Below are 72,089 nucleotides of genomic sequence, written 5' to 3'. Positions count from 1 at the left end.
TGAAAGTATGGTTGCTTTGATTTCAGTGGAGCTAAAGGATAGGTGCAGGAGTTTGTGACTGTATGCAGTTACTTGTATAGTCATGGAGCAAATCAGTATTGATTCCAATGCCATATGGAGATGACTGATGATCCAGCGTGGTGGTAGGAATCACTGTGCTGTTAGAGGAGATATGAGTCTATGATACATTTTTCAATGAAGCCTTAGGTTAGATGTTCTGGCCAAATTCAAGCTTTGGTAATTATCTTCTGCCAACCTGAATAATCCCTGGAGTTTAAATTGGATAAAATATTCTTCTTCACTTCCTTTGGTAAAATGTTGGATAATGTTGCTGTGAGCTGTTAAACAGCTGCTGCATTCCATCAGGAGGTGGCTGCATTTCATCTGATGATGGATAAAGTGATTCTTGAAGAAAAAAAGAAAGAAAGAAAGAAAGAAAGAACCTGGCTTTCTTGCTGTTTATGGAGTTTTGCAATTGATCTCAAACAGGTCAGGATTTCACCTCAGGTTTCTAAAGTGAAACCTTTGCAATAAATCATGTTACAAATTTACCACATGAATGTAAGGTATTGTTAATGAAGAGCACTTCCTTAAAAAGCACTTTGTAACTTTGAAGTTCATCATGGGTTAGTTTACAGTACAAGGGCTTGATCCTGCTCCTGCTGAAGTCAATGGCAAAATTCCCATAAACTTTAATAGAAACAGAAACTAGTCTTCAATGTGGCTCTAAAAACCCACACAAAACTAGCTCCTATCTAGTTCTGTATTTATAATGTATTCATTGCTATGGTATCAAAGTGCCAAACACTTTATTTTGAAGGCTTCCACTTAATTTTTACAATGGGTGAACTAGAGTGGTGTCTAATATTTACTCCCCTCCCCCCAGAAAAAGAAAGCTGGGTGAGGGGGTTGAATACGTTGTTTTTAGGCAGTTTGGAATGTAATGTTTTATACTAGTTAAGGATAGTTGGGTGCTGGATTAATTGTCTACCATGTAATATTTATTAACACAACTGAGAAAAAATTAAGCAATTTAAGCATTTCCTCTCCCTGAACAAGTGGAGCATTCAGTGTATATTTAGGTCAAAATTTTCAAACTTGGGTGCCTACATTTAGACTCTTAAGTCTATATTTAAGTGGCTAAAAATGAGTGGTCTGATTTTCAGAAGCACTGAGGACTCTGACATCAGTGGGAGCAGCAGGTGCCCAACAACATTGAAAATGAGGCCACTTTTATTTAGTTGCCTATATAAGGATTTAGGAGCCTAATTTTAGGCACCCACATTTGGCAATTTTGACCTAAAGTTTAGGTCCTAAACGTACAAAGCTACCTGACACTTGTAAAGGAGATTTATTTGCCTCTCACTGCATGCCTGATCCAACACCCATTGAAATCAATGAGAATCTTTCCACTGGCAAGGAATCAGACCCTGTAAGTGCATAACACTCATTGACATGAGTGAAAAATATACATAAGCAATGCAGGGAGAATAAACCTCAAAGTATTTCAGTGAATCATTGTTAGAAACCCTAATTATTAAAACATTCCTTTTGGATAACAATTAATAAGAATTCAAACAATGAAACTATTGCAGTTTTAAAATAAAATCTCCAAAGGGTTAATTATGGATCCGGTATAGGACTAACAAAATAAAACAGAAGCATGTGGAAGGCATCAAGCTTACAATTTTCAACATGAGCAGCACTAATAGACCTTTTCTATTGCCAGGCACAACCCCTGTAATTCTACAAATTAGGCTGAGCCCCTGGGAAATGCGCGCCTGCAGCTGCTACCCAGATGTGTGGATGAAAAATGAGGCAGATTCATCCAAATAAAACTGGATGGTTTTGCAGTTAATAAAATTACCACTAATCTAGTGTTAACTGACTATAGCCCCACATAAAAAAAGCCATGCATTTCTTTTTAAGGCAAAACATATACAAGATTGAAAGGCAAAGCAACATTTATGGGAGGCAAATTTAATTCTAATTTCCATCTTCTAATTATTGATTTGCTTCTTAACTCCTCTTGTTTGGGAAAGTAAGGAAAGCTGCTGCTTATCACGTGCTTGGGAATCATGGTCACTTTATAGAAATCCAACACCTACCCAGGATGTGAAGGTCTAGAAAGACAAATGCAAACATTTTCCTGCAGTAATTTATTCAAGATCCAAACACAAACACAGATAGATTAGCTCTTTTTATCCACATGTGCTGCAGGGAATAGCCCCTGCCAGCCCATGCTGCTAACTAAGCATAAACGCCAGTCATTCTGGTTTTGATAATGGAAAAGATTGCGATGCTTATTGACCACCCCTGCCCCTTTTCTTCTTCTTCTTAAGAGGCAATGTTGGGTTTTGTGTTTGTTTTTTCTTACATATTCTGAGGTCCTCAGTGGTACATAAGACAAAGCCTTGATCCTGCAGCGTGGGCGCATGTGCACACACAAACACACACGAAGGCTGGGATTTCCAAAGGAGTCTTAGGGATCCAAATCCCATAAAATTACAATAGGATCTCAGTGCCTAAGTCTTTTAGGCTCTTTTGAAGAACCCAGTCATAAGGACTGCAGCATCTGGCTGTTACATGTATACATTTTTAGCAGGGAGTCAAGATAGTCAGTAATCATAGCACCTTTTATCCAGATGGATCCCAAAACAGCTCTCCATACTTTACCAGTTGAAAGTGTATATAAGTCATATAAATGTCCAGTCACCTCTGAGGTGGATCTATCTAAGAGTTTAGGACATCACATCCAGTATCCAGTTGTATCTGGAATACTTAGCCCATTCAACTATCACATTTTTCATTAGGAGGGTGGTGAAGCACTGGAATGGGTTACCTAGGGAGGTGGTGGAATCGCCATCCTTAGAGGTTTTTAAGCTGAGGCTTGACAAAGCCCTGGCTGGGATGATATAGCTGAGGTTAGTCCTGCTTTGAGCAGGGGTTGGAATAGATGACCTCCTGAGGTCCCTTCCAACTCTAATATTCTATGATTCTATGATTCTATGTTTCAGAGGGATAGCCGTGTTAGTCTGTTTTTAGCAAAAACAGTTTGAGTCTTGCATCCAGTAAAGTGGGTTTCTGCCCACAAAAGCTTATGCCCAAATAAATCTGTTAGTCTTTAAGGTGCCACAGAACTCTCGCTGTTTTGTCATATGTTTGAAATTCCCAAACTAAATTGAACATCCCTTCTCTGCCCTAAAAAAGGTAGACTCAAACTAAGACAAGGCATTAGAAAACAAGACAGGACAATAGTTTAGAAGAAGACTGGGGATTAAGTTGAGGATGGAGGTGGTAAAGTGGTGACTTCAGAGTTAGCAAGGGAGTTGAGGACAGAAGGAGCTAGGCGGGAGATAAAATCAAGTCAATTCATTCACTTGGAAGCATCTGGCATTGGTCACTGTCAGAAGACAGGATACTGGGCTAGATGGACCATTGGTCTGACCCAGTATGGCCGTTTTTATGTTATTTTCAAAAAAAGAGGTTGTGGGTGAGGTGACCTTGGCAAGCAGTAATTATTTTAATTTTGTTTTCATCCTCACTGCACACACTGATCTATTCAGTCGAATTAAATATGACCTTATTTACATTCCTTGGAGCTTCATCAAGGTGTTTGGACCACGAGGGCAACAAGCCTCATATGTGTACATCTACACAGCCTGCAACAGTGAGTCTCAGTGCCCGGGTCAACAGGCTCAAGTTCACATGACTGTCCTAAAAATAGCTGTGTAGAAATTGTGGCTCAGGCTGGAGCTTGGGCTCTGAAGCCCACCTCCCTCCTTCGGCGTCAGAGCCCAAGTTGCAATGTCTACATGGCTATTTTTAACTTGGTAGCATGAGCCCTGTGAACCCAAGTCTGTCCTCCCAGGCGATGAGATTCACTGCCGTTCACTGAACGAACATACCCTTAAAGCTCAAAAGCGGTTACCTAGAAGGCTCACTCTTGGCCTTGAAACAATAGGCTGTGATCTTAATAGCTGTCATCAGCTAAGCAGTGCCATGTCTGGTATATAACTGGATGGAAACTTCCAAGAATACCCCAGTGGCTGCACAGAGAGATTGGTGACTTTGTAGGTGGCACTCCTCCCTGTGAGTCGGTACTGAGCTAATGCTCCTCCATGCTGTTGGGGGACACTATGATGCTAGATGTAGATAAGCCTGAAGGCTACACTGGGGGCTTTTTGCATGGGTTTAGCTATACCAACATAGCTGCACCACTGCAAGCCCCCTAGCACAGTTGCACTGCACCAGCGTGAAGTGACTTGCATTAGTACAGGCTTATCCTGGTTTCAAAGATCCCATCGCGTCTTTTACAAGAGTAGGGTTTTAACTCCAGGGCGCCCTGGCCACCTCCCACGTTGTATAAATAAATTCGTCCTACGTTCATGTCCCTGTACTAAGCTGCTGTTGTGCACTGGCAAACTGTCCTGTTCTACCCCAGAGGGGCCGCATTTATTCCATTCAGGGGTGAAAGGATTCAGAGATCACATATTGTTTGTAAAGCTCGCTGGAATAAAGATAAGATGTGATCATTAGTTATTAAACTCTCAAGGAAAAGCAAGCCTACAACCAAAAGATTACACATTCTGACACCGAGCTCATGGGAAATACATGCACAGCTGAAACCTAAGGCAATGTTCAGAATGATATTAAAAGAGATGATTCTCTTGCTAATCTGAGTCCTAGAGCCCCCCTACCTCTCCCTCGCCCCCCAGCCACCACACCACATGTGTATCTGCTTCTGTACACACTCCACAGCAGGCGCAGTTTTGAAGGAACATATTATTGTGCTTGTTACCATACTTTTTATGGCAGAGACATTGGCTTTAGGCTTAGGCCCGGCTGCCACTCCCACTTCTATTTCCTCTCCACAGGAACCACAATCACTAGCCTGACCCAGGCATAAATATGACTCCAGAACACATGGTGCAGCTGTTGCTTCTCCACAAGCCCAATCCAGGCAGTGCAGGAAGAATGCTTTAGTTGCCACCATTGGTTCCTTGGCACGGTCTGCCTCTTTTATGAGAGGAAAGTCTGAAAGGCCAGATGGCTCAGGGAAATGGTAATAGGACATAAAACACTGTCTCAAAATCATTTTTCTACATGCTTCTAAATGAGCTTTCCTCTTCCTTTGACATCAGTCCAGAGCTGCATTAGTTGCAGAACCAGGTCGCCTGCTTTATTATTATTTACTTGTAATGTAGTAATGTCTAGAAGCCCCAGCCAAAACAAGGACCCTATTGTGTTGGGCGCAGTTCTAATACGTATTAAAAGAGACAGCCCCTGGCCCAAAAATGTATAATCTAGAGAAGACAGATGGTGGTATTAAAAATAGGGATAATAATATTTCCTATTAGGGGAAGTGAGAAACTTGTCCAAGGTCACACAAGGAGTCTATGGCAAAGTCAGGATTTGAAGCTGACTTTCCACATTTTCTGCTGACTTGCCATTCACTGTTGATGCATTGGATTTCATCTTGAAAGACCTCAATGGATTAGAGCCTGACTACATCAGAAACCACCCTTCCCTTCACACTCCACTGAGACAGTTGCACTCCTGTTGGACAAAGCAGCAAACAATTACACCAGTGCCCAGGATGAAGCTCTCAAGAGTCAAGTTCAGACATTCTCCGTAAAGGATTTCTGCCTGTGAAATTACCTACTGGAACAGATAAAACTGAGCTCAATCTAGCCACTGGCAGGGCAGATTACAAGATTCACTTTCTTGAAAAAGCATTCATACAACCAAAGACAAGGACCTGCAATAACAGTCAGAGAGAGAAAGAGAAGAAGGAAACAGGAGTCGTGCTGCCAAACTCAGGAGAGGCAAAGAGCAAACTTCACTAAAAACAATTCTATGTGAATCTTAATTTCTGTCTCCCATGCTCAGACATTATGAGGATCAGATGAGGAAGCACCATAGATTAGATCATTTTATTTACATGTAGACAGAGTGGCCTGATTCTCTTTATACCAAGTCCCCTTTATAATCACAGTAGTCCTGTAAAAGTGTAATTTAGAGTGTAAATGCCTAGAATGTAATTTACATCCACTGTAAGGCTCTTTAATACAACCAGGGCAGCATAAAGGGGTCTTACTGTAAATGAAAATCAAGCCCACTGTGTCCAAAACAAATCCAACGCTCTAGGTGCCATGGATACATCTGAAACACACTGAAAAGGTCTCAGGCCATTTAAGGTTTGATAGATCAAAGTCAACACTTTAAATTCCACCTGCAAACCCACAGGCAGTCAGTGCAGATCCTGGATCATTGGTGTCATGTGCTCACAGCAGGTTAGCAGACCTTAGTAGTCCCTCGAACTCGTGTCAACTGGCTATATTCCCCAAGGGATTATCTACTGGCTAGGGAGAGCAGGAACACGTGTGACATTCATTTTCTGAATGCTGCTCACTGAAATGTGCATACACAGGAGTCCTTTTCAGAGATACAGAGAGAAGAACTGGTGGTTAATGAAAATTAGCAAATAAGCATAAATATCTGCACTATTGGTAGACAAAATAGCAAGCCGGGAATGAAAAAAATAAACCTCGCTACCTCTGTCAAATGTCCTAAGTGGCCACAAAGTGAGGGGGAAAATAGAGAAGTAAAGGCTGGTCCCTTCTTGTGAATTTTGGGCCTGATCCACAGCCCATTGAAATCAATGGAAAGCTCCCCTGACTTCAGTGGGCTTTGGATCAGGCCCTTTGGTGAGTTTTGGTACACATCAGAGTGGGAGGCTGGTAGCAGTGACAGAAGCCAGGCACAGAACAGATAGGCTTTTCCTCACACATATCTATTACACGCCATTATAGTGGGCAATACTGCTATACCTTTGTGTGCAAGCCACTCTGAAGCAGAGACTGCCTTTTCTTGTATAGCATGCAAAATCACTGACATTTTTGTGATGGCTGTAGGCAAGGAAGGGCTCTGCATTCAAAAGAAGAGTGAGACAGCCACTCACCGGGCCCAGTTTATCTTTGAGGGCATAAGGCGGTAAAATTTATACCTTCTAACCTTTTGGGAGTAGCTGCCCAACAGCATAGACTTACCTCTTGATAAAAGTGGTGGCGGTACAATTACTGCCTTACTGCACGGCTTCCATGTGGGAATGGCAGCTTTAAACTCCGGACAGGGCTCCATAGGAGAGGGCTATGAGTAGACACTGGAAATATACCTCCTGGGACTTTGAAACCAAAGCTCCAGTTGTAAGGAGCCATAATGTCTCATTAGGAAACTCTATGGTTGTCCAAAAATCAGCCTTACTCTCAGAAAGCTATAGTCTAGACCAAACAATTAGCAGCCCATGTACCAGTTTTCTGAGGAACAATCGGGGTAGTAACCCAAATGGCAAGAGATGACAGCCTACCTTTGATGCCTACTCAATTCTGTGAAGTTTGAAGAATGTCTGCCTTACAGGACAAAAGTTTAGCCCCATGGGATTTATGGGGGACAGGTGGGAGAGAGTGAGTGAGTTCATGATGTTTCCTGAACAGTCTTTTGGAATGACATAACTAGAGCTGGGGAGTCAATATTCCGTGGAACAGAAAGGTGTGTGAGAACAGACAATATATTGTACACATATTGTCCTCAGACTAGCAGCTCAGATAGAACAAGGACATATAGATGTAACATTAAGGAATCCATTTTAAGGCACTTGGAGGAGAGGAAGGTGATCAGGAACAGTCAACACGGATTCACTAAGGGAAAGTCATGCCTGACCAATCTGATTGCTTTCTATGATGAGGTGACTGGCTCTGTGGATGTAGGGAAGGCGGTGGATGTGATATACCTTGACTTTAGCAAAGCTTTTGATACTGTCTCACACAGTATTCTTATCAGCAAGTTAAAGAAATATGGGTTGGATGAATGGACTATAAAATGGATAGAGAACTGGCTAGAGCATAGGGCTCAATGAGTAGTGATCAATGGATCCATGTCTAGCTGGTAACCGGTCACAAGCGGAGTTCCCCAGGGGTTGGTCCTGGGGCCAGTTTTGTTCAACATCTTTATTAATGATCTGGAGGATGGGGTAGATTGCACCCTCAGCAAGTTTGCGGACGACACTAAGCTGGGAGGAGTGGTAGATACCCTGGAGGGTAGGGATAGGATACAGAGTGACCTAAACAAACTGGAGGATTGGGCCAAAAGAAATCTAATGAGGTTCAACAAGGACAAGTGCAGAGTCCTCCACTTAGGAAGGAAGAATCCCATGCACAGCTATAGACTGGGGACCGACGAGCTGGGCAGCAGCTCTGCAGAAAAGGACCTGGGTAACGGTGGATAAAAAGCTGGATATGAGTCAGCAGTGTGTCCTGATTGTCAAGAAGGCTAATAGCATATTGGGCTGCATTAGGAGGGGCATTGCCAGCAGGTCACGGGAAGTAATTATTCCCCTCTATTCGGCATTGGTGAGGCCGCATTTAGAATATTGTGTCCAGTTTTGGGCCCCCCACTACAAAAAGGATGTGGACAAGTTAGAGAGAGTGCAGCGGAGGGCAACCAAAATGATTAGGGGCTGGAGCACAGGACTTATGAGGAGAGGTTGAGGGAACTGGGCTTGTTTAGTCTGCAAAAGAGAAGAGTGAGGGGGGATTTGATAGCGGCCTTTAACTACCTGAAAGGGGTTTCCAAGGAGGATGGGGCTAGGCTGTTCTCGGTGGTGGCAGATAACAGAACAAGGAGCAACGGTCTCAAGTTGCAGGGCGGGAGGTCTAGGTTGGACATTAGGAAAAAGTTTTTTACTAGGAGGGTGGTGAAGCACTGGAATGGGTTACCTAGGGAGGTGGTGGAATCTCCATCCTTAGAGGTTTTGAAGCTGAGGCTTGACAAAGCCCTGGCTGGGATGATATAGCTGAGGTTAGTCCTGCTTTGATCAGGGGGTTGGACTAGATGACCTCCTGAGGTCCCTTCCAACTCTAATATTCTATGCTTCTATGATTCTATGATTCTAACAAATTCATAACTGAGAAGCACAAATAAAACATGGTATGATGACAGGGAAGTCGTTGTTTAGCTGTTGATAGTGGAGGAAAGTGGTTTCTATATACTTCTGACTAGGTGCTGTCTTTCCTGAAATTCCTAGTTTGGAAAGTTCCAAATACCCTCTTAAAAACGATCAAGTTCTGGGGCCTATTCTCACACTAATTTTACATGTATTTCCCATTAGTGTACTGAGAAAATCAGGCACATTGAATCATTCCCTGAGGCCTTGTCTATACTAGGAAATTTTCCCATTATTGCTACCACTAGTTCAGTTCCACCTGTGGTAGAATGGTTGTAGAAGAGTTGGTGTAGATAAGATGCTAATGGCTTCCATTGTTTAAGCACCATGTTGCGTATACTTTTCGGAGCAGGGCTAGATGACACGATCTTAAATACTGGCAGTCACTCAGAGACCTGCCTGAACTAGCACTCTGACTTTTCTGACCTGCTGTGGAGCTGCCTGGTGTTAGCAGCTTTGGAAATGTGAGGGACTTTTTCGTGCAAAGGAACTGAGAGCAGAAAAGACATTCTGAACCAATTGCAATAGTCCATTAGAATTCTTCTCCTTACAGCATTTAATACAAAAAGACATGGTTGTACATCTTTTCATTCTGTTCTATCCCAACCACGAGTTTGAAACAATCAGTGGGATTTGATTTCCCTCCTCTCCCCTTTAGTCCATTTTTCCAACTGTTGAATGATTTTTTTTTTTTGGTTATTATTAAGGACCAGATTCTGATACCCTCACTAGTGCTGAGTAATACACATGGGCCCACATCTCATGGGCCCATGCTCAGCACAGCTCATGACCAAAGTTAAGAGAAAGATCCAACAAAGCATGGGCCCATGCTCAGCACATCTCATGACCAAAGTTAAGAGAAAGATCCAACAAAGACATTCATTTCTGACCACTCCCTAAACAAGATGAGATTCTAGTTCTAAATGGGTCCCTATCAAGAATGCAATTCCAAAACTCAGGGTCTTCTCTAGAGAACACACACAACTCTTATCCTAGCCCACATTAAACCAGGGGACCCGATAACATTATCCTAGCCTACATTAAACGGGGACATCTCCTAGCCCGATCAAATCAGGGAACCCAATAATCTAAAGTTCATCTACACCCCATTCATTTTAGAGTTTAAGCAAAATAATTATATATCTGTGCTTTTTGTCTAGAAACTATAGACTTAGAAAAAAGAATGGAATTCCTCCTCTCCGCCTCCCCCCATTTTTTCTGAAGGTTAAGAAGATCCATATCATTTTTTTGGTTTTTTTTTAAATCATTAGGAAGTGATGTGGTTTTGCAACAAACACTGGAGAAAAAACTAGGTTGGGTCCTCAGACCTTTCATACAGTGAAGCAGCTCAAGATCATGATGTAAATGTTTTTAAATGAGTACAGGGCTACTTTTGCATCCCAGTTCCTCCAAGAGCTTTACACATTCTTTTCAGTTTTGTCTTAGCTATAATAAATAATAGATTTCCTCCCATTAGCTAGTGTCTCTCCCCATGTAACTGGTTCTGTCCAACAAGTCTGGCCCTTAGTGTATAATAGCTCATTTACTGCCGAGCCCAGGCAGAGGCCTGCTGAAAGCACATAGCAAAATATTTCTTCTGCTCTCTTCCAGGACTTCTTAAACTCTAGGTGACCCAAAGTAAAATCCATTTTAATGGGGCCTCTGTTAACTACTCAACTGTGTCCTTGTGGAACTGGGCAACATCATGCACAAATTAAAAGCACACATCCTTGTTTTCTCCTTAGAGTCTGGATTATTACTTTACCTACCTTAGACAGCTAGGAAAGAGGAAATAATTTTATCACCTCTAATCCTCACTTCACAATAGAGCTAGCCAAACATTATTCAAGTAATATTGCCATTGTTCATTAAACTACAGTTGGTTTTCAGTCTGTCATATTCAGTATTCAGCCTGTGTCACAGCTGGTCAGATCCTGTTAGCCAATGACTAAATTATTCAAGTAAAATTCCTGTGATATCAGCTGAATAATTTATTTAATGAATAATTTATTCTGATATTGAACCAAATCCAGCTGGCAGTAACTGAGGTGGAGAGATTATTAAACCCTCTCGTCACCCTCGTTTGCACACCAATAGTCACATATTTTAATTTTGTTTTGGTACAATGTCTTTCATGCAAGCCATATCCCAAAATGCTTAACAGATGTGAATGATTCAGTTACAAAGTTAAAGAATATCAGAGGGAGAGAGAAATTCAGAAGTACAAGCAAGGGAGAAGAGATTTTTTAAGATGAGATGCAATTTAGAGTCAATGAGGAATCTGGGGGATTGTTCCAGTGAGAGGAGCTGCAGAAGAGAAGACTGTCACACAGCTGGTAAGACTGAGGCCTTGTCTACACTAGAAAGTTTTGCAGCTTCAACTATGCTGGTATACTTAAATAAAACCATCCTAATTTCCCTGGTATACTTAAACAAAACCGTCCTGTACGCAGTTACATTGCTATAAAAGTACCTATAGCAGTCTAGCTTATGCTGGCTTGGAAAACAACATAAACTATGTCAGTCTTAGGCACAGCTATACCAGTGTAACTGTGTCTACACTAGGGCTTGTGCCATTATGTCTATACTGATAAAAATTTACCCTCTAATGGCATAGCTATATTGATACAGTTTTTGTAGAGCAGCCCAGACCTGAATGAAGAGACAGTGAAAAGTCTAGTGAAAGGAGTAGAGAGACAAGTTCCATGAGGTCAACTGGAGGACATCCATGAGGATTTTTAAAAACAGGAAGGTCAACTTCTCACTGGATTCTATAGTGCATAAGGAAAGTAAGCGTTCTCTCTCTCTCTCTCTCTGTGTATGCAAAGGAGGATCAACATCTTTTATTTAATCTCTTATTTCAGCCTGATGTTTCACTGAGAGAAAACAGAGATATTCCAGTAGATTAATCTATTATTTTATCTAAACTGCACTTTCTCTGGGCACCTGAGCTAAATCCTGCTCAACCATATTGCTGATCTAACAAGTTTGAAGTCAAGTTATGGAATGAATATATGTGGAATAGATAAACCCTCTTCAGAAATATGTAGCGTTATTAGGATCATGAGGTTCATCTCCCACAACCACTGCCTGTAGGGTGTGGAGTACATTGGCGAAAGCCTCTCCTTCCCATCATCTTCTGTAGCTTCTATAAAAATTCTTCAGCCTTTCATCAGTTATTAGCCATATTCATGTGAGATATGAACCACGCATGTGAGGGAGAGGTTTGGAGGACTGGACTTTAAAACTTCTGTAGACACGAGTCTGTCAGTAGAGTATGAAGAGATTAAATCTCTCCTGTTCTACTCATTAGCATGATCTTTCTTTCCAGACTCCACCCCCAATTGCATAGAGGAGGTTGCAGAATTGTAGAGTTTAAAGTAATAAATTGCTCTGTATGTTGCCCTAAATCACCCATTCCATGTGTCCCCCACTCATCTCCTGTGTTTCAAGGAGAGAATTGCAGGTGGATTAGGTACAAATCCACAGGTGCATAAAACATCACTTCCTTTATGCTAAAATGCATATATTTGGCCCCATTTTCAAAAAAGCCTAGCTTTCATTTAGGCATCTAAATTAAGTGCCCAGATTTTCAAAAGTGCCCAGCAACTCAGTTTTGAAAATCTAACCACTTTGGTTAGGTACCTAAATGTCAAGTCAGCTCTCCTGAAAATTTGGCGGTGTGTATAAACCCGCAGGCACATTTTCAATGTGTGGATAACAGACACAAAACTCCCTTTAATATTAAGGGGACTTGTGAATTTAAACTACCACGTATGTTGCTGAAATTTAGTCCTGCTTGGTATCTTTACTGTAATCACCTTTAACACAGAGTCATTCTAGATTTGCTGTACAGAGATTTTACCTAGGGGTCAAAAAATACCTTATAAAACCACCACAGAAGCAAGAAAAACACCTTTTTAAATTATAAGCTATAATTGGAATTTGAAGGGCCAGCATTTTCACCAAAAAACACCCCCTTTCACACTCCTTGTATTTATTTATCAAACTAATTATTGGACTTTGCTTCAACAAAGGCCACTGTGTTCCCCCATTCCTGTCTCTGTTTTGAATCCTGGCCACTATGAAATTTGATGTCATATAGAAACAACTGGCTCTACTTAAGAAAATGCAGGGTTACTACAACACTAGCTGGGTTGTGTTTTCTATTTCTTTTTTTTTTTTTTCCCCTGCATAACTTTAGATTTATTATATTTAGGTTAAACAGCCACAGTTCTTAAAATAAAATAAGATGCTTGTCTCTTTCTAAATGCTTTGTCTAAAACTGATCACGATCCTCCATCTTCATGAACTTTACAACTTGTTGGATTTTTCTTGAAATGTGTCTTTCTATTCTTAAAAGCCAAAGCCATGGAAAAATAACTGAAACCAAATGCCATGTCATTGGGGCCAACCATAACACATGGGAGCCCTAAAATAACAGGAGAGATACTGCGGTAATGCCTGACCTTCTGAACTGTACATATGGGTTGAAGCAAAACAGTCTATATTCGTTTCTTAAATGGTGCACACTAATAGTTTATTTGTAATGCAGAAGAATCCAGTTTATAGAGTCATGATTTTAAAACTGCACGGACTCACTTTAGGTGCCAGAAATGACATCACCTTTTGGAATAAACTTAAACAGGGTCACACTTGAACTTTATTAACTTATATGGTCAAAAGCAAACCTCTTCAGCAGTATGGCAGGCATTTTTAATGGTTCCACTCATCCCCTTTTTCTTCTCTCACATTTTTTCTTGAGAAAGGAAGGTGTCCTTATGGACTTTCAACTCTGATCATCTTTGAAACATTGAGTTGTTTTGGCTGGCCTGACTCCAGCTGTTCTACGACTTCCATTTAAACCCACATAAGCAACCCTGTTCCAGCAAGAAATTTCTTCTGCAGGTATGCCCTCGGCTGTGCTCAATACTGTGGACCTAATACTTACTTTGGCAAAATTCCTATTGATTAAGGATCTGAACCTCCAGATGGGAGCCAGGTGAATATATTAGGCCAGATGTGTCAATTTGCTTCCAGTGCTTCTAAGTAGGAAAATTATATTCTGGTTCTTGGCAAAGATCACTGTAGCTTTCATTACAGCACGCAAATGATAAAGCTATTAAGAAGCTGACTGAAGTGAAACAATAACCTAAGGATATACTAAGAAGTAATATTGTTTCATATTTTGACAATCAACAATTTTAGCCAACAAATATATAACAATGTGTCAAAATAATGGTCATGACTATTTTTTACAAACATGGAATCAGGCTATGTATTAGATCAATAAGTAGGCTCAATAAATGTTACTATAAACTAACAATACTGGGCATGAACACAACCAACAGCCTTTCCTTTACACTAAACACTTAGGGTGAAATCCTGACTTCACTGAAGTCAGTGGGAGTTTTGCTATTTTCTTTACTGGGGTCAGGATTTCACTCCTTCTGTGGGGTTTGCTTTGTTATATATTCATTCCTTAAGAGATAGACACAAAAATAAAACCATAGAAAGTATTCTCGTCCTCAACACACACATGTAATTGGTCATATTTGAAATGGCAGAAGCTGGCAGGTTGAAAAGTCAATGGCTGAAAAACCTGGAGCCCACAACCTCTCTGGTACCAGCCAGCCTGTAGCAGAGCATGGGTCTCAGAAGTGAGTGGTGCTGACAGGAGCGGGGGTATGACTAGGGCAGTCAAAGGACAAACTTAGTGCATCTTCCCTGCAGCCTCTGCCTGCAAGGTTCCTAGTCCTAAAATGCCACCTGTTGAAACCCAATCTGCCATTTCCGAGGAAGTGAGAGGGCAAGTCCCCTGTGCAGGCCACACTGAGTCAGGAAAGTGCAGCTGAATCCCCGCTGCACCAGCACTCATGAACCTGGCCCCAAACATTCGCCACATTCCGTCCAAACCCTTTTGCTCCGTAGGTAGTGGGTCTCTTGTAAATTATACACAGAGGACCTGATTCCCTTTTACACTAAGGTCCTTTACATCAGTCAGGCAGTATAAAATGGCCTTAAAGTTGAAGCGGTGTGAAGGGGCCTTAATGTAAATGAAAATCAGGCCAAGACAGAACACTAAAGTTCAAAGGGAGCAGAAAGAAAGGAAGAAGGTAAAAAATAAACCCTTAATATGTGCAGGAGTAAAAATGGAAACATTGTATATGGCGCATTGCAGCTAAAGGGTGACAGGAATTTAAACAATTCTTCTCTACAGATTATACCAGCTTTCTTTGGCATGGGATTTTACTTCAATGTACTATTTCCTACGGCTGCTGGGTGATGAGGGTCACCACCAGCCTTAAAGCAAATTACTAGATGGGAGCCAGAGGAACCATCTGACCAGAATAGCCTAGCACAACAAAACTTTCCAACTGAGCTGCAGGCCTCAAGTTTGATTATAGGCTCCACAGGTCTCATGCATGGAAGTGAAAGGACCTAACATGTTACTATGGTTTTGTCAGATTATCATGCTTAGACGGTCTGATCCAAAACCCACTGAAGTCAAAGGCAGGATTCCCATTGACTTCAGTGGGCTTTGAATGAGGGCTCTACTGATTAAGCTTTCATTACAAATATATTTTTGTTTTGTTTTATTTTTACTTTATGACATCACCATTCAATAATTTTTATTCTTTTTTTCCATCTTTTGGATTAAACCCCTTAAATAATTATGGGCAAAATTCACAGCCAACAGCCTGGTTCAATCTGAAAAGTGGAGTGCTTTTCTACCTCTTAGTACAAATAAGCTGTTTGACTGAAAAATATTAACGGGATGATTTTCTCTCTTCTAAGTTTTCAAGCAATTCTTTGTACTTTATGCCAACCTCTCACATTGACAGTGATCCTAATGCATTCAATATGACTCTGTAAAAGAGAGGAATGACTCAGCAGAAAGAAAAAACACAGATGCAGGTGCAAGATCTTTTCCTCCAGGGTGAGTAATTATAACAAGAAAGTGAAGCTATTTAATATGGCCAAAAGATAAAGAAAAAATCCTCCAGCGTTGGGGTCTGCCCAATCCCATGAACCTGTGTGTGGAGTTCTCTTCCCAAAATCATATTCTCTCCCAGCTCCAACCCTTTCCCTAAGTACTTGTACAAACAGAAAGGGGAAGTTGAGCTGATATGAATCTCTTGTTTATGGGGCACCAAGTAGTTCCCTTTTACCCTGCCATATGCTTTTTTCTTACTTTTATTTCCCATGTAATGAAATAGCTATTTAATTCTTACCAATTATATGTAGTCTATAGCTTCATTCAAAGTAACTGCAGGGAACTAAGGCTTCTGATTCCAGACCGTCTCGTTGTCACTAGCACAAGATTTAAAGATTTCCTTGTTTCTAATTTCAGCAAAATCATTTCGTATACCATATCCCTCGTCTCTAGTAACAGCTTCAGCTCAGTGCTTCAGAAATATGGTTTAGGCCAGTCACAGAAACAGGTGTGGTTCTGAAAATGTTTCCCCTACTCACGCCTCTCTCTGTCCTTTCTGGTGCTGGAATAGCCCTCAGACAATGGTGAAGCTCCTCTTTATGCCCCCCGCATGGTACATCATTACAGATTTTCCACTTAGGAGCACGCACAGCATCTTTGATTACTGCAGTGTCCTATCCTTTAGGAATTAAGAGTGGTGCAAAGCAGCCTTAGCAAGGAGCAGAATGTGGCCCTATATATTTAAAATAGCTCATCATGCTCTTTCCCAACATGTATTGTACCTACCAGGATGGAAATTAATGTTAAACAATGATCTGTACTTGGTGCCTAATCCTGCACAGAGCTGAATGCCCTTGCAGAATCATGTCCATCTTTTCTTTTTTTTAGCTATAATTCAAGAAATAAACAGGTACCTTTAGAGACCAATGAAAATATTCTGGGATCATAATAGCTCGTGTGTATGCCAGTGGCATTAGCAATTTTTAGTAAGATCCTTTTTAAAGCTAGATCTGCCTGCCTGATTGATATGCCCTTGTGGGTTGGCAGAGTCTGCTGTCTATTCAGACCAAAAATCAGCTGGGTACTTTTCTGTAGTTTGTTATTAAACTCATCACAAATGGAGCCCTAGTGGGAAACCTACAACAAATAGCCCCACTCAGAGAGGCTGCTGCAGAACATCTGGTTCTCATCAATGCAGAGAAGGAGCAAAAGTCTCCTGCCCTCCCTTACCTGCATCCTACTGCCTCACTAAGATCATTTGTTCTCAACAAGTCAGTCTCTATTCCTTGTGCAGAGATGAAATATAAGAAATTATTGACAGCTCAGTGATCGGGTATTAAAAAACTTTGATTTTATTAATGAGATCATTAACATTTTCTTATCAACATTGGATGCAATGGATAAATAGCTCAAACACACAATCTTTTCCATAGGGGAGAGGCCAAGCAAAAGCAAATGTGCATGAGGTTTTTGTGTGTGTTTATTTGTTCTAATTCATTAGCATATTTTCACTCCCGTCCTGCTAAATACAGTTTGTGCTGTACTTCCTCTCCAAAACATACTGAGATGTCCCCCCCCCCACCGCCACACACACACATACAAACACACACACTGTAGTTTTGGACATCAGCTTCATAGCGCAGCATTTACATATAACTACCTGCATCCTACTGCAAGAAGTCAGCCTTTATTTCTTCTGCAAAGACTGAATACAAGAAACTATTGACAGCTCAGTGATCAGAGGTATTTTAACCACTCTGTGGAAGTTAAAACATCCCCTAAATTTTACACATTAAATGATGAGAAAGAAGCAATGCTTCCTATCACTCTTTGCATATGTTCAATAGTGGAGGAACTGTTGTCTAGTCTAGTGGGATTGAGTATCAGGAGTCAGGACTCCTGTCCTGGGTTCTATTTTTGGTTCTTCCATTTAGTTGCTGTATGACCCTGGGCCAGTCACTTAGATGCAAATTTTCAAAAGTTTCCATTAATTTTGGGTGCCTCTATTTTGGGTCCCCAACCTGAGATACTTGGATGCCTGAAGTTAGACACCTGACTCCATATCTAGGCTCCTGAACAAAAGTATCCTCCTCGCTTTCAGAAGTGGTGAGTCCCTACAACTCCAGCTGGAGTTGATGGGCACGGCAGGTTATCAACATCTTTAAAAAACAGGTCACATCTCAAAGGGTAGATTTAAGTACCTACATGTATATGCCAAAGTTTGAGTCTGTATACTTGGACTTTGGCTATAAAAATAAAATGTTCAGATATGGGATTAGACATTTTCACATGCATTATACAGATTATCTTTAGAAAATATATGCTTCCATATATAACATTCCATATTATTTAAATTTGGAAAATAAAGCAGGCTTCTTTGCCAACTACTGAACCAATCTGCTTTTAATTTGTGGTACCTCTTTAAAATGTGTAGATTAACTGTTTTGTACAGTACTGTAACCTAGCACAAGTATTCAGAATTGCAACAGAAACAAAAGACATTGAGGCCAACTCCTCTTTCTTTCTTTCTTTCAGCAACAGCTTGAGTACTTTCAGCATTCAATAAAATATTTTTACCACTGAAAATCTGACATCTGGGACTCTAATTAGGCAGCAAGCCTTTTTGATCCATTGCTGTTCATGTAGAGTTAGGTTAAATCAACAAGATCCATCTCTGAGCTGGTAATGAAAAGAAATACAAATGCAAAATTGCAGGATTTGCCTTATTGCTCTGGTAGGTTTGAAAAGTTTTAGTTCACAGTGTACTGTGCAGATATTTTACCTATAATAGTGATACCACGCCCCCAACATTGAACATAGCTTAAAAAAATACTGTATGACTGTCCCATCTCACGTATGTTTTTCATATTTTATAGATATGAGTTAAAATGTTTGTTTGGACTGTCTGAATCAAGCTAGACTGTGAATTCCCGTGGCCAGCGCCACTCTGTTTTGTACCTCATTTAGCATGCTGATGACTCACATTAAACAACATATAAATAAGATGTGTTTCAACAGGTTTAAACATAACTACTGCAAATTCATAAATCCAGGGCTAGATACCACACAGGGAGATTAATTCACAGGTAACCCACACAGAGAATTAAGTGTGTTCCTTATACCCCACCCCCTTGCTCTGCTGTGTGGTAACACACACCAGGGTTGCTGTCTGAGCCTGAGTCACTAGGATGAGTGGAGTTGGAAGACAATGAAGACATAGTGAGGGGGGTTAGAGGTGAGCTCCCCAAGAGAAGTTCTAGAAGGCATGCAAACTGGTGCATTTTTAAGGCAAAACAATTGCTCTTCAAAGTTTAGTTAGGAGGCCCAAGATAAATATCACCAGTGACAGAAGAATTTAGAGAGGAATAAGCTTCACTAGATGAAGGGAAATCCCATTCATTCCCTTCATCACCTTCAATCCAAATTTATTGTATGTTTGGAACCCTCATTTTCCTATTACACCTTTTCATTTTTATTTTCATTTTTGCTTGTTTTTTGGAACCCTTTACAAGATAATATAGATATAAATCGGCTCCAGAATATACAATATGTTTACTTCTTCACACTTAATAGCAAAAAGCTATTAATTTTATCCACAGAACATCACCTCTTTCCTGATCATGCACTGAAAAGAATCAAACAAAAACACTCACATTACCTTCTCCAGACCTGAAGAAGAGCTCCATAAAGTTGGAAAGCTTGTCCCTTCCACCAACAGAAGTTGGTCCAATAAAAGATATTACCTACCTTGTCTCTTTCATGTCCTGGGACCAACACAGCTAAAACAACACTGCAAACAAATAAATATCTATAGACACAAGAGGAGTTAAACCGAAGCAAGAAAGCAATAACAATAGTAGAATAGGCTCTCAATAATCTAAGACATTTTATCTCTCTCTCATGCACACTTGGTGCCAAACTAAAGCATGTTTTCAAGAGGAACAAATCTGAAGCCATTTTCTTACTCAATAACATTTCTAGTTGGTTTTCTCAGATTGAAATGATGAGAAATGTATAGCACAATAATCCAATCTAATTGGAATGATGCTATTAGACTTTGCTTTCACTGTGTTTAAAAAATTGGATAACTTTTACAAAATCCTCATCAGTAACTAGTAACTACTGCCTCATATTTTAACCATATATATAGTTCAATTTATTATAGCAATTTTCAGATTCAAAGTATACCAAAGCCTGTTAGAAATGCATCATTAATGCAGGTGGTGGTTGTCATGTTGAATCACAGTTCTCCTTAAACAGGAGGCATTTATTAGAGAAAAAAATGATAAACTATACAGAACAATCATGTTGCCTGTGCTCATGATTTTATTGTGAATCTTGAGATATTTGATGTTTTTCTTAAAACCCTAGCTTTTGAGGTCATTTGATTAGGTGAAAATCTCAGTGCCGTCTCTTTCAATCTTTTTTTAAAATTATTATTTAAGTAAGCTTGAAGCTCTCTTAGTTATAGAGAAAATCTTGAAAAATGTGATCCAAATACCTCCTAGTGACTCAAAAACCAGAAGGCAAATAAAATAAATTTTATCATGATTTTTAAGCCAGTCTCATTTTTTCAGGTCTGATTCATGATTTTTAAATGCTTTGGGGTTCGCATTATTTATTGTAATAAACAAATAGGCTTCCAGACAACTTGAGTTTCAGCTCGGTCTTCCCTGTTTACCAGGAACCACACAGTCTACCAGGAACTGCACTCTGTCTGGAATGGAATATACCACAGAGTTATCTAGTGGCAGAATAATATACTGCAAGTAAACAGATCATTACAATGTGTAAATAAACCCAAGTATAATTGTAGCTGAGCATCGGGGTCTAGTGGCCAGAATACTATGGTTACCCAATATTTTTTTTCAAATTGCACCATGTAATCCTTAGCTTTCATGTGGACAAGAAGTAAGCAGCAAGAATTTGTGTTGAAAGGGGACCGTGGCTGGACCTCTAACACTGTAACACATGCTAGCACTGCATTTCAGGCTCAGCCCTAGACATAAAGCCCAAATTCTGGTATGGAAGGTAGCAATTAACTGGGCAGTACTGAAAGGCTTCTGCAGAATAGGCTTCTACACTTTGCCTAAAACGGACACTCCAGGTCCTTTTACCTGTGTCTCTGAAATTTGTTGCATACCTTGTTCAAGAATTTTCTTTCACTTGGCTTTTGTGTTTATATATTCTTCCTGTTGTTTAGCTTCCTTCCAGACCCCGCTGCTCCAGGATGCAGAGCAATGGTGTTCATTTATGTTTTAGGTCAGTACATGGGTATTAAATAGATGACTAGAGAGCCCATCCTCATAGCCAGATTTGTTTAAACTAAATGCAAAAATTAACATTCAGATAGGGTGGCAATGTGCCAGACACAGAGGGCCTAAGGTCTCCATTCCACAAAGGCAAGAGCTGTTTTCCCAGCCCCAATTGTCATAGAGAGACATGACAAAAATCCCAACTTTGGGCTTCATTGTGATGAAAAGATCAAATTCACTGATTTCATGTTGGGGCTATCAAACACAGTTCAAGCTATATACACATACCAGCCACAGATACACCAAAGCATCGGTCCCATCCAGGTACCAATAAAATATTCAACATGCAATAGGATGATTAATGCAGAGTTCATAGAGACATCATTCTCTGTGCACTACAAGCAAAACTAGAGGAACAGGAAGAATTCATGGTGAAGCTGTAAAAATTAAATAGAACCCAATATTGCCAACCCCACCTATTCAAAAAAAATGAGGTTTGTTTTTAAATGATAATTTTGGGTTCTTTCTTTTTTCTTCTGAGCCTTTAAGTTGTACTCAAGTTATGTTTTTAAGCTCTCTTTGTAACCGTTTGGTTACATTTTCATTTTTTAAAAAAAGGTAAACTGAGATTATCATGTAACCACTTGACTCCAGGAGCCGGGACTTTATGAAAACCATCAGATATTGCAAAGGGATCTGGGAGTCATAGTGCATCAGAACCTAAATACAAGTCAACAGTGTAACACTGTTGCAAAAAAAGCAAATATCATTCTGGGATCTATGAGCAGGAGTGTTGAATGCAAGACACAAGAAGTAATTCTTCCACTCTATTCCATGCTGATAAGGCCTCAACTGGAGTACTGTGTCCAGTTCTGGGTACCACATTTCAGGAAAGGCATAGACTAATTGGAGAAAGTCCAGAGAAGAACAACAAAAATGATTAAAGATCTAGAAAACATGACCTATGAGAGAATATTGAAAACACTGGGTTTCTTTAGTCTAGAGAAGAGAAAACACAGGGGACATAACTGTTTTCAAGTACATAAAAGGCTGTTACAAGGAGGAGGGAGAAAAATGGTTCTTCTTAACCTCTGAGGATTGGACAAGAAGCAAACAGCTTAAATTGCAGCAAGGGTGGTTTAGGTTGGACATTAGGAAAAACTTCCTAACCACGGTAGTTAGGCAATGAAATAAATTGCCTAGAGGAGGTCGTGGAATCGCCATTATCGGGGAGTTTTAAGAGAGGGTTAGACAAACATCTGTCAGGGTATGATCTAGATCAGTGCTTCCCAACCTATGGCCCGAGAGCCAAAAATGGCCCACAAGGGCTTTCAAAGTGGCCCATGGCTTCCCTCTTGCTGGCTGCAGAAGGGAGCCGCTGCCTAAAGACCCAGGCAGAGCACATTTCCTCAGGGCTAAAAGACCAGTGCAGGCTCCATGCTGCAGTCAGGGGGACAGGAGATCCGTGCTCCCCTCCCCCTGGCTGTAGCAGGGAGCATGGCAAAGTGCTCCGCATAGATCCATAGGACTGGGGTCCCTTCTGGAGCCAGAGGGAGAGAAAATCAGCGCTCCCCTCCCCCGGCTCCAGCAGAGAGCAAAGCACTCTGCCTGGGTCCCTAGGTACTGGAGCCAGAGTGAAGCAAGCATTGGAGCCAGAGGGAGGCAAGCACTGATCTTCTGTCCCCCTGGCTGCCTTGGGACCCAGGTGGATTGCACAGGGCTATAGGACATGGGCAGTTTTCCGGCTGCAGTCAGGGAGATGGGAGATCAGCGAGGAGATAGCCTCCTTGCTGAACTCCTTTCGTCTGGCTGCAGGGGGAAGGGGGCGGGGACAGCTGCTGTGGCCCTTCAGGGTTGTAAAAATTATGTCTGTGGCCCTTGAGCAAAAAAGATTGGGAACCACTGATCTAGATAATACTTAGTCCTGCCATAAATGCAGGGGATTTGACTGGATTACCTCTCAGGATCTTTTCCAGTCCTACAAATCTATGATACGCTCTCAGTAAAATCACTACAGTGGCAACCGCTGAGAATCATCCAAGCTCTCCATTATTGAAAATGGGGTTATATTCCTTGATTTACATTATTTGCACAGACACATCCCTCTTTTATCTATTTATCCCAGTAAATTCCACATCCACCTTTCTGTTCAGGTAAATAGGAATTCCTCTGCTGACGGCTTCAATGCAGAAAGAGTATTGTATGGCCACAAAACTCTTTCAAAAATATTTTCCCCCCAGGACAAAAAAACTTGAAGAAACATCTTTAAATCTTTTCACTCCGCTGCATAACAAACCCTAGTTAACATTCAAAATAAGCATCCCAACAGGGCAGAAAGGACTCTGGGGGGCTTCCTGCCTTATCAGGACTCCCTGCTTGGAGAACCCTTCCCTGCTTGCTCCTGAACTTCAGGTAAAAGTGTCTAGCAGTGCTCAGCTGAGGTGGAGCCTGGCTCCCCTCACAGTGATGGCCTGAGCCCTGGTTCTTTTTCTGGGGTCAGCAATAGGGGTTCCCCTAGTGTCTCATACATGCTGCAAGGTAGCTACACACCAATGTGCGTGATACATTCATTTAGGCTGCTGGGGCCTGCTTCTTTCTTTCTTTAGCAGCAGCCTTCTAGGAAGAGTGCAAATGAAAAGTCAGTTGCTGCAGACAGAAACAGCCAAAGGCTGAGAGATAGCTAGACCCTCACATGTTAACACATGACTTCATCAAACATCTTGGTGTACTGTCTTCATCTGCTGGCTGGAGGAACTGTAACACAAGCAAACAAAAACAGTCCAGCTATACTGCCATCCACAAAAGTTCACAAACTGAGTCAGGTCTAAAAAAATCATGACATTGGTTTCAAGCTCTTCTCTGCATCCATCAGAGCTAGAAACTTTCATTAAAAAAAAAAAGTAGTGGAGATTCTCACATAATCACTTGACTCCAGGAGCAAAGTCTTTAAGAAAAGAAACACCAAATATTGTGGGGCTTGTGATAAAATAGTGAGAAAGGGCCACACAGAATTACAATTTACTTCCTGGGCCAAAATGCTGGCCACCAATTGCCAAGGAGATGTGGCCAAGATTTGCAAAAGTGGCTATTGGTTTTGGGTTCCCACTCTGAGACAATGGAAGAGGGTCTTATTGTCAGAGGACAGGTGCTCAGCACTTTCTGAACATCAGGCCCCCTTTGAGATGTATCAAGTTGGGCACCCAGAAATGGAGGCGCTCACCGCCCCTAGTCACTTTTGAAAACATTGGCTGCTCTGACCAATGTTAGACTTTGCACAAAGTGACTGCACTTAAAATCCAGGACATGTACTTCACACTAGTTTTTCATCCTTCCACTCCCCTCTGCCAACGGCAGGAAGAACTTGCCTTTCCAAAAAGCTGGATTTTAAACTACACCTCAGACTGCAGTGAGTCAAGGTTTCATGCAGGGCTAGTGGTGTTAGATTTTTGTTTGTTTTTTTCCCTCTTTCCCTGACTTGTGATTTCTTTTCTTTTTGATTTCCTTAAACAAGCTACCAAAGGGGATTTTTTGGAATTTAAAACAGACAAGTTATCATGATTTTCTTGGGGAAGAAAGGAGTGGGCAGGAAACTTGAATAAATAATAATGCCTCTATACACACTACATGTTTGTGCAGAAATTATGCTTTACGGTTGATTAGGGTTTTCCCTCCAATGCCAAATATTTTTTTATTTTTTTAAATAAAGAGGAGACAAGCCTTTTTGGCTTAGAGCACCAGTTACAAACATTCCTTGGCTTGTTTATGTTCAACAATGAATCAGAAATCTCTTTCCCTATACATTCTGTTTCAGTCTTTTAAAAGCCCTGAATGCCAAAGGCAGACTAATTACCTTGCAACATATACCTTAAAACTCATTTTTCTTGAAATTATAAATACAGATTTAACAGCAAAAGTTAGAAACAAAATTAATGTTCAACCCTGGAGAAGCATGCGATGATCTGGTTACCAGTAATAATCTGCCACTGTATCTCTGTAAAGTGTAAGAGTGTACTTCTCACAGTAACATATTTTCACTGGAGCTGAAGCAAATATAGGAATCCTGAAGTTATAAGAAATCTAACAAATTGGCCTTTATATTTGAAATTCTCTCACTTAACTGTTCAACATTCTGAACCAGTTATCTGCGCTAGCCACCAAGTGGCTTATGTGGCAACCAAAAAAGTATAGATTTATAAAAGCCACCATCTTTCAGAAATGACTAGGTACCAGTTTCATCAGCCAATCAGACCATGTTTTGATAATGCAGTGCTTCTGTCATGTATTTCATTGGCTGAGTTCATAATTGCTCCATAGTCTGACAGTGTGTAGTTCCTGAATTAGCCAGAATTTTTATGTTCTATTTTGCTCATGTAGTTGACCATTTTCTCTTAAGTTACATTTCTAATTCATTACTCCACACACAACATTCTAAATCACTGAAGAGTGAAATGCTAAAGTCATGTTAATTTATTCAGCTTTTCATTTTTATTGATATTAGATTTTGCATTAAAACCATTCTATTCATTATGCAAAAAGAAAGTATTAATACCATTAGAATGCTCTGCACTGAAATAGTCTCTTTTATGACAACAAATCACTTCATCCAAGCTCTGATATCTGGAAGCAGATTGCATTTGTTTCTTCTGTGGGCACAAGTCTCTGTGAGCACATTTTACAATGTTTAACTGCTTAAACTTCCAAATTGTGCCTGTAAATTGTGTGAAATGGGTTTTAAAAAATAGATTTGTAGCTCAGAGGCAGCTAAGTTCTGAATAATAGGGTGTAACGTTTTGTACTACCAATTATTTATGGGTGCAAAACCTCAGAGGTCAAGCTGCAGTCCCTCTGGAAGTCATTGCTTAGTTCTTAGAACACTTCTGTAATAGGCAATATTATTATTCTCATTTAAAAATGGGTCAACTTTGGCACAAGGAGGTTAGGTGACCTGTCTAAGGAGTCAGTAGCAGAGCTGGAAATACAGGCCAGGAGTGCTAGAGCCAAGGTCCATGATTTAGTCACAAGACAACATTCTTTACCAATTACATTATTCTCTCAAAGTTAATTTAAAAGTACATTATGTAGCGCTGCAGATTTAGCTCTACAAGCACAAAGCACAGATAGACAAGAGTTATTTCTTGAGATTGTCATGCAAACAAGTTTCATAACCACAGGCAGTGCTTATGCTTCTTTATTTTCATCCCCATTTGTTCTGTTTAAGAAACTGAAGCAACAGTAAAGCACTGCCAACCATTTATTAAAATATATTTTAGACGTCTTTTAAAAACTGATGGAAAAGTAATGTTCATAGTGTTTACACAATAAAAATTCAGTCATATGCACCCTTCAGAAAGATCCTTAAATGAAACAAACCAAGTGTGTCATGATACTAGGGGCAGTGGAGTGAAATCTTGATAAACTTTGTTGGCCCAATTGTTAGAAGTCTTTTCTCTATGGTTTAGCTAGGGACTTTTTGAAGGTTTGAATTTTCTCTGCGATAGGGTTTAATTCCAACAGCACCTTTTAATAGATGACAAGATACTAGGAAATGGAGGGCTGAAATACTTGCCTGGGATATAGGTGTTAATAGAATGGTACCTGTGACAGCTTCCCAGCCAGCCATCATATTGACTATGTAAAGATGAAGAGACCCATCTGGCAATGTTCTGCCAGCAGCTTGCACCTGGAGCTGCCTCACTGTGGGACTGAAGTACTGAGCAGAGCCTTCCTTAAGTGTATCCTCCCCACCTGAGTGAATTCAATCCTGTTACCTGATATTACAGTTTCTCTAGAGGGTGGAAATATTTAGAACAAGAAGGTGTGGTTCCTCCCTCAAAAAAGTAACTTTTTTCCAAAAAAAATTTGGGGTGAAAATTGTAAATGTGGAAATGTCTCATTTTTCATAACAAAGCTAGTGACATTTTTATCAAAAATGTTATCAAAAAGATTACTGAAACTTTTTATTTATCAAATGTCAGGTTGTCAGTAAACAAAATTTTCAGTGTTTATGTTTTCAGTACAAATATTGAAAAAATTAAAAATTCACAAGGTTTTTTTTTAAAAATAAAACGTGACCTTTTTTAATCCTGCAAAACTAAGACAACTCTGAAATGTCAAACATTTTCACAAAACTAGCTTTTCATTTTTTAACCTGTTCTAGATTGGTTTACATATTGGCAAACCCAAAGAAAGAAGTCCTTCAAAAACATCTGCCATTAGGATATTATTTCATATCTGCCCTGAACATTTCTAACCATGAATAATGCCCCTGAAGAAAATATTTAATCTGAGCCAGTAAATCATTTAAAGCCCTCAGAATAGGGATTTCTAAAGTGGGGCTCAATAAAGACTTCATGTTAAACATTAGAGATTATAGTCCAATGATTTCACTGGAGTTACTCCAGATTTGTACCAAGTGAATGAGATTGGAATTTGGCCTCTTACTCCTGTATCCTTATTTCCATGACATCCATAGTTCACTTAGCACTCACTGCACACACATTTCTCTCTCACCTACCACATTCAATAATCTTTTTTATAACATATTGTCACATTTTCTTATTGCAAACTTGGTTATATTGTACATTTTGATTAATAAATACAATGGAAAAGATAGCAGCCCACTCTACGGCCCTTTTGGGCAGCAAATCTCAAAGCTGCCTGAAATAACCAGAGACTGACATAGCATAGCCAGCCGTACAGCACCACCTCCATGATCCTACTGGACTCAGTATAGGGGGCATGGCTGAAGTCCACTGCACTCCAGCAATCCCCAGCCAGCATAACAGCCATTAAAAATCATCTGCGCTAATGTTATGCTACTGGCCAATCCAGCCCCATCAGGGGATTAGGGGAACGCAAAGGTGCTATACAGCCTCTTTCGTTCCTACTTCTGAGTTGTATCAAGCAAAGTGACGGGTCTAGATCTGAGATCATTTAGGCTGCTGACATTATTCCTCCTGAACTTTAAGATGAGCCTTTTCTTTTACCCTCATTCTAGGTCTTTGTCCCACCAGAATCTTGACCAGCTGAGTTGTTTTGAAAAGTGGCTACTAAAGCTGGTCAGGAACTTTGACTAAATCCTCTCCTCTCACGCCCCAACATCCCAATCAGAAATGCTGATTCATCAAAACTGAAACTTTTCACAGAAGCATATCTAGCTTGACAAAACTTTCATCTGGAGGGTTTTTCAGGTGGGGGATAGAATCCTTGTGTGGATGAGGGGAGAGAAGGGAGAGACCTCAGAATAGCTAGGAAGTTACGGCACTCACATGGGAGACCTAGGTTCAAGTCCCTGCTCCAAATCAGGTGCAGTGAGGTCTCCCTCATCTCAGTGTCAGCCAGAGGGTTACTGGCTACTCTGAGGTGAGTCTTGGTCTCTTCCAAAAGGCCATGATTTTGTTCTGCATTAAACGGAAACAAATGTCAAAACCTCAACATTTTTCACTAAACACAAATAAACTTCTTTGGGCAGCCTAGTCAACAATGGTCAGTTCAAATATTAAACTGTTCAACAAAAGGGTTATTGCTCAGAAATACCGGAGACTGTGAGGTAGGACCCAAGATGCAGTTCCATCTTTCAATGGTTTTAGGATACATAATGTTGCAGTTTAGTTCCTTTAATTTATTTAAAACATTTTAATCTTGAAACATTCTCTCTCTGAAGCTGTTGTAGAAGCGCTCTACCAATTTTAAGAACACCACACCCAGAGACCACCTGAAATAACAAAAATGTAAGGATTTTTTTAAAAAGGATTGATTTGTCTTGGAACACCCTGAGAGAGAGCAGCTAATTCGGAAGGAGATTATGTAAAACCTTACCAATTTCAAAGTGGTCCAACTTGTCCAGTTCAGAAGCAAAAACAGCTCCATAGTTAGTGTTTAAACATGGATTTAACAAATGACTCAATTACCACTTTGCAAACAAGCAAAATCATTGATAGTACCTGGAGCCTAAGGTTTCTCCAAATTGTGCATCCTATCTCCTTTGCAAAACTAGCCCGCCAAATCCTTTTGGAAACTTTCTTTCCATTGTCCAGATGGGTCAGATTACCCCACTCTCCCAACACTGAGAATTTCACTGAGTCTAGACAGACTACAGTAGCACAGGCAGCAGATCAGGGTAGCCATCTGAATGCAAACCCACCCAGCTCCCAAAATATGTACTCAGGTGGCCAGCCTGAGCTGCTGCCCATGCCACTGTGGCTATTCTGCTATTTTTAGTGCATTAGCTCAGAGTTAGTGTATGTCTGTTTACCAGTATGTGAATCACAGCTCCCAGCTGCTGTGTAGACATACCCTTTAAGGCAGTATACTGGACTAGATGGACCACTGGTCTGACTCATTGTGGCAATATCTACGCTTACATGTCTCTGAAAGATGTATCCCAATGCAAAATCACATTGTTAGTTCACTCCTTTGTCCCCATTTGCCATCTATGTTTCATACTTCAGCTCCCCACATCTACAGTACAGGCCAGGTGTAAACTGGTGTAACTCCACTGGAATATATTTTTGCAAGCTTCATATGATCTTCATATTATTCATCTGTCTGCCTGTCAGGAATGGGAACATAGAGCCCCTTTGCAGCACACAAGAGGTGAGTTGGTCCTTGATATGTGTGGTTTAAAGTGGTTTGGAAGGAGCTTTAGGCTAGCACCAGTGTATTTCATCCAGCATGAGCAGCCTTAAATAACATTAGCAGCTACAAGCAGCAAGATGGAAACAGCTGACCATCCCACAGTATAATCCTGAGAAGACAGGCATCTGGATAGCTCTGGGTAGTGCTCCACCCAACATGCACCACATTATGTTCCTGCTACCCTTCTGGGTAAGGATAAAGATGCTATTTCCTTTTCAATGTTAGGTTATTTACTCTGTGCGCGCACATGTGTGTGTGGGGGGGGACACTAACGAGTTTTATTTCTGCATTGGCCTTCTTATTTATTGATGAGGGCCTCTAACCATAGGAGTTATGAGGCCTGTAGGGGTAGAACACAATATAAATGGATAGTATATACACAATCACAGATTTAAAAAAAAAAAAATCAGTCTCCATGCAGTATTCAGTTTTCCATTAATTAGTTCCATTAAGTGCAGAGGTGGATTGCTCCAGATACACACACAAGTGTGCATATCTATTAAAATATAATGTAAAACTGCTAAAGAGTCAGATTCACCAGTGACTGCCACTACTCCTTCCTGTAACCTAGCCACCTGTCCCGCAGTGTAGCCAGCCAGAATGCCCCCATCCCTCAAAACCCATTCACACAGTATCTGTACAATCATTTAGGCACAATAAGCAGTCATTTCAAACTCCACACATCACCACCAGCATGCACAACATCTGAAACTGATCATTCCAACAGTCTTGCAGAAAGGGCGTCAGACGTGGTGGGCCCTCTTGTCATGCTCCTTTAAAACATAAATAACTTTCTCTCCTACTGCTATTAGCTACAGTAGAAGGTTCTCCATGTGCTGTTGAGTTCTTACAACTGCACCATGTTGTTTCTTTGCAAATACAGTCAGATTTAATTTAGATAATGGTGTGATCACTGTAGCAACTGTTAACACTTTGACATTGCTGAGTTACTTATTAATACAGTGTTTTCTTTAATCCTAGGACACACAAATTTACATTGTTTACATTCATTACTTATAAAAGCCAAATACCACCTTCTACTGAATGCACACAAAATAGCAACTACTACTATAGTTTCCAGCTGTAGTAACCACTAATCATAATTTTGCACTAATGATGTTGTAATCATTCTAGCTGAGACTTCAATTTTTGAGAGAGAAATTAAAGTCTCAGTTCATGTAATTATATTCCCACATTAACATAATTTAATACAGTGATTCTCAACCTTTCCAGACTGCTGTATCCCTTTCAGGAGTCTGATATGTCTTGCGTACCCCAAGTTTCACCTCACTTAAAAACTACTTGCTTACAAAATCAGGCATAAAAATACAGAAGTGTCACAGCACGCTATTACTGAGAAATTGCTTACTTTCTCATTTTTACCATATCATTATAAAATAAATTGATTGGAATATAAATATTGTACTTACATTTCAGTGTGATACTTCAGCCTGATGTTTACTTGTGAGCCATGTCTGAAGCTTGAGCCCCTGGCAGTGGGACTGAAGCATGTAACTTAACTTTGTGGGCCCCCCATGGCGTGGGGCCCCAGGCAGTTGCCCTGCCTGTCATCCCCGAATGCTGGCTCTGCACTTGCGACCCTCCTAAGTCCATCCTGTGACCCCACTGGGGGCTGCAACACCCAGGTTGAGAAACACTGATCTAGATGAGTTGATATACACCCTGAAACCTCTGATTTAATCTACCATTGATTTGACACCGTAATGTATCGATTCTGAAATTATTTAAAATCTGGAAGTCTCCCACCTTTTCGAGTCATCCATCTTGTGAATTTGTTTGACATATTAATGTATTTTCTTACAATCCAGTGTGTAGACTCTTGCTTGGCTCACTGACTTGTTATATCTTCAACTGAACATTTAAGTCCAAATATGAAGAAACGGATTATATACGTAGGGGTCATTTTGCAAATGCAAATGATTTCAGTTATATATGATGGTAGATTTCCAACTACTATTTCAATACAGAATTAATTACATGTGCAAAAAATGGGGGCAGATTGTGTAAGTACAAAATGGAGGCCATTTTAGCTGCAAATCAGTCCCATAGACAGCAAAGCAAGAGCAAAGCCATAGTTCCATTGAAATCCATGAGACTACTCATGTGCTTGAAGTTCAGCAAGCACTTAAGTGATTTACTAGATCAGGGCCATAGTTTTTATTTTCTTTACTTTGCATAACACTCATTATTTTGCTCAAGGGAAATTAGATTTGCATTCTCACTTACATTTTGTCCAGCCTCCTGCACAATAATATAAAGCATGGAATCATTCATATTACTCAGAAGAATCTCTTCCTTAAAATGGACCAAACTTGCTTTAATAAGTATAGTGATCATAAAAAGAAATTAATAACAAGTAATGGTTAATTGCATAAGGGCCAGATTCTGACACCCTTATTCACATTGTGTGAAATTGTGGTTCCATTGAAGTCAACAGCAAAACTCCCATTGACTTCAATAACGCCAGGCGGTCATGTATTGTGTATTACCTTTCTCTGACTTCAGTGGGACTGCTCCCAGGATTAGGATGTCAGAACCGCCTGCAAGCTTGCCTTATGAATAATACTTTGTTCTTCTGTCATTTTTCAAAGCACTTTATAACAGTTGGACTTATTCAGCCTTCAAGCAACTGGATGAAACTCCATTATTAAAGACCCTTGCACAGTCATGCTATCCTATTCTGCAACTAATGAGCAGTTTTCAGGAGTAGCCAAATAAAAGACAGAGTAATACATTGGCTTTAGTAGAGTTTGTATCCACTTATGATAGGATTGAATGTGACCCCCTTAATTAGGTATCTCCATTTCACAGATATGGAAAAGAAGAGAGAAGTAATGGGACTTGGCCAATACCACAGAAAGAGTCAGCTTCCAACGTTTTGAAAATTATATGACCTAAACAAACTTAAAACCAGCAATTCTAGACAAACAAGCAGGTGGAAAAGGATTAAAGGAGGAAGAGGCCGCATATGCAGTTATTTTAGTAGCATGTGTGTCAAGATGTATAATCCCAGGTCAAGTCTGAGTGCTTCTAAGGGATCTGCACTATGCCTCATTATGCAATTCCATGAGCAGAGAACCTTGGAGGGATGCTAATGATAAATGCACAACATTCTATAAACTATACCAGAGTTTTCTCATTTTATCTTTTTAAAACTTGAGAAAAATGCAGTGCAAAAAAATTATTTTCCACAGCAGCATGAAATTATAGCTTTCTTCAGTATACAATCTTAAATTATGCTACAAAGCCAAAGCGTTTTTCTCTGTGGTTTGTATTCTATTGGAATCAGTCCAAGCAATACTTTTCTTCTCTGCTCAGCAAAACTATTATGTTGATTGAATTGAAGCCAACATGCACACTCATGACCTATCTTGCCATAACCTTATTCATAATTTAGTTAGAACAGCATTGCATTTATGACACTATAGATAAACCAGTGCAAGGGCTTTAATTTTAAAGTTGCTATTTTAAACATGTTGTGTAGATTCCTAAGAAATGATAAATTTTCACCCAGAAAATTGTGGGGGATGAAAAATTATATTAAGTCAGACATTTTTGGTGGCTGAGATGAGAAAATAAATATAATGGCTTTTTTACATATTGATAAAACCAGAAAGCTGCCAGGTCCTTTAATGCCTATTTTTCAGCTCAATTATTTCAGATGAGGAATTTGTTTATAAAGGGAACTACTGTACTTCCACAGTCTCTGGTATATTGAATGAGATGGGCCTGAACCAAAATCTCCAACTGCTACACATTCACACGTCATACATCTCCCCCACTCAAGTGCACTCTAGGGTTGCATGGATCCAGGATACAATTCCATTTATATTAGTGTAAGGACCCAAACAAAGGAGCAAGTTGTCCCATGTTATGTCAATAGGAATTTTGCTTTTGACTTCAATGAGAGCAGGATTAAACCATAATCTGTTTAGGGAACTGCTAACATATATCCAGTTCAACCCCTATTCCTGCTACAGAAGAGTAAACAGTACAGTGAATGCAAGATTTTCTTACAGTATTACATTGGAATTCAATCAGTTTGGAGCAGACTGCTTTACTAATGTCCACGTGCTATTTCCATAAAATTGTATGGAGAAAAGGCCACCATTTGGGGAGTTTCCCCACAGAGTTACATCCATGTCGCAATCAAACTCTGTCAACTCATCTAGGTTCAGCATTGATTTCAGTGTAAATACAACCTCTTCCCTTAATTTAAACGAGGGCAGGATTCTACTAGCCAACACAGATGACAAATAATGTCTGTAGCACAGAGACAATTCTTCCACACGGTGTCTTAAGGGTGAGGAGACACCATGTATCAATGAGTACACTGGTCCACCAGCTTTCCCCCATATGGGTGCAGGCCAGTATAGACCAGAAATTCCATGCAGTTTCATTGTTCCAAGCCCCTTTGCTCATGCTTGTTAAAAAGAACAAGCATTGACCCTTAGTGTTCTCCTAACCCTTTATAGCCAAACTAAGCTCAGGTACAGAGCACGGAATTTTTCAAGATACACTGGAGAGCAGAATCTGGCTCTATAAAACTCAATTGCAATTAACCAAAAGTTTCAAACACCTAAAAATATGGGGGGGGGGGGGGAGGGGGGGTGTGTGTGTGGAAATTTACACAGAACATTAAGAGAACATTCGAACAGGCCAGGTCAGTGACAATATTAGGGCTCTTTATTGCCTTGCAGGAGCCCTGGGTTAGATTCCTCTATATTTTTTTTTAATATGTTAGTGTTGATTGCAAAGGAAAGTCTTAACCAGCACTATGTAAAAAGCCTAGCAATTCGCACCCTATAGATTCTATAACATACATTAAAAAGGCAGAGGATTGTATTTGCTCAGTACACATACAAATTCATTAACAGCAGGATTATATACACCTCCCCACCTCGTGTTAATTAATTTTAGCCTATGTGTTCTGTTTACTACTTTGGCGTCTATGGGCAACAGAGAACAGTGCCCTGTGGCTGTAGTCACAGTGCTGGGAGTAGGGCCCATATAACTCAATTGCAGTAAACATGAAATGCATCAGAGCAGCCGGTGTACACAGACCATATCATCAGCTAATGTATGTATGTATTTTTTTCCCCTCAAACAAAATGGAGAAGAGCTCAGAGAGAGATGATTGCACTACCCTGATTCAGGGCTACTTGGCCCCAGCACAAGTGAAGGCTGCACAGAAGTACTCCTAATTCATGTCACTGGAGACATAACTTTCCCTTTCCTTCCCTTTGGTGGAGGTGAGGGTGGGAATGGTGCAGAAGAGGGAGCAGGGCTTCCTCTGCCAGCTTTACACAAGGGGAGAGCTCCCCTGTACAGGGGGATGTTCTCCACTGGTTGTCTCTGGCTGCTCTGAGGCCACTTTGCACCACACCTCAGTGAACTAGAAAAATCAAGCCCACAGTAGCCAGGCAGCTAATGGTTATTATACTTCCTAACATCAGAAAGTTATTATTCTTAGCACTAAAGTCAATATAGGATGAGTTCACCTTTATATATTCACAGCGCTAAATTCAGAGAGGATAAGAATCAGAAGTGAGCACATATGCCTTGTAAGTGCATGTGTAGATGAGTAGCTGGATACTATAATCTGATCTGTCCATGTGGTGACCCATATGGTAATGAATGTGTGCACCCAACTGCACTGCAGCTGAGGCAGACCTCAGCATTTAAAAAAAGTGTGGCCATGGTGTTTAGGATGATTACTATTAGAGATGGCATTTGTAACAGCAATATACTTTGTACCACACATCCATTAAAATTAGGTGAGACAAAACAGTAAAGGAATTATATTTTACAAATAGTAAGAGGAAAAAGTGATTAGCAATTAGGAGTGTTGTTTAAGGACTAAACAAGTTTAAGAACAGTTCATATTTGACTGAATACAAAGACATCATAAGGGGTTTTCCTTCTTCATTCTCCCCCAGAATAATAGGTTTTAATTGTATCTTGAGAATAGGTATAGTGCCATGTATCTATAGGTCATTAATATCACTAATTGAAATGATTTGCTGTGGCTTTCTTTTATTTCATATATGGTGTTTTATGGGAGCCAGAGGAGTTAGACTGCTAGTGAATATCTTCCTTTTGATTCTTGTATTTCTCTCTTTCCATTAGAGACTAAGATTGTTGAAAGTTGAGGAGACCATATCAATTAAAAACATTTGATCAGCGGTAAGTTACAAGATATGGCATATAAGTGAAATAAATTCACAATATGTAAGCAATATTAATATTTCCCAATGCCATGCCTACATACATACAAAATAAAGTGGGGGCATGTAATTTAAAAATTAAATCTTGGAAGTGAACAAGGTGAACAGCTATTCCATAGAAAAACAATTTTGCATTCTGTTCAATAAGAACCTCCCCAACTGGAAACCAAATGAAGTGCAAAAGAATGTAGTTACCCAATGATGTTGGTTTGCTGCTATTGGTAAGAAAGCTACTATTAATATTTATGAACCCAAGAATGAGAATTCAAGTGTTTTTCTCTAGCATATCAGCTTACATAATGGAAGTGGAAGATATCCCAATAATTATGGGAAATATTAGACTGACTGTGGATGGAATTCTGGGTAGGTCAAATGGGATAAAAATTCAAAATACACTTGGAAGAAGTTCTTTCATTAATATGTGCAAATGATTATTATAGCTGGTATTCTAAAGACAGCTATTGCTAAAGTTGACTATTTCCATTCTAATTCCTGTTTTCAAGTTTCTCATAATTTCCCGAAGCTTCCACCTTTCAGCTAAAAAAAAGGCACAGAATGCTTAAAGGGAAACAACAACACAGACTCAAAGAGTCTCTCAGAGCTGGATCACAGCTCTGATACAATGAGTCATAGATAGCAAGAGATGCATAGACCTTGAAGTGTTGACAGATGTGTTGATGAGAAGTCGTCCTTTGAAGTAAAAGCCTTGCTGAATCTAAACTTCACTGCAGGTACATCGATGGAACCAAATCCAAAGTAAGATAAACTGAAACAGCAGAAGTACAACACTACCAAAATCTTCATGTAGTAAAGACCCATCATGTCATCTTCTATCCCCTTCTTGACTGCTGGGGATGTAGACTTATAGACTATAAGGTCAAAAGAGACTATTACGATCATCTAGTCTGACTACCTGCACAATGCAGGCCACAGAACCTCACTCACCCACTCCTGTAATAGATCCCTAACCTATGACTGAGTTATTGAAGTCCTCAAATAATGATCTAAAGACTTCAAGGTACAGAGACTCCACCAGCAAGTGACCCGTGCCCCATGCTACAGAGGAAGGTGAAAAAACTCCAGGGCCTCTGCCAATCTGCCCTGAGGGAAATTCCCTCCCGATCCCAAATATGGTGATCAGCTAAACCCTGAGCATGTGGACAAGACTCACCAGCCAGACACCCAGAAATAATTCTCTGTAATGACTCAGAACCCATCCTATCTAAGATCCCATCACAGGCCGTTGGCATATTTACCGCTAGTGGTCAAAGATCAGTCAATTGCCAAATTAGGCTGTCCCATCATACCATCCCCTCCATATACTTATCATGCTCAGTCTTGAAACCAGTTAGGTTTCTTTCCCCCACTGCTCCCATTGGAAGACTGTTCCAGAACTTCACTCCCATGATGGTTAGAAACCGTCATCTAATTTCAAGTCTAAACTTCCTAATGATCAGTTTATATCCAATTTGTTCATCCATTGGTGCTGAACTTAACTCCTCTCCCTCCCTGTTTATTTATCCCTCTGATGTATTTAGAGAGAGCAATCCCCTCAGCCTTCTTTTGGTTAGGCTAAACCAGTGGTTCTCCACCTTTCCAGACTACTATACCCCTTTCAGGAGTCTGATTTGTCTTGCATATCCCAACTTTCACCTCACTTAAAAACTACTTACTTACAAAAAGACACAAAATACAAAAGTGTCACAATACACAACTACTGAACAATTGCTTACTTTCTCATTTTTACCATATTTTATAAAATAAATTGATTGGAATATAAATATTGCACCTACATTTCAGTGTGTAGAGCAGTATAAACAAGTCATTGTCTGTATAAAATTTTAGTTTTTACTGACTTCATTAGTGCTTTTTATATAGCCTGTTGTAAAACTAGACAAATATCTAAATGAGTTGATGTACCCCCTGGAAGACCTCTGTGTAACCCCAGTGGTATGCGCGCACCCATGGTTGAGAACCACTGGGTTAAACAAGCCAAGCTCTTTGAGTCTCCTTTCATAACACAGGTTTTTTCCATTCCTCGGATCATCCTAGTAGCCCTTTTCTGCATCTGTTCCAGTTTGAATTCATCTTTCTTAAACATGGGAGACCAGAACTGCACACAGTAATCCAGATGAGGTCTGACTAACGCCTTGTATAACAGGCTGGAAATCTTGACGGGAAATACCTCGCCTGACGCATCCTAGGACCACACTAGCTTTTTTTCACAGCCACATCACATTGGCAGCTCATAGTCATCCTGTGATCAACCAATACACCGATCCTTCTCTTCCTCTGTCACTTCTAACTTATGCATTCCCAATTTATAGTAAAAGTTCTTTTTATTAGTCCCTAAGTGCATGACCTTGCACTTTCTACTATTAAATGTCATCCTATTTCTATTACTCCAATTTATGAGGTCATCCAGATCTTGTTGTATGACACCCTGGTCTTTCTCTGTATTAGCAATACCTTCCAACTTTTTATTATCCGCAAACTTTATTAGCACACTCCCACTTTTTGTGCCAAGGTCAATAATAAAAAGGTTAAATAAGATTGGTCCCAAAACTGATCCCTGCGGAACTCCACTAGTAACCTCCCTCCAATTCACCTTTCAGTCTGACTCGTTGTAGTCTCCCCTTTAACCAGTTCCTTATCCACTTTCCAATTTTCATATAAATCCCCAGTTTTTCCAATTTAACTAATAATTCCCCATGTGGAACTGTATCAATGCCTTTCTGAAATCTAGGTTAATTAGATCCACTGCATTCCCTTTGTCAAAAAAATCTGTTATCTCAAAAAAGAAGATCAAGTTGGTACTGGCACGATCTGTGCTTCCTTTGGTTCAACAATCCTCAGCTGCTGGAATAATAGCACCTTATGGTAATTCCTAAGGTTGCTCTTAATTTACAGCAAGTGCTTCTCATTTGGCCAGATCTGAACCTTTAGTAGGAGATCAACTAATGCAACTTCCATATGCTGTATCTTATCCAAGTTCGTATCTAAATAACAAGGGATAAGGAAGTCTTAGAATCTAGATACCATGAGAATTGTCTCACTGCAATTGTAACTGCAGAAGATCAGACACAGCACAATAGTCTACTGCAGTGTTTTTGTAAGAGAAGTTGACAGCCTGTCCTTAGGGGAGGCACCGATTATCCTCATCAGTGTTAGGCTCAGGACCTCCTCGCTGCCTTGGGAGTTGAAGTCCCCTATTACACACTTTTTATAGTACAAATTAATAAGCATTCATTAGATATGACACATGGACTTGCATTTTTCAGTCTGAACAAAGGAGTCAGAGCATTTAGATTCATATGACTTTTTTTTTAAAATCATACTAGACCAAACTGATAGCTTGAAACTTGGCTCAACTCATATGAAATCCATAAAATATAGCTCAATTTATACAACATTCCTTATTTTCCAGCAGGATTTTAGTCCATAACCAAAAATTCAAAACCCCCTTTTTTTTTTTTTTTAAGCACTCAGGCTGGTCCTAAATCTGCACTTATTAAAATCAATGGGAGTTTTGGGAGCAAAGTTAGGCCAGTTAAGTGCTTTTGAAAAATTCCATCCTTTAGTTAAAATTGGAAAGCAAAGCAATCATGAAGCTACTATGTATATTTACCAATGGTCATGTGTTTACTTCTTACTACGTTTCTTGACCACCCTGGTGTAATTTCATTTTTCATAAGGGGGCTCATTTTGCTTACTTAGGCTTTTTTATTTATTTGTACATATGAATGCATCAAATCATATGAACATAAGATGCTACCTAAGCACATTTTAACATGGTATATATTAAGAAATAGAAACGGTATATGAAAACTGTCAAACTCAGTTTTGCACAACTCCTTACACATTATACCCAATTCACCGCTCACACTAGTTTTGCGTGTAACACCATTGATTTCTGGGGACTTACACACTTGTAACTGGAAAATCAGGCTCAATGTGCTCACAAGCCAGCCTAATGAGAAACACTAAGTTTAGTCGTAGATCTGTAGAATCATAGATTATAGTCACAGATTGATATTATTAATAATGCTGTTGCACAGAGAAATCAGTAGCCAAGATTTTTAAAAATTTTAAGAGGCATGTTACTTTTAGCTTTCTGGTTAAAAATGGAGTTGGTAAAAGAAATCACTGCTGATTTATCATAAGGAACTATTTTAGTTTTAGAAAATTTCTTGGGAGGCAGGATAGTCGAGTGTAAGGGTTCCCAAACTTTTCTTGTTGTATACCACTTCCAGATCTACCAGCTGCCCACATCTTTACCTTTGTCATCACTGATACTTTGAGTGTTTTTCTTAACACTACCTGTCTTTGGCCATCTGTCCATATTTCACTGTTATGTACAGATATACTTATAGTGTGACGTATACTACTGAAAAAAACCCCTAAGTTCTGAGCTCAGTTAGACTGGACAGTTGCTGAGCAACTGAACCTGCACTGTGTGGTGATTGGCGGTGAGGGCTCCATAGTCAGCGTTTCTATGTATCTGTGTTCTCACTGGTACATCTTTAAGTAAATTAATTACTGTATTTTATATAACAAATTCCCACAGTTTTAAAGCTTCATCTAAGTAATCTATTATGAAAATGCAATAAAATAATTAATAAACAAAATCTACAATTACACAATTTCTCTCATGTTCCTCCTTGAGATGTCTCGCGTACCTGTAGCGGTATCGATACCACACTTTGAGAACCCTTGGTCTAGTGGATACAGACCTGGGTTGGGAGTCAGTCCTGTCTCAGGTCATGTCTACACTACAGAGTTGACTTATGTTATGTTAATAATCATAAGTTGCTTTAATTAGATCAGTTGTGCACATCCATACAACGTTCCTTGTGTTGGTGGAGCACGTCCACAGTTGGCGCTCTTTCATAGAAAGAAAACATTGCATTGTGGGTATATATTCCACCGTGCAACTCGCCACCCTGTGTCGCTAGGAGCTCTGGGAACGGGCCGTGGTGCATCACAGATACTGAACTGTTGACCAGCCTGGTGATGAGCATTATGAACACAATGCAGCTGGTCCTGCACTATTTCATGAACTGTGAATCAGAAAGCAAATGGGTGGTGCCTTCCCTGCTGTGTGCCATGGAAAGAAATAATTCAAGATTGCTGCAGGCATTCACGGAGTAGTTGCATACCGTGGCCCATCAGCAGTGGGCTCGTGAAGTGAGCACTGAGTGGTGGGATCGCATTGTGATGCATGTATGGGATGAGGAGCAGTGGCTGCAGAATTTTCAGATGCGCAAATCCACCTTCTTGGAACTGTGTGTGGAGCCCAGGACTGCAGCACAAGGACACCAGAATGAGAGCTGCCCTCATTGTGGACAAGTGAGTGGCAATCGCTGTGTGGAAGCTGGCAACTCCAGATTCTCATCGGTCAGTCACGAATCAGTTTGGAGTTGGAAAGTCCACCATGGGAGTTTCAGTGATGCAAGTGTGCAGGTCCATTACTCACCTCCTGCTATGAAGGAGCGTGACTCTCGATAATGTGCAGGAAATACTTGATAGTTTTGAGGCACTGAGATTCCCTAACTGCAGCTGGGCGATCCGTGGAATACATATCCCAATTTTGGGCCCAGCTCACCTAGTATGAGTACATCAACCGAATGGGCTACTTCTCCAGGTTCTTGCAGAGGCTGGTGGATCATGGGTGCTGTTTCACTGACATCAGTGCAGAGTGTTACAACTCTCACAGCTGCATGTAACTCCAGCTTTCATTGAAACAGGTCCCTAGAGTTGGAGTGCACAGGGTACTGCAAGGGACCAGGAACTTGTGAGGAATGTGGTGGGGGAGTTTGGGAAGGGCACATAATGGAGTTCTGTATTGGCTGCAGGGGGCGTCATGCATGGATGTGCTCAGACTGCAGCATAATGAGGGATTTCAGCATCTCTCTCTGACCCTCCAGTAGCTTTACCGTCTGCTCCTGCCCTGTGTCCTTTCCAGACTATCCAGCCTGAGTTTTTCATTAATTGTCTCCCTCCATACTCTTGCTTCGGTATCTGCTGTATCCGTTGACTGCAGCACTTTATGAAACATATGCTCCTTACTCCTCCTGGTTCATCATCTTATCTGACAGAGGTGCTCCGCTGGTGTGGAAGAGTGGGTCCTCAAGGGCACATCTGCAAACGCCAAAGAAACAATGAAGAGAGTATTGTGAGTGCACTCACAGCCGTGAATCACAAAAGTTACACACACCTCTTTCTCACTGTCCCTTGACTAGCGCACAGCAGGGCAGGAGTCCCAAATATGGTGAGTTTGCCAGCAGTAGGAATGGGAAGGGGAAATGGGCAAGAAGGAACAAATGGTCTTGGTGGTTTGCAAAGGGGATTCCTACAAGCACCTAAGGAGACTAGTCTGAACAACAGTACTGTTTTTGCACAGGCGGGGGTAATCAAACCCAATTTCTCACTCCTTGGGATAACCCAAGATGCAAGGGTACGTGCACATGGCTGCAGATCAGCTCCCTATGTTGCTCGCCTGGGTAACGCTCTGGTCCCTGCAGGAATAATTACCAACTGGTGCGGCAAAGTTTCCTACAGTGAGAGCAGAAATAAGGCAGCTCTGCCAAGAAACCTTCAGCACAGGATTGCAGAATACCTACAGGAAAGTTTCCTAGAGATCTCTATGGAGGATTCCCGGGACATCCTGGTGTACATTAACAAATTTTTCCACTGGGCCCCCTCTGCGTAGCTGCAAAGGGACTGTTAATTTCTGTCCTTTATCTGTCCTACACAAAGTACATGAGAGCTCTATCTCCTCTCACCCTTGCTGTAATTAAAGCAAAATTCATGCTTACCAGAGTTCATGTCCCCTGCTTCATGAGCGCTGGAACCAGAGTGCTGGGACTGGATAGACCCCCCCCCCCCCCAAAGTCAAAAAGAGGTCCTGACATGCCGTGCCACCGGACACCCGTCGTGTGTTCCACATCCTCCTCCAACTCCACTTCATCTACCACTTTGTCCTCAGGATTGAGTCCTCTGACCACTGTCTCCAGTCCCCCTATAATATCCACAGGGCTCTTGGCAGTGGGAGGTGGAGGTCACCACTACGGATAGCGTGCGGCTCCTTGTAGAAGCAGCATGTCTTCAGTGCTGCACCAGAGCAACAGTTGGCCTCCCTTACTTTAAGCTCCATTATCTAAGCATGGCACAGCTGCATTTCCTTTTCATTCTCCCTCTCCTGCATGTCACTAGCAATCAGCCTGTGAGTATCAAAGTTCCCATAACTGGAATGAAGCTGCGACTGCACAGCCTCCTCTACCCACAGACCCAGTTGATCCAACAGTTCTGGTGTACTCCACACAGCAGCATGTCTGCTACAGAAAGCTGGCATGATCAGCTGGGAGGATGCTGTGTGAACAGTTCACACCGAGCAAACAGAAAGAATTAAAAAAATTCCCAGGCCTTTAAACAGGGAAGTGGCATATACCTGTGTACCTTCAGGGCAGCGGAATTCAAACTGCTTACCAGAGCAGCCATGATGGGTATTGTGGGACACGTCTTGGAGGCCAGTTCGGGTGACATAAGCAAGCACAGTGTCTACACTGACACTGCGGCACTCTATGTTTCAAAAAGCCCTATGCCTCTTGTCGAGGTGGTTTTATTATACTGGTGTAGTGGGGGAGTTACATGGGCAGGAGGAGCTTTGCAGTGCATACACTTCCACTGTTTTGTTGATGAAAGCTGACTTTTGTTGACAAAACCGTGCTGTGTAGACAAGGCCTCAGACTCTGTGACTTTGGGTAAATCACTTAACCTAGTCTGACCCTTTGTTACCTTTTCTATCCTTTGTCTGGTTTGTCAATTTAGATGATAAAACCTTCAGGACAGGGACAGGCTCTTACAGTATATAAAATGGCGGCACAAGGGGGCCCCAATCCTTCAGATGCTAAGGTAATACAAATATGTTTGCGGTGTTGTAGCCGTGTTGGTCCCAGGATATGAGAAAAGCAAGGTTGGTGAAGTAATATCTTTTTACTGGACACAATCTAACCCTCAATTGCACACCTCATTTAATGTGACCGTCTACAACATGCATTACCCCTTTTGCTTAGCAATCTGTCCCAACTTGTATTTAACTCAGACATTCTGATTTCTTTCCCCAGACCTGAAGAAGAGCTCTGTGAAGCTCAAAAGATTGTGCCTTCAAACAAACAGAAGTTGGTCCAATAAAAGATATCACCTCACCCTCCTTGTCTCTCTCAAATATATATTTATTTAACTTGTAGATCTACTTATGTAATTAGATTATTACTCCAAAACCAGCATTTGTTGCCTAAAATAAAAGCTGTCGCACTCTACAGCAATTCATGTTTCAAAATTTGTAAAGAATATCTTTTTATGTTCATGATTTTAAGTTTCACAGACAAATTAAATGGGTTTTCACTGTTTAAAGAACAAATTGACATGAAGTAGTTTGTGAAAATTCGTCTTAGAAGTCCCACAAAGAAACAAATTTACATGTGATAAATCGTTGACAAACAGTAACAAAATATCTATTTACATTAGCAACTGCATAATGCCCAGAAGCATGTATCTTTCACAAAGCAATCAACCACTACTCTTTAAGGCTATGGTTACAATGCAGCTGTGTTGTTGTAAGCTCTCTAGTGTAGTCGCTCGGGGGTGGCTTATTCACACCCTTGAGTGACATAACTTATACCTACGTAAGTGGTAGTGTAGACATAGCCTAAGATGCTGCATTCTATTGTCGGCACTTTGCATTATCTAGAAAGAATTGTCTTACAAGTATACTGTATTAACTAAATTTCTTTAAAAAGCAAGAAAAACAAACAAACAAACAAACTCTCTCGGTTCATTGTAAACTACTAAAATTTGTGTGTTCTCCTAATAAAAGTTGAACATAAAGCTCTCTTTCCCTCCAGAAGATAGGAAGGAGCTGAAATTGACTACTATTCTTACAATTAGTACCCAGGAAGAATAATTTTACCTTAAAAGAAGCAGAATTAATATGTTGGAGCATCGCAATCATTTTATTTCTGGCAATCAACCGAAGAGTCCAGATAATAAGAAAATGTATTATGTAAGTAAGTTATACTTACCGTAACACTGAATTTGTAATACATGTTACGGTCTCATGCTGGTTTTGTAATACCTACTGTTTATTTTATAAGTGAGCACGGGTATGTTTCTTACTGTACCACTAAGTTTTTGAGTCCAGGAAATGAAGTTTTGTTTCATTCCCCCAACCCACCCCCAAAAAAACCTTTCAAAATTTGCTGGCATGTTTAAAAACAATGAACAACATAACCCAATTAACCACCAAAAACACACTTCAACAAAACCTCACACCACCAAACCCCTTATGAAGAATCACAAAAACTAATCACTAATGTTTTATTGATATCAGGGAATGGCTGCAGTATAACTGGCTACATATAAAATTTTTAAAATTAAACATAAAGGTCACTTTGGTGACTAAAAAACTGGTTCAGAAATGTTTAAAAGATAATCTTTTAAGTGTTAAAATAACTAAGTTTAAAAAGTCTTTGGAAAAGATATTCCTTAGTTAACATTAAAGATCACAACTTTTAAAAGATCATAAAATGTCTTTCATCACTCTATTTTTAACATTTAAAGAAACACTTAACCAAATAATAGCTTTTGTATTATAAAACCTAGTTAAATCAAGCTAATAAAAAGGTATTTTGCTTCTTATACTATCTTTGTTTTCTGTGTAATGATCCAATACAAAGATTGTTCTTGGGCTTATGGATTACCATCGATGAGGATCTATATGACTGACTGGATACAGGTCTCTTATTTTTTTTCACTATAACATTCTTGTCTTCCGTAGGAGGTGGCACATGAATTGGTTTCCAGGGAATAGGGTTACAGAAGGCTGGAGCTGGATATGAATTTCCAACAGGGTATCCTAAAATATTTAGAAAGCACACACAATTAGAAACAGAAGAAATATTTATACTAAAAACACAATAAAAAAAATAAAGTGTACTAGATAATTTTTTGATTTCTTGAGTAGCAATTCTTACAATTATTAATTAAATTAAATAACTAACCTGCTGATTATAAACAGTATTATTCGGGATAGCTTTGAGATCTTTAATGGGAACATGGCTTGTAACAGATTAGCACAATTTATCAGTCTCTATTCAGGGCTATAAATCACCCACCCTTGTATTCACCCAGTCAGTACATCCTCCATTTATATTTTTAAAGAACATAAATACATCAAATACTGCATAACATGAACAATGCCTGTCAAGGCAAATTCTTGTATCATTAAAGGAGCACGTACATGGTTAGGAAGTTACCATTCGGTATTATTTTCAAACTGCTAATCTGTAAGTGTTGCTTCCCAGAGCATTGCATCTAGATTTCAAATGTTTCTATTTTAATCTTTGAAGAAGGGTAACAACTAAGCAAACAAGGGAAAAAACATTCACTATCTACAATTAATGATCTGTGCGCCAAACCATGAAGTCTAAACCATGACAGCAGGAATGTATTACTCTTGCAATGGCAAGCCACTTTGTCTGTAATGAAATTTCAACACATACTTCACCAGGGTGGTCAAAACAAAGTCTGGAACATGTTCTATTGTGTGAACTAGACTGAGTATAGAAGTATTTTTAATAAATCACTTAGACTAGGGATGGCAGCTGTCAGCAAGTTATGAGGTTCCAACACAAAGCTTGAAAGCAGTATGTATTACCATCTATAATCAGACTTAGCCAAAAGAGCAAGTGGTTGTGTGTCTCGTGTGTGAGCTGTTTTGTGTTCAGATCTTAGAGACTGGTAGTCTCCCTGTAAAATAATTTAAGTTTTAAATTACAATATCAATTATTTATAATTTAAGGAAAAAGATGTGAAAAATTAAATAAAAAAGAAAGGAAATATAGATCCAACGTCCATTAATAATTTATAATATATCATGCCCATCTCTAAGTTTTCCATTTTTGTTCTCTCCCCGCCACCGCAGAAATTGAAGACAGAGGCCCAGGAAACCCCATGTTGTGACTATCATGACCTTCCTATTATAATTCCCTCAGAGCAGGAAGAGAATAAAGAACAGGACTGTGGAGGTGGACAAGAGCATGGGCTCCAAGTCCGGAGATGGAAAGGTGGGCTGGCTCTGCATTGGGCTGACATGCCAGGTTTCTGCCAGGCCTCCTTTAGGAGTTATATTCCTACTGGCTCCACCACCTCCACAAAAAACCCTTCTCTGAGAAACCTGCATATGCAGTGAGAACATTAAGCTGCTTTTTTCAACTTTAGGAGGGTATCCACATAAGATATCTGCCAAGCAGAGCATGCTGGACTGTGGTGATGCTACCGTATGCCTCATACTCCATCTAAGGACCAGGAAATGGATCTCATACTCTGGACCAGTGGTTCCCAACCCATGACCTGAGGGCCAAAAGTGGCCCACGGGGGCTTTCAAGGTGGCCTGCTGCTCCCCTCCTGCTGGTTGCAGAAGGGAGCCACTGCCTAAGGACCAAGGTGGAGCGTGTTTCTGTGGAGCTACAGGACCATTGCAGGTTCCTTGCTGCAGCCAAGGGGATGGAAGATTAGTGCTCCCCTCCCCCTGGCTATAGCAGGGAGCATGGCAAAGCACTCCGCCTGGATCCCTAGGCTCTGGGGTCCCCGCTGGAGCCAGAGGGAGGGGAACACTGATCTCCCGTTCCCATGGTTGCAGAAGGGAGACACTGCCTAAGGACCCAGCTGGAGCGCATGGGGCTACAGGACACGTGCAGTTTCCCTGCTGCAGCCAGAGAGACGGGAAATCTGCGAGGAGGCAGCCTTCTCGCTGAACTCCTTCCATCTGGCTGCAGTGGGAGGGGCCTGCTGGCAGAGACTGGTGGCCCATGAGGGTAGTAAAAATAACTGTGGTCCTTGAGCCAAAAAGATTGGGAACCACTGCTGTGGACTGTGGTGATACCACCGTATGCCTCATACTCCATCTAGGGACCAGGGGTACCATCAGGAAATCTTCTCAATAATAAGTCCCAGCTTTCTTTTTCTGATTTTCATCCCCTTACCCCTAATTATACCTCACTGTCCCACACTCTTCTCCTTCCTCCATTTCTCACATGATGTCATTGAATTTCACTGTCCAAAGTGGATGAAAAATGCAGAGTAAACAAAAATAAGTATAAGATCCTTATAGTCTAATAATTCTGAATGACTATAAAATGTATATTTCAATATGGCCCACATAGCACAAAAAGGTACAATATTTCCAATATATCTGTAATATTTGTGAGTAGATAACAGATAGCGTATGTGACAATATTAGATTCAGGATGAGAAGGTCAAATTAACTTCCATTTAAATAAACTGGAAAAAAACATACGAAGCCTGAGATTGCCACATTATTTAAATAGACATCATGGTACAAGTACAAACCTGTAAGTTGCCCTTTGGTATAGCCATTACTGTTTAAAACTGGACGGGGTTTATTTCTGGTATTCTGTAGCCATTCTCTAAAGATCTTCTCTGATTTCTCTTTTTTCTCCTGTAATTCAGCTACCCGTTGTTGTTCCTTTTCCTAAAGGTAAACAAAAATAAGATGTCCATAGACAGAACCCTGTACAAAATATGCAAAAGTTCTTAACCCTCTACTACTACAAATCATTTCCCTATAACCAAACTTCTATCTTAATGTTCAGCAGCTACTCATAACGGATCACTTCACTTTTATAAGTTTCAAGTTTTTAGACTAATGAAGTTGAAGGTAGTTTTCTATGATTTGCAACAGCATCAGTGTTTGCTACTTAGCAACATTCAGGATAATGTTGTGCATTAAGGTATCTGTTGTGTGTTCACATCTCACTCTCAGGAAGACATATTTTGCCACAGTGCAGTCAACAAGCAGATACCGTAAGGTTCAGAGACTGAAAAAATTGTAATTTTCCAAATGTTATAAGCTATGTTAAATAGCTTTTGTGCAAGTTAGATACTTATGAAGCCTATGGAACAGGTCTACTTTGTGACTGTTGTCCAAAAATATACTTGATCATTGAACGAATATGCACATACATACGAACACTACTATTTCTATGCAGCTACTAATAAATTATTGTCCTATGAATATCATTTGGGGTGAGAAAGTGCAAAGGGGGAAAATATGCAGTCCATTAAGGCTCACTGTGGTAGACAGACTATTAATTTGCTCCATCCCTTAATTGCATAAAATAATTTAGCATGAGACCTAGGCACTGTACTCTCATCCAATTAGAAGTCTCTAATATTTAACATGATTTAAATCACTATTACATGATTACAAATTACTATTACTATTCAGTCTAGATTCACTGATGACCAAGATACAACAGTAAACATAGCAGTACTGCAAATGGATTCCCGGACTATTGACTATATTTGTCCACCTCAAAGACAATGAGCAAGTCTTTACCCTAACACTTTAAAGACTGGAAATATTCACCATCAAGTGATCCACGGTGAGATCCTTACCCTCCTTCAACTCCTTTACACTGGGTAAAGGACTAAGCAGTGTAAAGAGATCTTAAAATCCCCATATGCAGCTGGGGGAAGATTCCCCCAAGATAGATTCTGTAGAAGAAAGCTATAAAACGGCCTTCGCAGGACCCTTTCGCAAACCCTAGTGTAGGGGGCATTAGAGGTGTGTTAGAAGTGGGGGTGCAACCCACAGCACAACAGAGATTCTGGATAGTGCTGCAGCTCATAGGGCAGCCCAGAGGTTGCCAAACTTAGATCAGCCCCCAAGACAGTTTAAGTTACTCGAATGTCCTCCCCAACACCTGGAGAAGCCCAGAATTAGGAGGGTGCAAAGGTGGCTTCCTACAAGTTCTGTGTTGTGCCTCTTAGCAAATAAGCACAGAATCTCATCCACAGCTGCATAGGTTGCTGTCACAAATAGGTCTAGAAAAAATTGCTTTGTAGGCAGTGTTTACAAGTTGTTATAATAAAAAACCCACTGTACTCATTTAGCCAAGTGCCTTTTGTTTAAATATAAATATTTATAAACAAAATATTTTCTCCTTCTTGCTAGGAGTGTTCTCAAAGATCTCTGAGGTCAATATTACATATCACTAGATTAACTGAAATATTCCAAGTCTTCCAAAATATTTGGCTCTGAAATAGTTGTAAAAATCTCACAAAAAATACAAAACATATTAATGGATCAGCCAAGATATCCATTTGCTTGTGCTTGCTTTGCACCTTATTTAAAATGACAGAACTACAAAGCTTAGTAATTCTGCCAGTCTTAAGATACATTCTAGGAGATGGTTGTCCCTGAAAACATAGGGTGCCACCAACTTCCTTGAAGGCAGCTCAACTTCATTTCTACTGGGAACAAGTGGAGATGGTGGCCATCTTAAAAGAGGGCTTTTTTGGGCGGGAGGGGAGATGACAGCTCAGTTGCTTTGCTCCCAGTGAGAACAATAGGAGATGGCAGATATTTTGAAAGAGGGCAGTTCTTTGTGGAATTCTTTATAGAAGAACACTTATGAGGCCCTGCTGAAGGAGAAATTTTTAGTTACAAAGAGTGTCAAGAAAATGACATTTATCTTAAAAAAAGTCTTGAAATTTAGCCAATGCACAAGATTTCAGTGAGTTTTAATTATGTGAGAAATTGGATGGGGCTGCATTATTAAGATCATTCAGGTCATAAAAGTGATCTGACACAGGCTATTAAATTTCTTAAAGGACCAATTTTTTAAATTAAGTCAAACCAATTAACAGCTTTATTTATAAATTCTCAGAAAATTTATTCAGTGCCCAATTTCAGTGTAATTCAGTGTAATTTCAGGAATATGCTGTATTAAAGTAGTTAAATTCCTGCTTTAAACTGAAACTCACCTCAGTTTAATTACGGAACTACAAGCAGGGTTTCCATAATATAATATATATACAAATATGTCTACATATAATTTTTAGTAATGTTAATTTAATCAAAACAAGGCCACTTCATGTATAACCAGACTGGCCTGACAAGCTGGTATCAAAGATGAATGATTTCTACCTCCTCTTTCTTCTTCCTTTCAGACTCTTCAGCTCTTTTCTTCTTTAGCCATTCTTTATAGTTTTCTTTAGCTTTTTCCTGCAATTGCATTCTTTCTAGATCTCTCGCTGCTTTTTCTGCCATTTTTTTGAGGAGCTTTCGTTCCTTTTCTCTTCTTTCCTACACGAAACAGGTCAAAGAAACTGTCTTTTCAGTATTTTCAAAAGGTCATTATGGAATGTTCTTATAAGAAGAAGTGGTTAAATAACTGTGTAGAAATTAACACCAACTAAAACTGGCACAAGCTTGTGAAATTACTGTTGCAACAGCTTAGAATTTTGGTTTGAAAACATCAGCTGGACATCATCATTTGCAAATAAAACAGTGTTAAAGCATAAGGTTGGCATTAACATATAATTGGAAATATAACTTCAACAGTCATTGTAATATTTTATGTTTACCATAAAGGAGAACAAAACAAATAAGACACACATTACATTCCAAACATAACATTACATTGGGAAACCAAGTGCAAATGGCAAAATTCTTTAAAACTGTATCATCGTTATTAATGAAGAATCAACCTTTCAGTGAATCTCCTGTACCCGAATTTATGATTTTGGGTGGAACCCAGGTAAAACTGTACCATTTTGGCTGGGAGCCACTGAGATTCGTGTTTTGTTTGAACCTGAAATGCCAGGTGTGTGCATTGATGTGGAAAACTGATTTTTTTAAAAAAAACAAAGCTCTAATGTGAACCAAATTGATATTTCATGACACTATGACTTTTCACATGTAAAATTCACTTGTGAACCACTCTGACAATTGCTAAGAAATGTGTATTCCTTTTATGGGATCATGAGGTTTTTCACACACACACCCTCCCCCTCCCCCCCTTCTCTCTCCCTCTCTCTCTCGTCTATAAACTGAAGATCAAATTGATCAAATGTTCAAAATCCAAACAGTATGAAACAAGTGATGGAAAATTTGCTTCCCTTGTAATTCTGCTTCTCTGGAAATTTTACATGACTCTTGCTCCCTTTTCCCTCAGGGTTTGGAGATTTGGGATAATATATTCTGGAACTGCCCTCTAGGCTCATTGCTCATTCTTGATCTGGAATATTAATCACTTTAGAAAGAAGTCTGTTGGTTTGTTTTTTGAATTTAAGCTTAATGGGAGCTCTCACTTTCCACTCCTGAAAGGTGCTAGCTGGAATGTTCTGGGGCTCTGCTGTGCCTGAGTTTGGAGCATGCACTGTAGGGCAGAGCCCTCAAGATAGCCTATGTACGGGTGCTTCACAAGACCAAAAATCTTAAATGGGCAGATGTTCCATATGACTTGCACTGGAGGCACAAAACCAAGGACTAAAAATTTTGAACAGATGGAGTCTTGAAAAGATCTTATTTTGAACCATAGCAGGTATTCTTCCTTCATTACATGAATCCTGGCATTTGTAATGGGCACCAGGATTGGTCAATGGCCCATAAAAGGCACCATCAGGTAGAAGAAACCATCTTGCAAAACCTTACTTTATAACTGCCATATATGGGAAAACCAAAGAACTGAAAAAACATTCTTTTAAAAATGTTCCTTTTATTCTTATTACAGTAAAACAAAGAATTAGCTCACAAATTTCTCACACTCCAGTCCTTATCCTATACTAAAAGCCATGCTAATGAAACATGGTTGTTCCTAAACAAATTCAAAGATTTTTGCCCCCAACAGTGTTGTCAGGGATTTTTTTTTTTCTTAACATGTCATAACCTTGTGCTACAGACTACTGGGTGGAAGAGGCTAAGCTACAGAATTTGATTTACCACTTTTTAATTATTCTATAGCTGATCCATGGCTCTCCATTTAGACCAGGATGGCACTATCAGTATAACTGTATTTTGGTATCCAATTTGAAGCAGTTATAACAAACTGGTTGTTATGGTTGAATTGTGTATACATAGCATTTAATTTCATAACACAGTCACATGCCAACTACATTTTGCATCAACAACAACCATTTTTGTATTAGTGCCTTCTGGGGAGCTGAAGCCATGACGGTCAGATAAGCAAACAAAACAGCACTAATACCGTAACATGAAGGAATGCACCATGGGACATCTCATTACACAGAGAACTAAGAGGTAGATAGAGTTGCCAAACTGGTTCACAAACATGGTTAAGAAGGGGGGTCCCCTGAATATACAGCAAAATAAGTGTTACAACAGGGGCGGGCAACAAGTTTCGCAGAGGGGCCACTCCACGAATTTTGGTAAGTCGTCCCAGGCTGCACATTTCTATTATATTAATGAAATTACCTCACCATCTATTGTATAAAGACCCCATTATGTTCTTTCCACAACAAAGTAACTACACTTAATAACAATTAACTGAATACACATTTACCCAAAGCTTATCTTAGGAGGCAATTCATATTGCAAACTGTTTTGTGAACACTTGTAAAATTTGTAACAACAACACTAATGCTAAACTTTTACTTACAACTTACATTAAAGCGCTTCCCGAACTTTCTTCTTCTGGTCATATGACTGGAAGCAGGAAGTTCAGGAAGCCACCAGCCAAGAAAGTTGAAAGTAGCTTAAGCGGAGCTTGGGTGGCCACCCGTTGCTATGCCCCTGCATGAAGGAAGATTCTAGTAGTTTCCTCAATTGCCGGGAGTCATGGCAAACAGAAATGTTAGACGGGCCAGATCTGGTCCACGGGCCGTATTTTGCCCATCCCTGTATTACAACCTTGTCTCAGGGAAAGTGTCACGTGCCATTCTAGAATACAAGCGTGAAACTATTACTAATCATACATTAATCATGTCGGCCTTCTCTTGGCAGCCAAAAAGAAAAAAAGGATGCATTTTTCCATTCCTGTTAGCTTAACCCAATTGAAAAGCTTCATCAAGATGAAGGTTAACTTGTTTGAAGCCATGTTAACTGTGTTTTAGGCCTGGTCTATACTAGGAAATTAGGTCGGTATAACTACGTCGCTCGGGGTATGGATTTTTCACACCCCTGAATGACGGAGTTTAACCCCCAGTGTACACAGTGCTAGATTGACAGGAGAATTCTCCCATCAACCTAGCTACTGCCTCTCAGGGAGGTGGATTCCTACACCAACAGGAGAAGCCCTTCCATTGGCATAGGTAGTGTCTTATCTGAAGCGCTACAGCAGCGCTTCTGCAGCATTTCAAGTGTAGACAAGTCCTTAGTCTAGTCTGTGTTTAGTTTAGTCTCAAAAACATGGCCAGCAAACATGGCTTCAGAATACACCCTTTTTGCCTAACAAGAAAGGGCCACTGTGTGACCACAATCCATTTTTAGAGCCAAACTTATCACTAACAGGTTAAAACTTCTGGTATAAGACAAGACTTCACACAACATTTTGACATAGAATGTATTCCCAAAGATTTAACCAGCAGTACCATCCCCTGAGCTTGTGATTAAGATAGTGTTTGGCTAACAGTTCCTTCATAGCATGTGCACTGTCCTCAACAAAAGTAGAAATAAAGTGGAAAGTTTGTGTGTGTATATGAAAGATTGATAATAAATCCCACATATATGTACTTTTATGAATTCTCTGGGTGGAGAAACAGGATAGCAACACAATAGTTGCACAAACATGAACATATTGTGAAAAGCTGTTCCTAACTCATATATGTACTTTTTGGTAAGACATGGAGAACCTATGTACCTCCTGCCACAATCCCAGAGGTCTGCATGTCTCAGCTGTTCCTCCTTCCTACTTCCCAACTGCCACACCTCTCTGTTACTGTACTCAATTGATCTGCTCTCACCCCATCTCCACACATCCCCAGCATGTCTCTCTCCTCTGCTCCTATTTCTTCCCATACAAGTCTGGGACATGTAGCAAGCATCAACATTGATGATTGATAAAGAAATAATTAGGAAACTGCTTGCTAAAGAGGTGATGAGTCATTGTACAAGATTTAACATGTTTCCCCACAGAAAATGAATGCAAAGTGCCACAAAGTCAGTACCAACCTTCAAACTCTTCAATACTTGGGAGTTCCATTCTTTTTAAGTAGTTGTATTAAAAGATAAAAAATAAAAATAAAATGCTTAAAATTAGATTCTCTATACCTACCATAACTTAGTTTTGATTATACCACCATTCTAAGGGCAAGTCTACATTACAAAATGTAGTCAACTTAAGTTACATCGATGTACAGCCACCGCAGTAATTGAGTCCATTTTACATGTCCACATTACGTTCCTTGTGTCGATGGTGAGCATCCTCACCAGGAGCGTTTGCATCGATTTAACTGCCAGTATGGGGCATTGAGGGACGGTTTCTGAAAGGCAGCAACAGTCGATGTAAGCAACGTAATGTCCACACTGACACTGCATTGACCTAACTACATCAAGTTAAGCACTACACCTCTTGCAGAGGTGGAGTCATTAAGTTGGTGTAGTGGGCGAGTTACATCGGTGGTAATCACATTTTAGTGTAGATACTTACAGAGTTAGGTCAATGTAAGCTGTCTTACATCAATCTAACTCTGTAGTGTAAACCAGCCATAAGAGTCAGACTGTTTAGATTAGTTAATAAAGGTGTGTTTAATGGGACTTACCAAAGATAACATAAAAGGGTAGAGTACATTGTCAACATGAATTTTTAAAAACGTTTAAATAGAAATCTTTTGTCATCAGTCTTTTTCAATAATCCTCCTAACTCATTTTATTTGGCATTTATTTATGAGCTTCTCACTAGGTTATGAGATGTTTCTAATTAATCAAACTGTCACACCAGTTTAGATATACCTGTGTTTAAGCATGCACCATACACTTCATCATTCAGTATCAAATATTCCAGTGCAACAGTGCTTGGGCTACATTCAGGACATTTGGCCCATTTAGGTCCCTATCGTGCAATCAGTTTTCTAACACTGAAGTCAATGGAAACTGAAGGGACTCAGCAACTCAGGATCAAATCCTTACATAAAGTAGGTAGAGAAAAACCAACATACCACTATTATAATTCTGGCAAAGCAAATGAAAGTAACTTACATATAGTTGGAGTTTTCCAAGTGCAGTGCTGCTAAAGATAAATGCCCTTGACAAGTGTGCCAGCCTTGGATCCAAAAATCATCTAGAAACAATAAATACTGAGGCTGTGCACATGTTCTTTTGGAGATCTGAATGTTTGGCATAAGAGTATATAAAGGCTTGTAGCCCGAACAGCCTCAATCTCTTTCAACTTTTGAAGTACCACTAAGGACTCAGAAGAAACAGGGAAGAAGGGTGGGTAAGTCTAGGTCTGTGGGAGACACTATACTTAGAACTCCATTTGCAGAGAGAGAGTGTTCTTTTCCCATTAAGAATTGCCTCTGCAGCTCCCCAGTCTTAGTAGATGGCCCTTCTACAGGGTTGCTACTATTGTCCCAAGTAGTTACAGATAAAAAGTTTGCTCTGCCAAAACAAACATCTGAATTAACAAATAATTCAAGAGTAATGGGGGTAAAAATAAAAGCTTCATGTGACATCTTACACATTTCAAAGAGAAATATGTCACAACAACTGCCTTCATCAGAGTACAATAAAATAAGGTCTCGGGTACTAATTCATGCTTGGTCATAGAAGGATTGATTTTATAATCTAATCCTTTCGGACAATTTCTGAACATATTTTTCTCCTCTTGGGCTTATCTCCTAATGAAACATTATAAAAGGATGGTCAGCTACGAATGAGAACTTATTCATTACATCTTTGTTGATGCACATGAACTCCAACACATACTGGTACTCACATCTCAGTACTGACAGAACAAGATCCCTGGAAGGAACTAACCACCAAAAGGAAGTATTCCTGAACTTTCTGAGCCAGTGCAAACCCTATTTGCAGGTTGTCCCTCCTATAACTGTTAATTAATCAAGTCTGCATCTGGTAAGTCACATACATGCAAGATACCATCTATTTTGCAAGTCACAAAGAAGAACAGTCTCTGTATTTATGGAGTGCTTCTCATCTTCAGAAACAACAAATCACCAATGTGGGTTCATTAATCTTGACAGTAGTCCAGAAAGATAGAATTACAATGAAAATAAACAATGTACATAGTTGTTAGATCACTACAAGCTATTTAAAGAATCTAAAAGTTGGATGTTGGACAGTGGTTCCTTATACGCTATATTGACTGTTACAATTTAAATGAGCGCTGACTTAAGCACAGCAGCATAAACTGGAACAAAAAAGCTGATAGAATTATTATAGCAATGAAGCAATTTAGGAGCCAATACAATTTACACACACACACTTTATAAAAGTTTACTATATCCTGGCTTGAAATTAAATTGAGTCCTAAATTCACTTCATAAAACATGCCTTACTTTTGCAAGTTTTAATAATTTCCTTATAAGGATGGTGCAATACATTCTGAATAAACAGTGGTCTCAGCTACATTGGTTTCAAGCCAAAATAAATTATTCACTATGCCAGTGAACTTTACCCCCTTTAAAAGTTGTTAACTTTTCTCTTCCTGATAATTCTAATAGATTCATATCCTTGAAGATTAAGGAAAACTTTTTAAAGAGGGAATTTAAGACACATGAAAAGTGTGGAGTGAACAAAACAGGTAAAACACAAATAGCAGTACAGCAAGGTAAGTTTCCCCACAAATCAACTCTGACCAGGAGAGAGAAAACATTCGTTTGTTTTCCACACCAAGTCAAATCTTAGGCCTCTCTGATGAGACTGCAAACAAGAATATCTTTTTAAAAAGAATGGCCTAGAGAGCTCCATGTGAGACTGAGGAGGCTAAATACTGGACTTGACAAACAAACGAGTACCTAACATACACCAGAAAGAGATTATAGCAAAAAGTGCTCTCTAATTACCTTCATCAGATTCTAATGGCTCTGTTCCAATTCCCTGTGTCATTCAGTTCCCACTAAAATGAAGACTATTTTAACACTGAAATGGCTTGTTGAGTATGTATAATCATAACTAATTGGCTTACAAATTACACATGGAACCTCACACAATACCTTATGGTACTTTTATACACAAATCAGAAAGTAAAACAAAGATGAAAAATATGTTTGTTGCACACCGAGATCATGCTGTTCTCCATTTCAATCAAATGTTTCCACTGGATTCAGAACAGTATTCTGTAGATTTTTTTTAGGCTAGGGTGTTTTGATCTATGTTCTTGTGACTTTGTAAGCAGTAGAGACATACTGCAGCTTAACCAACGCAAGTTAAATAGCTAATTTGTCTGCCCACAAATGACTCAACACTAACTTGACAGAAAAACAAGTCTCCAATAGTCTCACAGCCCAGGCTCCAGCTCAAGCATCTACACTGCAATTTTATAGTCCAGCAAGCCTGAGCGACCTGACCCAGGCCACCCATAGCCGTGCCACAGATCTTTTATCACAGTGCAGACGTACCCTAAGAGTACAGTATACTAAGCATTTGTTCCTACTGAACTACAAAATGTCATGTTAATATAAATATCTTTCACAACTGAATAGAGTGCTTTTTGACAGCTCAGTACCATAAAGCATTATTTTTAAACCCAGTAACTACCTTTAAAAATTGCAAATTATGTTTATACGGAAGCATGCCAACTGGTGAAGTTTAAGTTAATTTATTTTCCTATGGCAATTTAAACAAGATGACTAGGAATGTATAGAAGTCTCCATTGAGAAAGGTATTACATCGTTTTAAAACAGGAAAAAAAAATCCCTCACTGCCAGCTAGCAAAAATGTCTCCAAGTTTCACCTCCTAGCCATTTCACAGCTGGGATTGTATATAATGGATATTAAAATGTACATATACTGCATATTAAAATGCAAGAAAAATCCAGAACTGTAGTTCTTTGAGATGTATTGTGCACTTGTATTCCATTTCTGGAGTGCACACGCTCCATGTACCTGCAATTACAATCTTTTGCAGCAGCGTCCACTAGGGCCACATATATGCCCTGAGTACCTTTGTGCCCAGTACTGAGTACCGAGTTCCTTCACCAAAACAGAATTAAAATATTCTAGGATTCTGTGGTAGCAGGAAAAGAGGGCAGGTAGTAGAATCTATGTTGACAAGACATCTCAGAGAACAACAGTTACTGTAAGGTGAGTAACTTCTCGTGGAATACATGTTGACAATGATTCAAATTCTGGTGACTCACAAGCAGTAACCAGATGTGAAGTAGATGGGTGTTTAAAGTCTACTTAAAAGATTGCAACACAAAAAAAGGCATTGTACCTCAATGCTTTAACTGGGGGTAATGTCTCATAAAAGTATGGACCAAGCCCCACATAGAGCTTTACAAAGGCAGGCTTCTCATACATGCCACAGAAGCTGCCTGAGCCCTAGTGGAGTAAGCCCTAATCTGTGCTGGGGAATATAAACTGGCCAGCTCATAACAGATCTCGATGCAGTTAGACATCAACTTAGTCTCTCAGTGTTGAAACAATCTGGCAGAGGTACTCAAAGGTGGTGGATAGCACCTGCTTTGATTTATCCACTTTCTTGGAGGTTGGTGAAACCAATGCTGGTATCTGCAAAGTATTCTTTGTTGGCTCCAATAAATTTCAATTCACTGGAAATGCTAGGTGACCAGGCAGGGAGGTATCAAGTATCTCGAGGAGTTTTTGAGAGCTCTCCTGTATCTCCTCCACTCAGATAAAGAGAAGGAGCAATTTACATCCAGGGGAGGGACCACCTTAATTGGGGTGCCAAAAATGTACCTTAATTGGTGACAAAGAGGTACTCTGTGTGGCAGCTGTGATAATAGCCACCACTATGGTAGAGACAGAGGGTAGAAATACTGATTCTGGCTCCGCAGACACTTGGAGATCCTTGGTATTGCAAATGCTCTTGATGCCATCAAAAGTTAAGTGGAAGATTACTTGAGTGGAAGATTAGAGTAGACAGTGCTGAAGTGATTTGTACCAAGCGAGTCATAAGTGCTGAAGACTCAGTAGCAGAGAAAGGTAGCCTCATCACATGTGATGGCATAAAGAATCCAATGCTAGTCTCTTTCAGGGCTCTATCAGTACCTGTTCTGGGCTGCGAAGTGCTAGGTATGGTGAGGTAATCTAAGCCTCTTTCTGCTCAGATCTGTCGAGAGGGATCCATCTCTATGGTCTTTAGAGATGCAGTACTCCTTCCCTCCGTCTGCAACTTTAGCTGAAGACTTAGCATCCCTACCAGAGGTCACAGCTGGAATAGTCTTTGAAAATGGGGATCGGGAGCTATAGATTGATCTAGAGCTCACCAGACCACTTTTAGACCCAGAGTGTCCCGTGTCCAGTCCAGGAAGGTCTTGCTTGCTTAGGTCTTAGACAGGCAACAAAGTGGTCTAGAAGAACAAGTTTGAGGTGGGCCTCCCTAGACTTCTGGATTCTTTTAAAAAAGGACCTATAGATGGAACATGCATTAGGAACGTGCCCCTTCCAGAGGTGAGAGAGATATTGGTACAGCACCTAGCACAATAGGTACTGGTCTAAAACTAGGACTCCTAGGCACTATGGGGGTTACAATGGCTATGGTGCCATAGCTATGTTGCTGTAATCCACGTAGTGTAGACAAGCCCTAAATCCTGGTACTGGGGAAAAATTTACTCCCAGAGTCAGAGAAAATAAAGAAATTACACTTAAAATTGCCAACTGGCAAACTATACTATATACACTATCAATCCTACCTAACCCTCACATTATTTACCTAAAAAAACCTATATACAAAAGTTTTGGAAACATGTTGAGACAGAGACATTGCAGGGGCTCCATTTTGCAGCCATGGGCAATGAGAAGAAACTCAAAGATGGATTGGCTCAGTCAGTCCTTTGTGTCTTCTATACGGGGCACGAAGACACTCAGGGCACATGCACATCCACAATGGATATTAAGACAATGTCAATGGACAAAGGAGAAAAATATATATTTTAAACACAGCACTGACCATACCTGTGGACACCCAGAAGTCCAGAAAAATAAAGTTTAATTACTGATCACTGGACAAGCTAATGACTCCCAGTTACAAACGGACTTACTGATGATCCATCTGACCTGAATCTGAAAGTGAAAGTGGCCTCGCACCTCATTTATCCCTATAAATTCCACAAGAAAGAAGAAACAGATGATTTGCCTGGTCGCCCTGATACTTAGCTCAATCTTTCTTGGCTCTGTTCTACTAGCTGTCCCATACACTGCATATAGTTCATGTATATGCTCTCCCCAAAGTTCTTTTGTAATGGGGTCTTAGGCAGTCAGCAAGTGAGAAACGGCACCAGAGAACAGAACTCAGGGCACATTTAGCAGGGTAATGGGCTAGACCAGTCAGGCCACCCATTAATCTTCTGAATTTTCAAAAACCATTGCCCTTATCAGTTATGGCAACAGTGAGCCATAGAACATTTTTGGATACAGTTCTGAACTTCAGGAGTATGACTTTTTTAAGTTTCCTATTAAAATGTGCGCTCACTTATAGAAAAAAATATGGATGCTTGTAGAGTGAGTAAAAAAGATAGATTTAATCAAATAAATGGATATTGGAGTATTATGAATTAATGCAGTATTTACCTCTTCATTCTTTTTCTGTACCCATTCCTTGTGTTTCTCTTCAGCAATCTTTTTTTTCCTTTCTAGTTCCTGCTTTTCTTTTCTTTTCTCCACTTGTAAATTCATTTCCTAATTAAAACAAAATTTACATTACTTTGGATATTTGAAAATAGGTTATGCATTTGAAAAGCATAAAGTTCAGATTTAACAAAATCATTAATAGTGCTTCCCAACACTAGCTTACGATATAAAGAATCTCAGTTCCTTTTATATAATATATAAAATTTAAAGTGACAAGCAATTCTTTAAAAAAATTTTAGATACAGAAGATAATTTTTCAGAGATGCAAAACACTGGTTGACAATAAGACATTAGTTATTTAGCTTAAGTGATCACCACTTTCTGAAATCAACATTTTCTTATGTATGCTTTGCCACGATTGAAAATTGAATTAATTCAATATTAGTTCAAGAGTTCTAGTGATTTTTTTCCAGTAGAAACTGCTTCAAATTTCTTGCAGTAATAGACAAAGACTGTCAAATATATTTCTATATGATCAATTCTGCGACGTTTACAGAAGGTATTTGGCCAATGTAAATCTGCACACAAATGTATCAGCACTGGGTGTCCTAATGCAGACAGTCTGTTGGTTGATGCTAGCATTTTAAACATCATTTCCATTACAGTTGTTCTGAGCAGAATTAGATGGGCTAGTATCTAAAACAACAGTGACAGCCCATTTACATTAACATATTCAATGCTGCAAATGTTAGTGGAGCTAAACTGGCATTAACAATGGTAGGAAATTCCTGAAAGTTTTCCATAGTTCAGAGAGGGCTAAAAGTCAGGGAGGAGGAGGGAAAGTGAGCAAAGATTGAAATATTCTTGAGATATATTTAAGTTTCTATGGGCTGAAAATATTTCCATTAATTTAGTCAAACAGCAAAATGGAAGCTGCTCTCTCAGCTTATTTAACCACCTCTTCACCCAGTGGAATCTGCACATGTTGTGGCAGGACTTTGCTACTGTACATAAAAGGAACAAAGATAGTAAACCAAAGCCATTTAGAAGTACACTACATGCTGCTCAGCAGTTATGTGTAGCTATCAATGCTAGCATTACAGAAATTTAAGGGCCTCGTGGAAACCCAAAGTCCACTGAAGTCACTAAAAAGGACTCTGTTGACTTCAATGGGCTTTGGATCAAGACCTTACTCATGTGGAGGAAGGTGTTCTAAGAGAGTGTCTCCTCAGGACAAATTGGTGGGAGTTACTCATATCCTTCCAGGAGGGCTGAGTAGGAGTAATGTGGGAGTGGATTGGAGATGGAGCAGGAGGTTTATAGTCAAGTCCACTAAGTTTATTCTGCAGTCAGACTGCAATAGTAGTATCAGGAAGTGTGAACAAGATTTCAGTGTAAATTAGTAAAGTCCACCTTAAATACCAAAAGGGCTAGAATGAAACCATGTTTTTAAATTAATGGTTTATATTATGGAAAATATAAGAGAGTCTATTATTTTCTCCTTACATGGTTATTTTCCCAACACAAATATGTATGGTCCCTATAATACAATCAATTTTTAAGTGAGAATCTCCATTTCCAATAGCAGTTCTTGGGTTTGAAGTAATATGGATAAAAAATAATTTCAAGTGCCCTTAACTTTGGTAAGCACCCCAAAGAAAAACACAAATACAGTCACTGTTTAAAAATTTAATAAGCGCTGTATTAACAAAATCCAGGCAATTACCACCTAGTTAAGGTCTTGAGGAATCTGCACTGCAGGCCTCCTAGTTCCTCTGCTAGAGTGATACAAAAGTATCATAGAAGATACAGGCTGAAAGAAACATCTATTCCAAATCACTATCTACATTCCCTTTGTCTAGGGTAGTTTTATTGTCACACACTCTGAAAGAGAAATGAGAAGTTTCTCAGGATCTTAGGGCTGGTCCAGACTACAGAGTTTTGTCGACAAAAGTCAGAAGCCCAAGGTTGGCTCCTGGCTGGGAATGGGACGGGGGAGAGAGCGGCCTGCTGGGAGCCAGTCTCTCAGCTTCTCACACTGCCCCTCTTAGGTTAATGGAAGTGCTCCTGGTGAGGACACACTCAACCAACCCAAGGATGGTAGTGTGGACGTCAACCACCACAGTAATTACCTATATTATGTTGACTTATTTTTTTGAGTGTAGACAAGGCCTTAGTCTAGAAATTTTTTTTTAAATAATGTAAATGTGATCTTTTTAAAACATGTACTTTTCTCTTCTTTTGGAATCTTACAAATAAGTTTTTATCAAAATCACTGCAAGTGTAAGTAAAGTGAAGGCTCCTAACGTCTATTATTTATATAATTATTTTAATTTAAATAAATTCAGAATTTCATTATTTTTACCCCGTCTGTTGTTTTCTTTGTTGCTATAAACTATTTTTACCATGCATCCAATGAAGTGGGTTTCTGCCCACAAAAGCTTATGCCCAAATACATTTGTTAGTCTTTAAGGTGCCACAGAACTCTCACTATTTTTACCATGTCACTAATTTTTAAAATCTATTTAAAAAACAGAGTGAGACATTCCAGGTTGTGTACTACATAAACATTCCATGGTTTGAGGCATATAGAAATAAACTACTTTGGTTCTGATCTATGAGTCTTGATGAATAAGGTTATATATGATTCACATTTTTTATGTACAGTGAGAAATTAGCTTGGATCAAATTTTTTGGAGGGGAGCAAGGGCAAGGAAAGTGATGACTGTCAACCTAAAATCTAAAAGGAAGTCCAAAATACGAGCTGAATGTTAGGGAAGTCAGAATATATTCCTGGAGTTTACCAAGTGATTTCAGCTTTCTATTGACCTTTAACACAAGATAAAATATTTTAATTTCTCTAGAGCCTTCCAGCTGAAGACAGAGTACTGAGTTAAGCCACAAAAAAAACATCTGTGAGGTATACGTTATACTCATTTTACAGATAGAGAAATTGTGGCACAGACAATTTGCCCAAGGTCACATGACTGACCAGTGGTACAGCTTAGAAATGAACCCAGTGACCCAGCTTTGATTCTATTGTTTTAACCATTATGCTGTGCTTCCCCAACCTGCTTGTAGATGCTAATATAGCTTAATCAACAGGACTGCAAACATAAATTAGGAAAAGGAGGACAGAATTGGTTCACTTAATTCTGCCACGGTCCTACTATTCAAGAGTAGATTATTTATAAGAAAGCAACAAATGGATAAAGCAAAAGAAATTCTGGGGTGGGGAGCACTTATTGTGAATATTCTGGGAAGAGGTATCAAACAGTTGTATAACAACACACCTAGGTGGCTGACAACAACATGCCTCATGTCTAACCATGTACCCTGGCGTGCCTATGCATAACACACGCCCTGTCGTGTTTTATTGCTTAAATGCAGGCGTATGTAACCATGAGGAAAATCAAGGTACCAATTACACAAATATGTTTTAATCCTTTAAACCTGAACCATTACCAGGCAGTTGGATAAGCAAAATATATACACCCCATTTCCAATGAAGTATAACATTTAGCAGAAGATAAATTCATGGAGCATGAATCACACTTGTTTACCCAAACACAAAAGCTATGCATGTCTAAAGACATTAAATATATAGAACAAATCTATTAGTTTTCACAATTAAAAGGAAAAAAACCTGTATGTTGGTGCCTGTTAGTCTGCTTTCAAATCTAAGGGAAAATAGTCAGAAATATTCACCTCTAAAGCTCTGGCTTGTAAGCGGACACGTAGCTCTTTCTCTTTGCAAATGAACCATTCTTCCCATGGTGAAAGATTATCTATCCGAGGTGACTGTTTTTTCTTTTCTGCTACATTACAGCTTTCAGCACTACTGAATTACAAATGAGAAATATAAAGGGCAGAATTTTTGGTGGATACTATTTTCAAATCAAATTTATTTCAAATTTAACCAATGCAACTGACATTAAATAATGACATATATTTTATACCATGGGAATTCATGACAACCATGAAGTAAACTCCTTTACTTCTGCAACTCTGTAATAACTTCTAGAACCAAGTGACAAATTGCATTTGTTTGACACTTTTGATTTTAATTTACTCTGCTTATTAACCCATTTCCTTAGGGACTAATTTTAATGTTCCAAATTATGGTGCAGATTCAAATAGCTACCATTTAACAAGAAAACAAAAAACCTGTTCAAGTGTTTCTTTCCTTCTCCTGAAGTGTGGATCAGGGAAAAACAGGGAGTTAAAATTACATTTACTATATTCATCTTTGACCAGTAACAAGTCCAGTATCTCACAGCCATCAGGACTAGTAACAGATTTTCATGTCCCTTTAAATCCTGTACAGTTGGATTCATGGTACTAAGGCACCTGAACTTTGAGGACAGATACACAAACAGTCCTAATTAACATTTTTAAAAATCCTTTCTAAAACCTTTAACAGAGAAACTACTTGAGAAATGTGGCATACACAGAATATATAATAGTATGCTATGAAGGTTTTATTAGGACTTATTTGGGACGCCCCATGTAACTCATTCATGAGTAAGGTAGCCATCCCAACCTCATGCCAATAAAACCTTTTTGATAATACCACCATATATACATGCTAGCTCATATGTGAAAGTATATTATGTTAGGCTCCGTTTTGATCAAAACTAACTTATAAAATGCCAATGGGTTCATCTGTGAGTTTTCCACATATATTTCTAGCTTATACAGAAACTTCCCTTCTTTCAGCCAATAAAAATGGAAATACCCTCCCCCTCAACAATTGATGCTGAATTTATTTGGCATCCTGCAGAATACCTATATTCTTAATGTTACTACTTCAAGTAGTCCCATTGACTTAGTTTAAGGGACATCCAGAAATGCATGCTAATAATAATATTGCTAAAGTAAATTGTCTCTTTATTTAAATAAAGTATATTTAAACATAGGATTTGTTTTCAATATAAAAGGCTTTGAAGGTTCAAAAGCAACTTCAGTACTTGTTCTTCATATCTAGCAGAATCCTGCCTCATTTATCATCAATAACCTATAAGGAGGGTAAACATGAGTACTATTCACACACAGTACTAAACTGGGAATTGTTGTAAACATTAGTGAGAGCAGAGAAATAATATAAAGGAAACAGAGTGATTAAACATATGGGTAGAAAATAATGTGAGATATAACTTGAGAAATGCAAACTTGGAAGAAAATCTAAAATTTAACTATTCAGTGGAGGAGGGCAACCTGAGGACTCAATGAAAAGAGAACAGGATAATAGTGGTTCTTCCATACTTGGTTCTGGTTAGACTACACCTGTATTATTGCACTCAATATTAAAAAAAAAAAAAAAAAAAAAAAAAGAAGTCTGAAAAAATCAGAGGAAGTTTAGAACAGAGCTACAAAAACTGGGGGCTACAAGAAATGACTTATGAGGAAAGATAACATTAAGCAAACATATAGCTTGGTGAATTAGAGAAATAAGTATTTAAAGGGTGTAAACACCAAAAAATAAAAATTATTTAGAGTGGTAAAAGAGAGACTTTAACTACGAATAAATCAAGTTAAGCAGAAGAAAATATAGGCTGAATATGATCAAGAGCCATTATACTGGTAGGTAGGACTTTCAAAAGGACTCAGCATTAGCCTCATTCAACTCTCATTGACTTCAAGCCTCCATAATCTCCAAAAGGATGGGGCAGAAACCATATCTGGGATATTTAGACTATTATAGACTGGATAAAACATACTGGCTGAAAGAAGGGACGTTTCTGTACAACTTAGAAAAATATACAGAAAACTCACAAATGAGCCCACTGGCATTTTATAAGTTAGTTTTGATCATGAACAAGCATAATTTTGCACTGACAAGGACAGAATCTTTTCCATCTTTAAGATTCTCATAGAATTCCCAAATGTTAACTGCTAATGTGTCAGATCCAAAGCAATTCTGAGTAATGCATTTTGTTAAAGTACAGAGCTTTTGCCTGAAAACATTAGCTCACTTTACAAAAACCCCTTTTGTAACAAAACAAATTGATATAATGGAATCTGAAACAGGGATGCATTAATCTTAAAATTCAATTATTTTTATTTTATATTGCCACCTAAACATCATGCTCTGTACTGCCTATCAGTTGTGACACACTAGCAGCTAATGGCTTTGTGACATGGATGAGCTGAATACTGCTCACCGATGTCTGAATAACCCGAAAGTTCAAAAGAGATGCTAGTACAGTGGTTTTCAACATGTGGTCTGCAGGCCCTTGAGGGTCCGCAGACTATGTCTGAGGGGATCATGAAAGATGACTATGCAAATAAAGTTTCAGATCCCAGAAAAGGCATTCTGTTTCTCTGATCAATCAAAAGTATGTGAATATCCCCATCTATAGTTCAGGTCAAAACTTTAAGTGTTTTCGTTACCATAGATGCCCACAGTTTAGCACCCTTTTTCACGCTGTGTCAAATGCCATGCCATGCCAAGCATGTGCAACATTCATAGTTGAATTCTTTTCAGTCTAAAATTTCTATGGTAGGAGTCCATGGACCATACATTGAATTTCCAAAGAAGTCCGTACCTCCATTCAAAACTTTTTAAGAGGACTGCAAATGAAAAAAGGTAAACCACTGTGCTAAAACATTCAGTACTATGCATTATTCTGAAGAAAAACAAGTCAGGGAGTTCTGAAAGGACCATGAACCTTAGTGTAAATTTATATTAGATTAACTCCCTAACTCAAGTTATATGTATTTGGACTCAGAAGAACTAAAATGTGATTAATAGAAAGCTTAGTGACTTTTACTAACAGTACTTTCACTAAGTACTTTCACTTTCACTATCAGAAGTCAATCTATCAAGATGCATGCTGAAACCAAGTGGCCCAGAATCATCATAGGTGGAGCTAGGAGCAACACCTATAGTTAAGGTTGCCTAACACTTCCCATTATAAGACCCTGTTTTCAGTTGTTTATAACTTTGCCAAGCTTTAACTGTTTGAGCTGAAATTTGCCTCATGGTTTTTGTTTTTTTTAAAGTTTCAACACAAAAGATTCACCTGTTTGAGAAACAGAGATTTGGGGAAATTACATTGTTTTACCAATGTTTAAAATCTTTATAAGTTTCATTACGAAGTTCCAGAGCCACCATGCTTTGGAAAAGGGATCTGAAATTTGGCAAGGTTTGTAGGAGGCCAGAGAAGTGCCTTTTCCAATTCCTGTGAGAATACACTCAAATTTGATGGAGTTATAAGCATCTGAAAATTGCCATATGTACATGCTCAGCAAAGGTCATGTTAGAGTTTGGCAGCAAAATTATCCAAAGGTTCTGTCTGTACCCAGTATACTCTATCCCAGGAAAGCTAACAGAGCATGTTTCAGCTTGGGACTGAGCAAGATGGTGATAGGGTGTCTCTACCCCACACTGACAAGCAGGGGTTAAGGACACAGACTCTCCACTGGCAACAAGAAGGTTAAAGCAGCTTGTGAACCCAGCTGACCACATCCTGATACATCTGCAGCTAATATCAGGCATGCTGAGGGGAGCTAAAAGAGAAAGACCTAGGCCACAACAGAGCTGACCTGGAAGGTGAGAAGAACTCTACTGCTTCTCTGACAAGGGATGCCTGGGTCCAGCCAAGAGCCTAAGGCAGCTTGCTACCTGGATGAACCATTTGATTGATAGGATGACTAAGTCCAGGAGGACTAACCAAAAAGGACTAGCTGCCCAGAGATAAGTCTGAAGCAGACAAACCAGGGTTCTTGCAACAAATCTACAGATGACCCTGATTCTGAAGTTTTGTGGTTTTTAAGTTTTGGACTCTGTCACCCCAGAAGGGGTTATGGTTTGAGCATGCCTTAGGCAGAGGGCTAAGGCACCACACTCCCTAATCTGTAAGGGATGATGCTGAGGGACCCATAGTGAGGTGAGTCACGCCCTGACCAGTCACAAGAGGGTGCTGCTTAGACACCCTGGTTACAAGGTCTTTTTCTGCAACTGCGTCTCTCAGCTGCCAGAGATTGCTGTAGCAACGGGGCACCAGAACTGAGTCCCGTGTAACTGTAGCTTGACATGAAGGCTGAGGAACAGAGGTATTTGGACTATCTGGCAGGTGGATAATGGAAAGAGGAACAAGGAAAGGAATAAAGTGGAACAGGGACCTCTTTTTGATAGAGTGTGTCCAACTTCCCACGGTGCTCTAAAGATGCCTGGAAGGGTGATGGGTCACACCTTGTCAAGAAAAGTGCTGTTTACCATTCTTTTTGACTCTGTCCTCTTGAATCTTGAAAAGCTCTCCTGGACTCATTATCTTATAGATAAAGTAGGATAAAAGCACTCTGCAGAAATTTAATAAGATGTCTAACACCTGCTTGTTAAGTCCTACATCACTTTATATTTTCACTTCTTAAGTGGAAATGCTTATTGGTATCCAAGCAAGCTTAAGACTCATCCAAGACCCATGCTTAAGAGATGAAAAGACTCATCCATTTCAAGGAGTGTCAAATTTTATGGAACCATGCAGTCTAGCACACGCATTTTGACTAGTGTCTTGCTAATTATGCCTATTATTAGCCAGGATGGGTAGCTCTGTATACTTTTCATTGGAAAGTGAGCTGGCTGCTAGGCCTTCTCAGTCATTTTTGAGGAATGAGACAGATTATCCAATACAACTCTGTTCACAACCACTGAGGGTAGGGGAAGGAAAAAACCGGACGAGGGGAGGGAGAATTATTTGAAGAAAGCAGCAATTAAAGAATGAGAAATGGGGAGCCCTAAGCCCTGGAAACCAACACTGGTACAATTGATATACCTGAAATTCCTGTGTTGGGATGTAGTTTTACATATTTGAGAGAAATTAACTTCTAACCTCCCCAGCACATGTAGTAGGTAAGTATCGTTCCCTTTTAACAGAGAAGGAAACTGAGGCACAGAGAGGTTAATGACATTTCCAAAACTTGGATGTTTACAGTCCCAAATCCATTGTCTAAGCACCTACAGAAGTAGACTGATATTCAGAGATGAAATACTCCCACTGACCTGAAGAAAATGGAAGTTATAACTGCTCACTACCTCTGAAAGTTGGATCTCTTTCATTAGGTGACTAAATACATATTTAGCTGACTAACTTTCTACACCCAAATTTGAAAGTTTTGTCTTAAGGAACAAGGCTAAGGTCATACATCAGTGATGGAGATGAGAGAACAGACCTCAGGGGTCTTGGCTACCAACTGGACTCAACTGCTTCTATTACAGAAAAGACAGCCAGGTATCGGAGAGTGCATGCAGATTACCTATTGTGTTTATTCCTCTGGAAGGTCGATTTCTCCCTAGCAGATGGTGCCACTGCCTCCTCATCCTCCTCATCACAGCTCTGGAAGCTGTGATGGTAAATGGGGGAAAGCAGGGAGTAAGTGGAGGAGTTCAAAGGCTGTTCATCCTCAGAGCTGGTTGGGGATGGAGGGCTGGAGCAGGCGCCCCTCCTCCTAGTCCCGGGCTGAGCGCTGAGCATGGAGGCAGTAAGTACCTGTGAGGGGGAGTTAACAGGATAAGGGCCGTGCCCATTCATAGGCCTGTCACCGATGGATCCTGCCCTTAAGCTACAGCACCCCCCCGTTAGCCACAATCCTCGGCCCTTGCATCTTCTACTCCACAAAGCCCCAGGGCCCTACCCCATCCCGGCTTCCAACCCACAGACCCCTGCCCCTCATCCCCACCACCCCACAGGCCCCTATCCCCTCAGCTTCCACCCCACAGGCCCCCAGCCCCACCCTATCTCCAGCCTCCACCCCACAGGCCCCCAGCACCACCTGCAGCTTCCACCCCACAGGCCCCCCGGCAGCCATACTCCCGCCCCCGCTCGTTCCCATCAGCGCCCGCCCCAGTGGCCGCGGGGCGAGGGGGGGGGAGAGGGGCGGCGGCACCGACGCTACCTGGGGGCCGCCACTTTGAATCTCGCAGCAGCGCAGCGCGTCTGCTCCGCGGCTCCCATCCCATCGGCCCCCGCGGCATCGCCCGCGCAGCCAATCACCGCCCGCCACGGGCGCCATGGCAACGGGGACGCTGCGAACCCGGCGCCCCTTCTCCCGCCAGGCCCGCCCCTGCCCCTCCCCCACCGCGAGACTCCCCGGCCGGGTGCTCGCTGAGCAGCGCAGCGCAGCACAAGCGCAAAGCGCAGCGCAGGCAGAGAGCTCGAGCCCGTGCTCGGGTCCCGAAAAGAGCTGGGCACGTGCGGCCTAGACACCGGGCGCGAGGCTTTTTTTGCAGTGGGCAAATAGCGAGGCCTTGGAAGCCGGGCGGTGGGGAGCAGCTGGATTCCCCCTCGCCGCAGCGACTCTGACACCAAGCCTAGGTGTGCGGGTGGCTTTCCGAAAGGGGCGCCAGGCTCTGCTCCGCTCCCCCCTGACTTTACGGGCTTATCCTGGGAAGGGCTTGGTGAAATTCTCCAGCCTGTGTCAAACAGGAGGTCCAATTCAATGGCCGTAAAAGACGGTTACTCACCTT

The 72,089-nt window shown here is 40.1% G+C and overlaps 1 protein-coding gene across 2 annotated transcripts; it reads right to left on the bottom strand.

Moving 5' to 3' along the window:
- Nucleotides 1–44,478: 44,478 nt before the first annotated feature.
- Nucleotides 44,479–71,658, bottom strand: CCDC34 (coiled-coil domain containing 34). Of its 2 annotated transcripts, none has more exons than XM_067532062.1 (7): nucleotides 71,519–71,658; nucleotides 70,880–71,112; nucleotides 65,330–65,462; nucleotides 61,622–61,729; nucleotides 51,095–51,253; nucleotides 48,493–48,634; nucleotides 44,479–45,997 (listed from the first exon to the last, which is right to left on the bottom strand). In XM_067532062.1, exons 1-7 carry the CDS (start codon nucleotides 71,633–71,635, stop codon nucleotides 45,783–45,785), a joined length of 1,107 nt encoding a protein of 368 aa, XP_067388163.1. In that variant the 5' UTR covers nucleotides 71,636–71,658; the 3' UTR covers nucleotides 44,479–45,782. The 2 variants fall into 2 exon arrangements, with proteins under 2 accessions (XP_067388163.1, XP_067388164.1); XM_067532063.1 differs by having other exon boundaries at nucleotides 65,330–65,459.
- Nucleotides 71,659–72,089: the final 431 nt, after the last annotated feature.

Source organism: Emydura macquarii, unplaced genomic scaffold, assembly GCF_026122565.2.
Source record: "Emydura macquarii macquarii isolate MOO-44397 ecotype Brisbane River unplaced genomic scaffold, CSIRO-AGI_Emac_v2 contig_3240, whole genome shotgun sequence".
Taxonomy (NCBI): domain Eukaryota; kingdom Metazoa; phylum Chordata; order Testudines; family Chelidae; genus Emydura; species Emydura macquarii.
This window is presented reverse-complemented; position numbering and strand designations above follow the sequence as displayed.

What these genes read in the sequence shown, in the direction of transcription:
- CCDC34 (XM_067532062.1), bottom strand. Translation starts at nt 71,635, where the DNA reads ATGGCGCCCGTGGCGGGCGGTGATTGGCTGCGCGGGCGATGCCGCGGG. An exon ending in TACAGAAAAAGAATGAAGAG is followed by an intron (nt 51,254 to 61,621) that starts GTAAATACTGCA and finishes TGTTTCGTGTAG; the next exon opens with GAAAGAAGAGAAAAGGAACG. An exon ending in AAAGGAAGAAGAAAGAGGAG is followed by an intron (nt 48,635 to 51,094) that starts GTAGAAATCATT and finishes GTTTACCTTTAG; the next exon opens with GAAAAGGAACAACAACGGGT.